This window comes from Cyclopterus lumpus, chromosome 6 (genome assembly GCF_009769545.1).
Source record: "Cyclopterus lumpus isolate fCycLum1 chromosome 6, fCycLum1.pri, whole genome shotgun sequence".
NCBI classification, from domain to species: domain Eukaryota; kingdom Metazoa; phylum Chordata; class Actinopteri; order Perciformes; family Cyclopteridae; genus Cyclopterus; species Cyclopterus lumpus.
In genome coordinates, this window is record NC_046971.1 from 21,173,065 (window position 1) to 21,245,153 (window position 72,089).

Here is a 72,089-nt window from a genome sequence, read left to right on the forward strand (position 1 = left end):
ACATCCTCTGTCCCGGGACCCCACATTGAATTGGGAAAAACTGAGAGAAAAAGAGAAGAAACCTCTGGGAGAGCAACAGAGGAGGATTCGTCTATCAGGATAGACAGATACAACAGATGTCATGTGACCAGAACAGAGTTGAGGACACAGAAGGTAATAGAGAAGGGTGGGCATCAGCAGGGCCATGGCAGGAGGCGGGAGGCGGGAGGAAGGAGGAAGGAGGAAGGAGGAAGGAGGAAGGAGGAAGGACGGGCTCCAGACACAATTACAATCCATGGAAACCTGTGAGGCAAGAAAAAACAAAGACTCCGGAGAAGCAAAGTTAGTAACGTGCATTAATGGGCCATGAATTCACACAAGGAGATACAGAAGGGTGGGTGTCAGCAGGAGGCATGAGTCAGGACCAGGGTTCAGATATAATCACGTGAAACCTGTGAGGTGAGAAGGCACAACGATCTGGGTAAGAAGCAGAGTTAGTAATGTGGATTGATGGTACATGTGTTCATACAAAAGGAGAGAAGAGGAGAGAGGAGCTCAGTGTATCCTAAAACGTCCCCCAGCAGCCTATAAGCCTATAGCAGCATATCAAGGGGCTCGAACAGGGCAAACCTGATTCAGCCCTAACTATAAGCACTATTAAAGAGGAAAGTCTTAAGTCTATTCTTGAATGAGGTGACTGTGTCTGCCTCCCGGACTGAAAGTGGAAGCTGGTTCCATAAAAGAGGAGCTTGATAACTGAAGGCTCTTGCTCCCATCCTACTTTTTAGGACTCTAGGAACCACAAGTAGCCCCGCATTTAGTGAGCGCAGCTCTCTAGTGGGTCAATATGGTACTACAAGCTCCTTAAGATATGATGGTGCATCACCAATCAAGGCTTTGTAGGTGAGGAGAAGAATTTGAAATGTGATTCTTGATTTTACAGGGAGCCAGTGCAGAGCAGCTAATACAGGAGTAATGTGATCTCTTTTCTTAGTTTCTGTGAGTACACGAGCTGCAGCATTCTGGATCAACTGGAGGGATTTAAGAGACGTATACCTAATAATAAGGAATTGCAGTAATCTAGTCTAGAAATAACAAACGCGTGAACTTTTTTTCTGAATGTTATGTAGGTAAAAAAAAGTCAGTCCTTAGGATTTGTTTTATGTGGTAGTTAAATGACAAGTCCTGATCAAAGAGATTCACACTCATCTCAGAAAAATGAGCATTCCACTACTTGTTGGCCACAGCGACATGTGTCGTCTTCTGGGTGTGCAGCATACCAAATGTTCTTCAACATGTCGGACTTCCTCGGGTGAACACAAGTGTTTTCTCTGACAGCCCACTTTACACCTCCCATTCAAATCTATTTAAATCCCGCTTCTCAGCAGCTAATGGCGGAGGAGTCGTCCTATTTTTGTTCTTGCCGTTTTCTCGGTGCCTGCCCACTTCACACATCTTTAGGACTTTATAAAATGTACACCAGGAACAACACTGGTTTGACGAGAGCGAACAAAAGCAATATCCGACAGCAACCGGCTGCACTGTGTGCGTGTTAAGAGTGCTCAGGTAAAGTTTCATAGCTCTCCCTGTCTGCCGTATGTTTGTTTGTTTGTCCACTGAATCAATCGGCTGATCAATCCATCAATTCATGAATTAATTCAAGTCGTCATGTCACATATTATATATATTTCACATGCAGCTCGATACTTTTCACAAACAGTACACATTTCCTCCACGATCACTTTTTATGATAGCTGCACCTGACTTTCAGCTATAAATATATCTTGGTGTTTCTCACCTCTCCCACATTTCTTCTTTCAATTTGCCACCCTCGCTCCTGCTCTCACACTCAGCTCGCGACTGCCATCTTTCCCCCGCCTTCCAGCTGTCACACTCGCAGACGCAGAGCCGTCTACACTTTAACCCTCTCACCTTTAATCATTATCTTTCATCCTTTGTGACAGTGCTTTGTGCTTGTTTGCTGGTCTTTTTCTCACACACACACAAATTTGCGACATATTCTGTTCTCCAAAAACTGTCTCTTACTACATACTATTACTAATACATTATCAGTCTGAAAGTTAAAGTAGTGTATCGACACATATGTTGTTCCTAGAGTTCAGTTCAGCTTCTCCTGTCTGATCATGACCGACGGCATGTGAAGGCCTTGCTCAGGGGCCCTGAGGCAGGGGAGAAATGAAGCGAGTGCACATGCGACAAAGACGCAAAGTCGGAGCAATTTATCGGTGCACTTAATTGTAGGAGCACATGCTTTAATTTGATTAAAAACATTTGCTTTGGGAGTTTCTAACAGAAGCATCACATTTGAAGTGAAAAAGGGCCTCAAGATCAATGAGATTTAACAATCAAGTCAATATTGTCCTTTGGTGGGGAGTATTCCCAAACTAAATTGAATTTAAATCGCCTCAAACTTGTTGATAAGTAAGTTGATAAGTATGCTGTAGGTATGGTGCTTGTGAGGCCCCTAAAGGCTTAACTCCGTTGGAAATAATAAAAAATACAATATACATTTTCAAATGTGTAGAGGTTCAACTTTGGCATTTGCTCGCAATGTCTATCTGACAAGGACCTGTATTTACCATGTATCTGTTAGGAATAAAGGAAGATGTGTGACACTGTCAAAACATGCATCTTGAACCTGGGAGATGGCTGTTTGCCTATCGATTCTAACTGACAGTCAACATTTTTTGTGTTTTAACCATAACTTGTGGTTTTTAACCATGATCCCATTCGTTTGCCAACCATAGGACCGCAGTTCAATTTTCTTTCACAAATCTATCGGTGCACCCACACAAATCTCAACATGGTCGCATGATCACAGCTTAAGTTTGATTTGTGAGGTGCTCCTTCGTTTGGCGTGAATAATCCTCCTTATACAAGCTAAAGAGAGGCAAATCAATATGCAACAAGCAATGAGGGACCAATAGAGAAGCAAGTAAAAGCTATGAACTAGCGAGAGAGAGAGGGAACGCTACAAAGGTGAGAGGAAGGACAGCTGGGAAGAAGGGGATGAGATAGAGAGAGAGTAAGACAGAGAAGTGATGACAGGTTATTTTTCCCCTTTCCTCTCCTGACGGCTGATGTTATTTCCCATTCTCCTCAGACACACAGCCTATCCAATATAAGACTTCTCTGGACAGCCCTTCTGAAGCCCCATAACCAAATGAAAACCTTTATTACATACACCTTACACAGACCACACACACACACACGCACACACACACACACACACACACACACACACACACACACACACACACACACACAAAGAAGAAGAACACACCCAACAACAACATGTATGTACGCCTTCAAGTCAAAGAAATATCACATTGTTACCGAACATCGGGTTTAGCAATATTTACTTTACACATACTTGTATATGCGATATAGCAATTATAAGAGAGACTCATACGGGCTGCGAAAGTCACAGTTTGAATGTATGTGCAAATGCATGGATGCTCCCAGTTTAAGTTGCACTCTTTTTGTGTGGGTGGCAGGCTCAATGTACCCGGCCTGAATGGCCATTTATGTTCCTGTGTGTGTGTGTGTGTTTGTGTGTGTGTGCGTGTGTGTGTGTGTGTGTGTGTGTGTGTGTGTCTGTGTTAATAGTAAAGACCAAGGGGACCATATTGGGTGAAGGTTTAATTCTTTGGCTGTTAGTTTACGGAGGTTTATTGTTCTTCACGAGGCTGAGTGTGTACACAGGAGACATATAGCCGGTAGATGTACACAAACATAGACACTTACATTCAAGCACAACACTAGAGAGCCGTATGCGTCCGGCCATAAAAATAAAAAGCCCCACAGAAGATCTCTACTGTGAGTACTTGTAAATTATTATTATACACTATTATTCATTATCTTTTTCCTCTGTAGTCTCCCTCACATCTCATGTATGTTTGACAGCACTGTATTTATTCTAATTCATGGAATGAGATTTTTGATGAGATATTAACACAAAGTAGGGGACCTACAAAGAGACTGTGTATTGCAAAATGTAATAGATGAGGTGAGCAAGACTTAAAGGTGATTTTCATAGAGAACAGCAGCCATAAAGATCGAAGTGGAGCAACTGGAAGAGGTTCAAAGACAAAGACACTGAGAAGATATAAAGACAGGAAGAAAGAGGTGATGACAGCTAATCAGATAGGTGTGAGAGAGGAGAGTCAAGGTGAGTGTTTCTCCTAATACGCCTCTACTACTATCAGGTTATTTCAGTCTATTAGCGTGACAACCAAAAGGGGTCAATTGTGGGAAATGTATTTTTTATTTTTTTGCACTGGGGATATGAGCGTGAATTAGAGAAAGTGAGAAAGGTCAAAACCAGACATCCTCCTCTGATATTTCTCCAGCGCTGCAAATCAGATCCAATGATCTCATTGCTGCTGTGTTACTTTATTCTCGTCATAATGTATACACATATATAGGAATAAATGAAAAATAACACTGTAATTGTATACAGCATTGAATCATTAAATCATCAGAAAACAACGAGCAGCAAAACAATCTGCTCGACTATAACAACCATCCTGGCAAATGCCACGCTAGTCCTCATCCTTCTGATGGCTCCGGGAGGATGGACTAAAGAGCATGAGCTGTAAGTGAGATTACAAACCTGAACGACAACATGCTGTGCCCTGATAGAAGAAGATTCATGCCCACAGTTGTAAACCTCTCTATGGAAGTCCATGGAGAGGTTTAGCAGCTGTGGTGCCGAGAAGCCCGTTGACCTTCCAGAAAGAGGATGTCCAAAACCCTCAATGTCCAAAACCCTCAAAGACCAGGACATTCCTAAAAACATTAATGAGGACAGCTTCTGCCGTTTAAAGAAAAATGTGACCATCTGGTCTCATCTGAGGTCAAAAGGCCTTTAAGGTTGCTGAACCTATTTCAAAATATGGACGGGAAGGTTCCAGAAATCTTTAGTAAAAAAGCTTTTGGTCTATTATGGAAAATAAAACCATTCATTAAGGGAAGAATAAGTATGCTGCATTTGTTTGTTGATGACACCACCATTTACTTTAACACTGAAAATCACTTTGTGGACTGGTGTGATGCTCATCACCTTATTGTGAATGTGAAGAAAATGTATGAAATGATATTGGAGCTCAGGTCAATTGGTGACCATCGTCCAGTAAGCATTTACAATGGACCCATAAATCATGTCTCTTCATATACATTTCTTGGTGTCAAAATTGACCGCTCGCTCACATGGCATGTGCATGTTGAAAACCTTTGTTCTGGGCTACAACAGAGGATGGATTTTTGGAGAAGGCATAGACTCTATGGTATTAATAGTTTTATCAAATGGTTTCAGATAGTGTCATTCGATATGGCATACAAGTATAACCTGTCAGTACATTTAAAGTCTAAGCATGCACGTCTTACCCAAACGGCCATGGAGATCAAAGGGAAAAAAGAACATCGCTATCTTCAGCCCTCATATGAAAAATCACAGACAATTCAAAATGACCCAACACACACATTCTGAACCCAGAATTCAAAGAGTTGCCTTCAGGCAGACGGTTCATAGTGCCAATCTGTAGGCTAATTCGGTAAAATATAAACACATATTTATTCCATCCTACATCAAATTATTATAGCAACAGGTTGTATTACATGACACCATTTTATTGGAGACTAATATATTGTCACTTGATTATTTATTATCTGTGTTGATCACACCTGGTTTGATTATTTTATTATTCGTAATTATTTTCGACATTTAAGCATGTTTACCAATGTATGATCTAACTTTTATGCGTGATGCTGGCAAATGTGTTGTGTGATGCAGCGGCTTGGGTGCCAAGAACAATTCCAAATAATATTGTCTATTTTAATGAAAGACCACGAGATTGGTTGACGAGGACATCTTCTGGTGTATAACGGAGGACGAGGACAATGTGGCCGAATGCTCATGAAGTGAAAGACTGGATTGCCAAAGAGTGGGATAATCAATACACGTGTGCATCCAAGACCAATCAGAATCATTGGGCATTACTACGTTTGACAAACCCAACACATGATTTGCCGTCAGATTATTGCCTTGAGTCACTAATGTACGGAATACAAAAGAATAAAGAAATTAAGAGAGAAAAACAAAGTAAAAGACATGTAAAATATAGAGTAGCAGATTGTGTTTTGCCCACCACCACCTTGAGGCAAATTACAGTTCAATAAATTATAAACATGTTCTGTTTTGAAGTGATCAATCACTTAATGTGGGTTATTGTTACATTATTTATCTATACAAAGCAGAATGGAGGTTGTATTTTATGTTGTGATGCAGTAAACATATTTTACCTGATGATTATCAGGTACACATTTGCATCACGTTTAGCATGAATTTATGAGATGTGGATTTTTTGCAATTTCAAACAAATTTCTTAAGCTCAACCACAGAGTTTTGTGAGTAGGATAAATGGTAATTAGGTTTTTGGTCAACGAAGACGTTTGATAGTTGATTTTAAGATGTTTTATAACAGAATAAGCTATAATATATATTTTTTAAATACATCTCACTTGGTTTGAGAAATTACTTTTCTTTTTTTATGAAGAACGCATGAAAAATGAGGATTAGTTCAAATCAAAAGCTGTGAAATTGTAAAAGGCTGACTAATTCCCGAGACATTATTTATTCTTTCTCAGTTTGCCACTAATGAACACGTCGTGTGAAAGACGACGCAGCCTGCTTTACTCTGAGTGCACGGAGGGGCACCTCAGCATGAGTCATGTCTCAACTACATAATGTGTTGAAACATGTTCCCATCCTTTGATCTAATATCAGTTACCCCCAGGTGATCCTTAGCAATGAAGTGGACTGGACTAAGGCTGTGGGGGTTTATCCAATGGCTTCGGCGCTCCTAAATCTAAGTCAAAAACATTTCCTTCAAGATCAAATCAGACATTTCATTTGCTTTCTAAACATAGAGAGAAAACATATGCACTCAAGGCAAAGTTTCAAGTATTAAGTATGCCTGCTCTGAGTGGTTTTACTTTGTCGTTGATAGTAAATGGATACCATGTATTATTAATGGCAGATATCCAAGGGAGTTTGTTGCTTGTTTCTGCTGAGTGCTCTCTCCATGGTGAAAAGGAGCACAGCTACAGCATAACAAATAAAAAACATGTTCCAAAAAGTCTAACATCATACATTAACTAAGCCCTGTTCAAGCAAAAACACAAGAAGAAACCCCTGACCCACCATGTAGTATGTAGTATGAGCTTAAGTTAAGTTGAAGGCATTGTTTCCTCAATCACCTCTACAAGCCTGTTACGCTTCTTCAGACAATCACTTTGGAGATAAAACATGAAAGAAAAAAACAACAGGGTTTACTAACCTTGTTGAGACTGGGGGCTACCTGATGATGAGAGAGTAATGTGGAGGGCTACTTGTAAGGTATAATCTCGCTGAATAATGTACATTTACTAGGTTTACCTTTAAATAATGAATATCATGCTTATAATCGGCAACATATATTAGGAGATAAGTAGCGTTTGAGAGTGTTTGGGCGTTTTATTTCTGCTGAGGTGCTTTTGTTCCATCTGGTTGCTATGATACGGAATAAACGTGGAACAAAAGATACCCGGACAAGGTAGAGTAGGTTAGAGTACTGGCTCTGGATGAAAAGAAGGCTGAAGGCTGAAGAGAGGACGGACCCGTCGCTCTATGTGGGTTAACGGTGTGACGGTTGTTTATGATATCTGACTTGCCACTTCTCCACTGGGATTGGACGACATGGGTTTTTACACAAAAATGTTCAACTCTCTGCAACCAGATAAAATATACAGCGCCAGAACGAACTCTATCGGTGACTTATGCTAATATTAGAACGTGACTCATTAGCTCCTTGCAGGCTACCAGGCGCTTGTCGGCACACTGTTGGGTACCCCAACCAATGGGATCGTCTGACTGTTTGTTGCCCCATCTGACTTAAGTTGAGAGTCTCGCAGCCTGAAGGAAAAAGCTACTCTGAAGTCCGGTGGTACGGCAGCTGATACTTCTGTTGTTCTTGTCAGAAGGCAGCAGGGTGAACAGATTGTGGCTGGGCGAGTGATTTCAATATCCTTTGAATTATTTGCAGGCACCAATGATGTTCTGGGCGGTTACACCCAGAACATCCTGATAGTGCTTATAGTTAGGGCTGAATCAGGTTTGCCCTGGTCGAGCCCCTTGATATGCTGCTATAGGCTTATAGGCTGCTGGGGGATGTTTTAGGATACACTGAGCACCTATCTCCTCTTCTCTCTCTCCTTATGGATGAATTTACATCTCTCCATTGCACCTTATTAACTCTGCTTCCTCCCCGGAGTCGTTGTGACTTCACGTCTCATAGGGTCCATTGGACCTGGAGGTGTCTGATGCCTGGTGAGCTGGCCTCCCGCGTCAGCCCTGCTGATGCGCCCCGCCCCCCCCTCCTCTCTACCTCCTTCTGTTTCATGGATTGGAGTTCCATTCATACATTGTCATATTCATGTAATGTGTTTACGTAACTTTATAAATGCTGTTCATTCTGTACACATGACATCTATTGCTTCTGTCCATCCGGGGAGAGGGATCCTCCTCTGTTGCTCTCCTGAAGGTTTCTTCCCTTTTTTCCCTGTCAAAGGTTATTTTTGGGGAGTTTTTCCTGATCCGATGTGAGGTCCTGGGACAGGGATGTCGTACGTGTACAGATTGTAAAGCCCTCTGAGGCAAATTTGTAATTTCTGATATTGGGCTATACAAAATAAACTGAATTGAAAATTTAATTACATTCACCTGCTGTAGAGCCATCTTGTCCTGGGCTGTGCGCATCCCATGCCAGTTTGGGATTCTGAAGTTTCCTTCAGAAATACAGTTGTAAATAAACACCTCTTTCTTTTCTGGCTTCTTATCCCTTCCAGCTGGCATATAAGTTAGCATTCAACTCGAGCAGGAAATACTTGAAAATAGCCTTATAGGCACTACAAGTAAGCAACCGTCGTTCTGTTGGTCCTGAAGCACATAGAGGACTATCTTACATAGGACGTGACAACCTTGCGGTGCACTAGACTGTCAAGCCCAGCAACCATCAGACCCACCAATGTCCTGTCAACAAAATGTAATCAGGTTTAGAAAATTAGATTATAGGCTGCACTTTACATATCTGATTTGATTATTTCAACAGAAGTGCTGGATGTGGTGACAGGAGATAATTCACTTAATGGCAGCCCCACTTCAGAAATACGCCTATGAATAGAGCGTAAAGAGTGAATGGTAATTAATCTTATGCCGGGACAACCATATAATAAACAACAATTAGATTTGTGCCAGCCTGCTGAATCAGAACATCACACTGCAGAAACATTGATAAAAACAGGAACAATCTATGATACTGTGCAATCTTTTGCAAAGAGGTGAGCACCAGGTATGAGAGTACAATTGCCTCACATCTGGTCTAAATCCTTACAACTAATAATTTGAGAGTTGCAGTATTACTGTCGAGAAGACATTTAATCTACAGACTGGTTCTTTCTTATTTCTATTCTACTTACCTGAGTATTTCCATGTTCTAATACTTTATACTTGAACTCCAGAGCGATTAACAGGGAAATATTGTACTTTTTACTTTAAATACTAGTTACTTTGAAAATAAATTGTTCACACAAAAGACCTATCATCAGTTTATTAAATATGATGCCTTTTTAGGTCTAGGCTACAAAAGTGCATAAACGTTTGCCAAATTTCCTCAGAGTAAATGCTTCTTAAACATTAATGCATTCATAACAATAATCCAATAATATGACAGAAATGTTCACTGACAATTACACTTACAGGGGCAATTTATCTGCAATACCTTTACTTGCAATGCAGTATTTTATATTGCAGTATTGATCCTTTTTCTTGAGTAAAGGATCAGAATCATGATGTACTATAAATAATTACAGCATGATGTAATAAAGTTGTTCAACATATATTAACAAATTAGAACTGTCCATCCACCTTTAAATATAATCGTGCAATAATGAATAACTAATAGAAAAAGATGAAACATTTACACAAAAATCTTACATATAAGGAATTAATAAATGCCCATTTAAAACACACGATGACTGGGGGAATCGCCAGCTTTTGACCACAATTCATTGTACACCAACATATGCGTCGCCTGTGCTGCATATGGATAGAATCAACAAACTTAGAGCCCATTATAGTAAAAGATGCTTAAGATTTATGCTTTTATGTATATCTGCATTCCCATATGTTAATCTTTTTATCAGCAAAAAGGATTTTGTGTAACAGCCGCTTTGACAAAAATGCATTCGGACAGAAAGGAATACATGTCTGTATAACAAAATGCTGGAGCTGAGAAATCAATCTTAACTGACGCACAGCCTCCACCAGCAGATTGAATTTACACATTTTTCATGATTATAAGCACACAAAGTCTTCCATGTGATCCAACTGAATGTGAGCAAGACCTTGAGTTGAGATTGTTTTGCTTGTCAGTGGCTCTGCGTCTGATACTGTCATGAGGGAGTTACGTGAGTCGTTCGTGGGCCAAGTTAACATTAACCTCGCTCTTCCCCTAAACCTGACTAAGTGGTTTTATTGCCTAAACTTCCTGTGAAGATATTTTTCAAAAGACATGTAACAAATGGACACTGACGCGCCATCCTTGACATGTCCATGATGGACGCGAGAGGGGAACCTAAGGCGTTGTAGTTTGAAGTGAAGAGCAACTGCCCCAAGCGTCGGTATCTCACGAATTGGGTGTGAAAATGTTTTGGCAGAACATGTGATACAGTCAAAACCTACAGAACATGTGATTAAATGGAAGTCATGAACTGTCAAAGCCCAGAATTACCTGTCAAAGTTATACAAGGTAAATATTAATATTTCATCATCATTCGGAGCTACATACTTAGATATGAACGTTGATATGCATGACCCCTGCATGGCTTGATCCAGATACAAGTCAAGCCTACCTGAGTTCAAGGCAGGAATAATCTATCTTCTGATGGCTCCATTAAAGATTTAAAGATTTTAGGCTGTAACATTTGTGATTTGGCCTTCGCTGCCGATAACCCAACTATCTCCGCCTCCACGTGGATGAGGCAGAGCACGCAGTTCCATGCATGCAGTGTGACAATCGGCTTGTTGAATAATTGGGACCGAACACCATTTTGGTACCCATTGCTTCCTCGGCTGCTCTGTCAATGGCTCGTACAAAGCTAGCTATGTAATGTCCCAGTGGTCCACTGCATCCTCTGCCTCTTTGCGTTTCTCTTTGTGAACCGTCACCCCCATTTCTCAGAGATGTATGACATGTACAAGCCAGCGGAAAGCAGCGATAAAGCCCCCCGATGAATCAAAAGAGGGCAGGTAGATGTTAGAAGCGGAGGGCATTAAACATATAAACACACTGTACAGAGGCAATGTACGAAGCAATGAGATCGTATGCTCACATGAACCCGCCTACACGCACACGATCACATACACACTGAGACCCTCGCATGACAGAGGGCCCCAAGAGGGACAACAGACAGCACATCCCACTGATGCCTGGTTAACCCTGATCCCTCTGTGCTTACCTGATTTGCTGTGTGTATGTCAGAGAGTGTGTGTGTGTGCACGGTTCGTTCCGAAAGACTGCCTCTGTCTCCTTGCGAGCACTAGTGTGTGTGGGTGTGTGTGTATGTGTGTGTGTGCAAGCCTGTGTTGGTGTGTTGTTTTGCTGTGGGATGGGAGATTCTCTTCTGATTTCTCTTTCTTCACAGTGTGTGTTATTCACACATTCTCTCCACACCTTGTTCATAATTTACTTGATACCTTTAAGTAGCACTTTTCAGTTCATTTCTAATCTTAACACGATGAACATTTTTGGTTGATATTTTTACACTGCGAAAAATATATATCACTTTTGAAATAAATATGATGTAGAAATAAGATGTTCAGATAACTTATTATCTGTAACTGTGTTAATCAAAATCCATACGCAGCAGATCGACAAAAATAAAATTTTGGTTTTGAGTTTCATTTACAAAACTTAATTTTTTTTCAAATAAGGTTGATGTTCCCCTCTTTTTGGTTTTGGCAATCTTTTCTTTAGTCTATCCACTTTTATTATAAGAAAATAAAGAGTACGTGGGGTGGGAAAAGTCAAATGGATCACAGGCCGCCCAACTTTATGCCCCTTGACCGATTTGGCATCGCGGCTGTTGCGATCCCATCGCAAGATGTTTTTGCTTTTCACGAGTCAGCAATTTGCATCTCTATTTATCTTGCTCATACGGTGGTCAGTAAGCTTGTCCTAATTGTGTGTTTTCTTGCAGGTTGAATGAACGTTGTCCATAATATAAGTCTCCGTTTGTCCAGTCAGCATCCTTCGGTGCTGTAAACGTCGAGGGACTTTGCACTGCAGGTAATGTTGGAAAGCTGCTTCCTGGAACATTTTTGTGTACTTAGCCCTAGCAAAAATGTTCCAACATATTTTCGAGCAAGTGACTTCTTTATTCCCTGTTTGTGGCGTGCTGACTATTTATGTGTCACAAAGACATCCAACAAAACCTCTGCATTAAGTGTGCATGATTAAGATTGTAAACTGCAATTGTGTGTGCGTGTTAAAAGTTTTAATGGATCATTTATAAATATATATTATTACTAGACATTGGAGGATCATTATCAGCCTATTAAAGGTGTCCCCCATGAAACGTAAACAAAAACATCAGGTCCTGACCAATGAGAGAGATTCTTTACGGAAGATGTTTGTCTCAGTGTGTCGGGCACAGAAGGCTCCGCTCTCTCTCGTATGGGCACCGTGTGACTGCTGGAGACAGACTTGTTTGGTAATCTTTAATTAGTATCGCTGTGGGAGGTGTGATCAAATGATATCTGTAAGTATGATTAACTGTATATTTAGAACATTAGTTTTTGAAAAAAGTAGATTTAAACTGGTTAGTTGGTGTTCAGCCCCTTAAGCTGTATTTGTTCTGCTTCTGGGAGCAAAGTGTCCTTAACAGTTCAACATCTGCAATTTTAAGAAGTCTCACACTGTTCACTTTAAAGGGGGGCGGCACTCTCTGTGACTGAGTTAAGGGACCACCTCTGCACTTCAAGTCAGTGTCTGCACGGCTAATGGTAAATGACACCCAGGGACTTATAGAATTAATACTGAACACAACACAGAATGAGTCCATTTTCTTGCAGACGGGCTCAGACACTGTGCCATAATATCAGAAGTAATTTGACAATTACACTAAGGAAATTATTCAACATACACCTTCATCTATTTGACTTTTCTTTAGAAATAATACCTCCAAACAACAGAGTCTGTAATGCCATACGATGTATCCCAATCCCCTTTATTTATAATAATTAAGACTAAAAAAGGCTTGCAAATAGAAATTGTTTCTTCAAGCTTTCACACCTAACTTTCTCCCAAACCGCATGTTTCAGTGCAGTACAATATAACACACCGAAGGACTGTTTGCGAACAACATGCCGACCAGCTAAAGCTGTATTTTTCTACAGTACACAGTACAGTTCCCTTAAACTATCTTCAAAACTGAGATTAGAGGAATGTGTCTTTTCCTCACATTAGCTTTGATTTGATCATTTTGTCCTTTTTTACCTCCAAAAAAAGAAGAACTTTGGTGATTTCACTTTCTTAATGTCAGAGCAGCACTGCACAGCATCAGAGTCTGAGGCTAGAGAGCAACATCGGCAAGCAGGCAGGCAGGCAGACAGACAGACAGTCAGGCAGGCAGACAGACAGACAGGCAGACAGACAGACGGACAGACAGACGGACAGGCCCGATATCGATATCGGGCTGATACTGATTCGAAAAGTTGGATCGGCTGTAACAATGGGGCCAATCTATTTAACACAAGTCTTTGTGTATTTATTATATACATTATAAACAGGCAGCCTGGGAAAGAAAATAGGCCTTGTGGTCTAGAGTTGATGCATATTAACCACCGGGATCGTCCTTTAGTCTGTCAAGCACAAACCAACACACACACACACACACACACACATATGTCTGCGCTGACGGACATACAAACACACACCGAGACACATGGACAAAGTGGGTGAGTAGTGGCAGCTTGTTCCCATCTGTCAGTCCAGTTAAACTGCAGTCAGGCTGGTGTCACCCTGAGAAACAATGAGCTCTGTTCCCCCCTGTGCGCCTCTGACAACCTCAGACAGCTAAGCCACACACACACACACACACACACACACACACACACACAAATTGTGGTCGGCAACGTAGCAACGGGGTGGTGAGAAGGAGAGAGGAAATGGGGATTTGGGTGTGTGACAACACCTGTATTTGAGTATATGCCAGAGAGAGAGAGAGAGAGAGAGAGAGAGTAAATGTGGCTCGTCCCGGGCCTCCTGCATCTGAGAGAAGTCCTTTTGGGCCGTCATTCACCATCAGCTCATATTAGAGGCTGAAGGAAACCCCCAGGAGAGGGAAGCGGCAGCAAAGGGGAGGAAGGAAGGCGAAGACGGGGAGAGAAGAGACAGGAGGATGGTAAGATGGAGAAAGAAACCGTGAGAGAGAGACATCCATTAAAGAGAGGGGGTGTGGGGGTGTGGGGGTGTGGGGGGGGGAGGAGAAAAGGGGACAAAGAGGTAAAAAAACAAAACAGAACAAAATAGAGAGACATAAAGAATGAGCAAAACCCACTGCACACAACAGCAAAAAAGAAGGAAGCAACGGAAAGAGACAGAATGAGGGTCAAGGAGAGAAAAGAAAAAAAGGAGGATGAGGGGATAAATGTGATGAAAAACTGAGAACAGATGCAGAATGTGTTATGCATACAGTTTGTATGTTTTACTTTCTATTTATCCACTGACTTCTTTCTACTTTGTAGAACTTATCATTTCTTTATTTGTGTTAGTGTTTGATGTGTACGCACCTTTAGGGTTATTCATCTTTTTTGTTTTTGTGCTTTGTGCAAAGACCATAAAGGAATTATATTCTCTCTTCTGTTACTTTTGTTTACTTTTTTTCTTAGCCTTCTTCTGTTAGGTCAATGAGATAATTAGAAGACATTCTTTTTTATTGTTAGGGGGCCATTATTAAGAGTGAGAACACTTGAATGAACTCTGTTCAGGCTTATATGCTACACAGTTTCAACTGAAAGCCTTTAGTTTAAGTGTGGAGTTAGACAGACACAGAAAAAGATACTGTCCAGTCGGGAATTGCAGGACACAGCGTTTTTTGGCGCTTGACCCGTGAGGCTTGGACAATTGGACCTTTTCTTTTAGTGTAATACCGATTCACTGGAACACTCCTTTAAAGAATGCCTGTCATGTCTGTGTGTCCCCATTGGTTTGGCTCCTAGCGGGGCTCATTTGGCACACTTTCTGTGTTGCTGCACCTCCCTGATGTGTCTTTTACAGCTGCCATCAAGAGATGCCTAATATTTCCTGATATTTTGTGTTTTTTTGTTGTTTTAAAAACCATAATGCTTCTGCTTGCGCACATTTGCAGCTTTAATTATACACCTCTGCCTACTTTCATATTTTATAGCTTCAAAAGACTCACTCTGATGATCTCTTCTTGCTGGTTGCGGAGCAGTTTCACAACTATGTTTTCAGTCAGTCGTCTGCTTTACAGACAATGACGCTCAATTCTGATGATGCTGATAATGGCGGAACACCGCTTGAGTTTGGACTGTGTGCCCATTTTGATATGACTCCTCCTCTATAATGACACGTTTCTGTGGTTCACCTGTAAGATGCCTGTGTGTGTGTGTGTGTGTGTGTGTGTGTGTTTGGGAAGGTGAGTAAGAAAAGGAAAGAGAGATCAAGACAGAGACAGAGAGCATGATATGGGATGATAGACATATAGACAGACAGACAGACAGATAGATAGATAGATAGATAGATAGATAGATAGATAGATAGATAGATAGATAGATAGATAGATAGATAGATAGATAGATAGATAGATAGATAGATAGATAGATAGATAGATAGAAAGACAGCATATGTTCAAGAAAGACTAGGGAGGGTGGGAGGGAGAGAGAGAGAGAGAGAGAGATGTATAAAGTGGTTGGGCGAGGAGGGGGGCGGTCGGCATTCAGCGATTGGAAAATATTGAAGACGCGCACGCGCTAATCCGATGATAGGTCTCAGTTACGGGGGGGGGGGGGTGGGGGGGGGGGGGGGGGTGGGAGGGGTTTGTGAAAAAAGAAAAAAGAGTAGGACCAGGGCGGAAGCATCTTGCGCTCGCGCGCTGCGTCTCTTCCTCCCGAGCCTTTTGTGTTTGAAACTCTCATATCTCACATATCAATAATTCAAGCGCGCGCGAGAGAGAGAGCGCAGCCGGAGCTCCCATGCGCCACCACCCCCCCACCCCACACACAACCCCCCACCCGCGCGCGATGAGTTGTGCTGCCTCGTCACTCGTCCAGGGCCCCTCCGCACCGCGCGCGACTCCCGCTTATTGTGTTTCCAAGTGACAGAAAAGCTGCTGATAAGTGAGGGGGGGGGGGAGAAGAGAAGGAGAAGAGGAGAAAACTAGCGACTCGACTGGAGATACGGGGGCAATAAACTGATTTTTTTGGAAAGAAAAACCGGAGAGACGCAGACAGATTGACCGTCTGGTTCCCCCTCGGAGAGACTCCGCGAGGGAGAAGCTGTTTGCAGCGGGCTGATTAAACACGAGCAACCGGAGTGGCAGTAAGAGCAGCCTCCTGCAGGTCCATCTGGGGAACACCTGGGGAAACTCTTCACGCATTACTTTTTTTTTTTTTTTTTTTTTTTTTTTTTGTTCGTCTTCAAGGGGGAATAGACCCGCGGTTTGAGGCGCGAAGGCGACGAAGTTCGTCATCCCGGTCCGGTCCGGTTATGTTGGCGTTTTGCCTGCTGAGTGCCGTGTGGCTCGCGGCGAGCCCGGCCCGCGCCCAGAACGAGACGGAACCGATCGTCTTGGAGGGGAAGTGCCTCGTGGTGTGCGACTCCAACCCGGCCGCGGACCCCACGGGCACGGCGCTCGGGATCTCGGTGCGCTCGGGCAACGCCAAGGTGGCGTTCTCTGCGGTCCGGAACACCAACCACGAGCCCTCGGAGATGAGCAACCGGACCATGGTCATCTACTTCGATCGGGTAGGAGAACGACATGTCCAGGGTCGTCTTTTCCATTCCATCCTTAGAAAACAGGAATAATTAAAACAATTAAAAGAATGAAAGGAGCCAAGTAAGTTTCTAATTGTTTTCAGTCAGTCTTGTTACGTCTGTTTTCTTTTTTTTTAAGGCTACACGATGAAGGGATGATAGGCCGAGATCAGCGAACGGAAGAAGTTTCAGCGCGTGTTTCACGTGGCGTGCGTCTTGTCTGATGGGGCATTAGTCAAAGAGCTCATGGGAAACCACCTCGCGAGCGGTCAATGAACCGGAGGGGTAAACATCACGTAGTTTGCAGACACATCAGAACCCAAACAGGCCGGTTCCTCGGCGCCGGTGACCGTTAAATGACCTCCCGGAGACGGTTTGGTCTCTGGATCTTTTAACACAAAAATGGAGGGTTGCGATGAGGATTCAACTCAGTCTCAGAGCATGTTGTGTATCGAAACGTTCATAACACCGGGACTCCAGGACGGATACGGCGGTGTGCGACGCGCACAGCTGCAGCAGCGCGCGGTTCCATCCAGGACCTAAAAGTGGAGCGGAAATAAATCTGTCTCGGTAACAATTCTTTTTATAGGTAATCCGTCCCCGAAGTGGCTGGGAAAGTTTGAATATTTCAACTTTTCTGAGCTGACAATATGGGATATGGGAAGTGACATGCCGCCAAATAATTTAGTAACGGCATGTCGGGAGGGCTAGGTCCCACCCGCCTGCCGTTAAAGGTTAACTCTCTCTCAAACTGCCATTCAATTACACGCCAGAGTTCGCCTCTGTCCATAAAACCAGGCATTTGGCTGCGGAGATGCATAATTGAAAAGTCAATTTGAAAGATTGATAAAGATCGCTTTTATTTCCCGTTTGGAAGTTCTGACAGTGGGGAAGAGAAAAAGCCCAGAAAAAAGCAGAGTGGTTCCACTATCAGTGGATCTGAATGTGTGTTGCGGGGCCCAGAGGGGGCCCTTTATAGCCCTCTATCAAAAAGAAAGTGACATCAATTTCAATAGGCCATCCAAATTATTCACTAGAAAATAATTGGTTCTCCTTGTCCACAGTAAATAGAAAATATATCATGGTAAAATCTTGAGAATGCATTTTGTCAGTGTGTGTGTATGTCTGTGCCTGTGTGTGTGTGTGAGTGTGTGTGTGTGTGTGTGTGTGTATTAGACGGCATGGAACAATTTGGGATTGTTTGCTTTTAAACATGCGGTATGAAATATAATATGGCGGTGTGCAAATACTGTGAAAGACTGCGAGCCAGATCAATGACATGTCTTTCTTTCTTTCTTTCTTTCTTTCTTTCTTTCTCCCAGGTTCTAGTGAACATTGGGAAGAACTTTGACGAGGAGAGAAGTAATTTCATCGCGCCGCGCAAAGGGATTTACAGTTTTAACTTCCACGTAGTGAAAGTCTACAACCGCCAAACTATACAGGTACAGCGCCTGTTCGTGCGTTTGTCTTCTTTAAACACATTTTTAAAATTATGTTGTGTGTTTTTTTTATTCCCCCCCGCCCCTCTTTACTAAAGTGGAATATCAGCAGCACTGGAAGTCATTTTTTGTAGCTGTTCTGAGATGTCTATCCCGGAAGCGCAACAGCGGAGGCGGGCGTTATCAGTTAAGTTAGAGTCGCCCCGCTGGCCCGATCATAATGAATCAATACACGCAGAGAGGACACAGCCTGTAACCCACAGGGCTGCGGGGCGGGTAGTGAGCGCGAGGAGGGCAGCGCTCCACCAGCTATACTTTCAGCACCATGGACAGCGACGTTTCCGTCTCTCTCTCTCTCTCTCTCTCTCTCTCTCTCTCTCTCTCTCTCTCTCTGCCTCCTCTCAATAAAAAAGAGGCAGCAGGCTGACTAAGATTTTTGATTATTTAGAAGATTAAAACATTAAGTACATTTTGAACAGAGCAAACAGAGACAGGCCTTTTTAATTATCTCTCTCTCACACACAACGCACTCACAGGGGTTTTTATGTCCGACTGATAATCATGATTTCCACTTATTTGTTTCTCTCTCTCTCTCTCTCTCACACACACACACACACACACACACACACACTGCCTGCAGCGTGTCCCATCACAAGCCTCCTTTCAGCTTGTGTTCGCTCTGCCTTAGATGCAGTCTCCACGGCCTTTTGATGTAAGCGATGGAGCACTTGAGAGGTCTTAAGCCCCTTTTCCCGGATTTAACATGCACGTGATGACGCTTTACAAGTCACACAGCATTGATTACAATGTATCTCTTGCTAATTAATCTGTTGTTTAATTATGCTGGTTGGCTCCCCGGGGCTTTGGCATTATGTTCTGCTACTTATATTTTATTATGGGAGTCTGGAATTAATTAGCATGGCAGCAGCAGTTACAACAATAATGACAACAAGGAGGGCGGGCGATATGTGAGTGTGTGTGTGTGTGTGTGTGTGTGTGTGTGGGGGGGGGGGGGGGGGCATACTCTCATTTTTGTCTGACTGAACGCAAATGGGCCGCTAACACTTGACTCATGGCGCTGAGGTAATTAATTCTGTCACGCAGAACACAGTGATGACAATTAGGGACGCACCGATATCGATATCGGGCCGATATTGATTCGAAAAGTTGGATCGGCTGTAACAATGGGGCCAATCTATTTAACACTTAAGTCTTTGTGTATTTATTATATACATAATAAACTGGTATGTCTCATTTTTTACCAATTTGTTGACACTTGAATTGCAATCCATGTTCATTTTAAGATTTGTCTCCAAGTTGCTGGTGTCTTTTTAAGTGACAATTCTGTAAATTCAAATCTGTGTATTTATTAGTTATATTTGGTTTTACAAAGTTAGGAAAGCAATATTCAAGTCAAGCCTGATGTTGCTTAACACATAAAAGCCAATCCCAGTCACTTCCACATAGCAAGGCATACTGCTTATTTATTAAACTCTGGTATTGGATCGTTACACGGTATCGGCCGATACCCAAAGCCCAGCTCTCGTATCGTATCGGTGCATCCCAAGTGATAATCCCTGCCAGGGTACCATTAGTTCTGTAATTTGAGCCAAGTACAACAGTTTAGTTTACATCACCTGAAGCCCGAAACTATTTTAGAAAACACATACAAAAAAAACTGATTTAGAAACGTGTGGTTTGCTGTTAGAATAAAAAAAGTGGTGTTGTCTTATCACGTTTTTGACATGAAACAGGTGTAGGTTGTCCTCTCTCCTCCAAGCATCCAGCCTATGTGCAGCTCACCTTTAACCTCTTCCTCTCATCCTCCAATCCATCCAGCGCATGTGCTGTGCTGAAAACTCCCACTGTTTGATTGCCTTAGAGGCAGCTACTGTGGTGCGTGCGAGGGATGAGAGACAGCAGGGAAAGGAGAGCGGTAGGGAGGAAGGGGATGGTGGGATATAGAAACACATGGAAGTAAATGTGAAACGAAAAAAGGGGGAGGAAGTCAGATGGAGAGAAAAAAAGAAAGAAAGAAAGTAAATAGAAAACGGAGAATGGGAGGGGAACTAGGAAGGCACATTTACAAATGAAAACTGGGAGGATTGGAGGGAGGAACAGGAACCATAATGAAAAACGAGAGAAAAGAGGGATGTGACAGATAAGAACAAAAGGACGGACAGGAAGGAAAGAGAAACAGAAGGTTCAGGCAGGGAAAAGAGAGAGAGATCGCCAGAAAGCCAGACATCATGGGTAATTATTGATCGCTGGATGTACGAAGGAGAAGGAGAAACATTTTGTTCCATCTCATCAAAGCTACAAACCCACCTCTGTTTGCTTTACGCCCAGCAATTAAATATAAATATTGCAAATTAAATACAGCCCATCCTCTGATCCAAACAGCACCCCGTCACACTACCCATAATGCCACCCATCAGCGACGCCTAAACCTCCACTAATGGGTAACTCACTCGCATCATTTCTGAAAATCACCTACCATATACATGTCAAAGGGTTTCCTTCCTGCATGCACCACTGCTCTAAATATGAAATACAATTTAAATAAATGAATTATAAATCCCTCAGTGAACACCTTGTACCTGCAGCTCAGAACCGAGAGCTCACAGATCAGAAAGACAAACAGATGAGGAGTATCAATACTCAGCGGTGTGATGTGATCTCTGGATGGATGGCGTTAAAGTCGCACGTTTGTCTATCACTGTTTTTTTGAAGACATAATGCTGTGTATTGGAACTGAATTGACTTACAAAACAGCCAGAGACTGTTAAGTTGATCTTGATATTGTTTTAATAATGGCCCTTCCTCAGAGCACTGAATCCAAATGTCTGAAAAAAAGATAATGTAGAGAAACATTTTTTCCTTCTTTTTTTGGCCAGGAAATAGACAAGTGAATGGGAAAATGAAGTTTATTGCCGTTTTTCGTGGTTTTGTAGTGTGAATAAGTGGTATTTTAGGAAAAGTATTTTTGTAAACCCAAGCATTCAGAATAGGTATTCATGAATCTTCGGGCCCCAGCAGCTGTCGGGGTGGAAGCAACACGAGGAGCACTAGATATATGTGTGCATGAGGTCTTTCTGTACCATTTCCCCGTTGAGAGAGTGAAAACCTGGAGCCACTGCTTCAAGCTGTGGAACAATGCACTGATAGGAGGAGAGTTTACCTCTAACGTGCTGCTCTTTGGCTTACAATAACTTATTTTACATTTTGACCCGGAGCCGCTGCATATGTCTGCCACAAAGCGTAATCCTTTCAGCTCATTGAGTACGAGTCCATGTGTGTGCTTTGGTTTCCAATGCACACATTTCTATTCTCCGGCTGAGGTCACCGGGGTCCATGTTGTTGTAATGCGGTATTTCAAATGCCACGCGGTTCATTCAGGACAGCAAATGCTTCCCCTGTTAATGGGAGTGCACGCTAAGGCCAGGAGCTAGTCTGTGCTCCCACGCTGGTCTTATATCGTTTCAATTTCTAAATCAAATGTGTGTCTAAGTGTAATTGGTAAGAGTGTCATTACCTTCTGGTTGAAGTCATTATTATGCGGTTCATTTTATCATGTGAAGGAGGAATATATCGTTGTTGCGGCTGTCTACATAGTTTTGCTTTGCACCAGTACCAGTAATCATTCTGAGTGAAGAATTATATGTACTAAAATACCAAATTAAATACAGACATTAGTTTTTGTTGATATATATTTTCACAGAAAGACCTAGAAACTTCATGGAAGTGAATAACTAAGTAATTATATGTTTTTATATAATCTATAATGAATGCCGTGTGACTGTGATATATGAGGCCCGTCTCCGACTGAACGCTGTCACAAAGTGCTTAAGCCGTATAAGCACCACTTCATTAAAGTGTTGCTAAATTCTGTTTTAAAAAACATGTCCACTTTTTAAAGATTGATACGTGTGTAGAATCACAGAGATGAAACTCTGGCACGTCCCTTCTAGACATCCTTAAATATCCTCAAACAGTTTATTTAATATAGTCTGAATCCCCATGTAGCTTCCCACGACTGCCAACAGGCCGCTAAACACTGGCTGAGGACATAAACGGACAGCCTTTAAGCACATATTAGCATTAGTCAGATTCATGCTCTTTAAGTTACCCTATAAGTATCAATAAGATGTGTTACACTGTTATTACTGTGTTAAAGGGAACATGTATGATGTGCCAAACAGTTCAATGATGAACTTCTTGTTTTAATATCTGAATATCAGTATAAGTATCTTATCAACATAAGAGACATGTTGAAAATATCTGAGATAAATAAAACATAAAATAAAATTTAAAAAAACACACAATCAAAAGAATAAATAACATGGATCTGATGGGCAAGGTCTGCACAATGCATACCTCTTATAACGGTAGGGAAAGCCCCGCTGGTTATTCTGGCTTCATGTTGCTAAAAGGCATCATTGTGTAAACAAACACGCATGTAAACAAAAAAGGGAAATACCAGAGGTCATCAGAAAGGGTTGAGGTCATGTCCACGTATTTCACAATGAGTAATTATTGTAGTCTAGAGGAACCGTGTTGCATGTAGCACCCCTCCCTCGCTGTCTCCTTGTTTCCTGTTTGGCCACTTCAATACCAAATAGGAAATCACTCAACAGTAGTATCTTACAAGGAAGGTCCATATGTCCATTATAATCTGGATGGATTTATGATAATCATATTTACATTCACTAGTTGAGTGATATTCATTGATGTTCAACCAACATCATTAAGGAGCGAGGATGGAAGAGGGACTGTTTTGGGTTACCTTTTGGAAAAGTATTCCAAAAGGTTTACACTGGTTCGTTTGTCTCGTGTGACGTTTTAATGGATTCATTTGGGTGCAAATACCGTGGCCACTAATGTGGTGACTCGTCCATGGAAATCATCCATTGTGCAGGCATGCAATACCTTATTGTGATAATGTTCCTTATCAAATTCAAATAAGGCAATCTACCTGAATCGTGCAGATCCGATTAGTTCGAGTCAGTCATACAAAGGAGAGCTCAAAGGAAATCCTGGAGCTGGAGGACCCTGCTTTCCAGCAGCTTCTTTGCATGGTTTCCTTCTATAATAGATGAAGCCTCTAAACTTCTGTTTTTACGATTTATGTCATTGTCTGCACAGACACACACACACACACACACACACACACACACACACACACACACACACACACACACACACACACACACACACACACTTGCATAGTAACACACAGAACCAGCCATCCAGATTCTTGCTTCCATCTTCATCCAATCAACATGTGCTCAGTCTCCTTCAGTTTGCAGTTTGTGTGTGAAAGAGAAGAGGTGAGAAAGAGAGAGAGAAAAACAACATTCAATATTAATTGCCTTGAACGGGATTATTACAAAGATCCAACAAAAGTGAGTCATGAGGAGTGTAGGAATAGTTAGATTTCTCTCCGACTGCTCTTTTGGCCTAAAGCAATGTTTATCTTAATCACCTTGAATGTGTCTGCAGTCTCTGCAGATCAGCAGGAAGGCAATGCAATAAGTCGTCCTGAAGTGGCTCAGGTGAATAATTTATTGTAGTAAAAGTCATTTTTAATGACAGTAAAACCATGGTGCTGACATCAGGCTTTTAGAAAGCCAAACAATGTGTTCAACAGCGAAGGTGATGCGTTTACTTCTTCTTCTACTCGGTTTCTTTGTGGAATACAGTCATGTGTTGCACACAGTGTCACATTCAGACCAACCTAAATGTCCGATTCACACTAATTCTTTTGTTTGCGACGTTTCAAAAGTGTGTTTAAAATTGGTTGTAAACACATCCGTTAGCCTGACTGCTGCATCGCCTCCAGTCTGTAGCTGTGCTGGTGAGACAGAGCTGGTCTGAACGTGAGCAATACCCGGAGAAAACCATTTAAAAAGAAACGTGATTTAGTAATCATCAGAATGGCACTCATTTATAAGAGGTTTGTGAAGGCAGTGGCCTCCAGCTCGTCCACAACTGCCAAACCTTTCCATGATTCGTCGTCATGTCTTGTGATGTCAGATGGCCTAACTGCAGCCCATCTCCCATTTGTCTTCATGGTCAGAGTGGTTGGATCTGGTGCAGTCTACCTCCGTCAGGGCCTGCTTTCATGTTTTTGGATTTGCTGAGGTTTGTAAGCTATGTTGTTGTGTCCTTGTCTTTAATGTAACAAATTCAATAACCTCCCGACCTTTGCTTTAGTTGCCTCCATCCCATTGCATCCTTTTATTTTTGTTAAGCTGCTGTGAAGGAACTTCAATGTTGTGTGTGGCGTCCCGTTGGACCAAAGCAGTAGTGTTACAGAGCGCCAGACTCCCTCTAGAAAACCTCTCATTTTACTGCAGCAGGCGCTGACAGTCCTCGCTCTGGTTCTCCAGGGCCTCCTTTCCCTCCAGGCGGCGCAGCATTATGGAAAAGGAAAAAGGAAAGGGCACAGCTTATGCAATATCTACTAAAAGCTCATAAAAAAAATGAATGTCCAACACATTGATTGTTGATAGACACTCTTAACGTCACAATATTATCATTAAATTACACAAGGTGCCTCATGTGGTTTCACTACTATCTTTTTAAACAGGATTTCTTTTCCACAATAGTTCCTTTTCTGCACAGGTCTTACCCATAATATGAACAATGGCTTTGTTCCATTCAAGTGTCCCCATAAGCCATGACAGTGTGACAGTGAGCCAGCACGAACAATAGCAGGATCCTGGAACTGAAGCAGCACTCGATCGTTGATTTACAGCCGTGCTTTTTCTCCTGCGACATGTCCACGTGTCTTCCACGATGGAGGCTTGTACACCTACACATGTATACTACTCCACTTGATGGTAAACCAGCACCAACTTTATTCTCTGAAATGCAGTGATGATGTGTCTACACTGCTGGTAGAGATTGCTTTAAACAGACGGATACACTGCACACAAAAATCCCATTAATGTAAGGCATTTTGGATATTCAGGCATTATGCCACGTTAACTCTGTCCTCTATTTATGGACTATTTCCATCCCAAATGAAAAAATGTAAATGCTGATTAAGAAAACTTGCAAAACTTAGCTGTGGCCCACTGAGAGTTGCATAATGGAAATTAAGTTTTCTGTATTGTATATCTATAGAGTGCCTACTTTAGGTTTTCACAACATCTGCTGACAAGGAACAGAAATCTCAAAACATAGAAATTTAAGGAGAGCACTGAATAGACAGAGTTGACCTAAATAAAGTCTCCTGCCCAGCACTGATTTATTTTTTTCCTCCCAAAATGCAAAGCATGCTACCAGAAATGATGAGTTTCCAAATTAAAGGTCCACAGCAGGTGACTATATGTGGGTAATACCATTTTAGCATTTTAACATCACGATGTTTCCACAACATTCATTAAAAGAAGCACCACTGCAATAACCATGCAGAATAGTGCCTTATTGATCACAGTTTAACAGCAGTAAGCATCTGCTGATCAGTAACGATCCTGTACTAACACTGCATGTATCCACAATAAAGAGATGTTTTAACATGAAGAAGGTGACAATCTGTTATTGTCAAACACAAATAAAAAGGGCCGATCAAGGGGAGCCAAGTTAGTTTGCAGAAGTTCATAATAAACATAGTTTGTACTTTTTAGCAAGACAAGGCCTACGTTCCATGTTCACTTTTGTCCCCAACGCCCGAATGACCTCGGAGGAACTTTAGCTCCAAACTTTAGAACCACGCCCACCACCAGGGCCGGAGTGGGGCCAGTTCAGCTCTTACTATCCTGTAGTTTTTTTTTTATTAATACCATGGTCCAACAAATAATGTAAAGGTTAAATACAACAATAATAATCCACTTAAGATGAGAAGTTAACAAAACATATTCCACTATTCCACAAGGATAGGTTGATAAATTAACAAAAGCAGAAATAAAAAATAAAAAAACATACCTCGCATGGTACAACCCATGCAGAGGCTGCGGTGTCAGAATGCGGAACGTGTGTCGCCCACTTTAAGAGAAGATGAACTAACGTGACAAATGTCAACGAATAAATCCCGATTCTCCCGATCACCCACCCCGGGCCTGCCCACCACATGTCGCGTGGACGTTGTAAAGACGGCGGGTGTCACGGCCCCCAGACAGACGGACAGACCATTATGTCTGTATCCGTCACCACCGTCTAAGAGGGACAAGACAAGAGATCTGAGTGGAAGGGAAAAGATCTCCAGTTGAACGAAAAGGAAATAAGATAGAAAGGAATTGATGATGCAATAACAGGATGTCATCATGTCGCTGGCATTAAGTGCTGCACTGAGATGTGAAGACATTTCTATTGACAGAATCTTCTTCACCCTTTCTCTGTCTCTCTTTTCCTCTTTTTAAAAAAAATATTTCTCTTGCCTCCCCATTCTCTCTCTCTGTCTCTCTCTCTCTCTCTCTCTCTGTCTCTCTCTCTCTGTCTCTCTCTCTCTGACAGATAATTGGTGCTTATGCATTAATGAATGCAGATCGATCGAGGCCTGACACGATGCGCAGCCCCATTATCATGCTTTCATATTTATGGTTGGCAATTGTACGAGTGTGTGAGAGTGTGTGTGTGTGTGTGTGTGAAAGAGAAAGAAAGAGAGAGACACTTTTTTGTGTGTGGTGACCACAGTCATCTCCTTCCAAAAGCAACGGCTTTATTAGAGCTATACATCACTGACACACGCCACACACTGACCCAGTGTGGCTCAGTTTGTGTGTGTGTGTGTGTGTGTGTGTGTGTATGTGTGTGTAAAGACAAGCAGACAATCATTTTTATCTTTTAAATAGTACATAAAATCCTGGCTTGCTTCTTTACCTACGCTGTGTCTCTGTCTAGCATCCGTCCCGCCTTGTTTTAACAGAGCCAGCGGGCCAAAAGCCCATTATCTTAAGTGATCAATGGCACAGATTCCTGGTGGTGACCGGTGCTTATGTGAGCAACTCAACACGTTTGTTTGTTTTCATGGTTAAATGAGAGAAAGAAAGAAAAACCCCATAATTATCCACTTAACCACCTCATTTAACCTGATGGTCAGAAGAGCAGGAGAGGATGTGTGTGTGTGTGTGTGTGTGTGTGTGTGCCCGCATGCTCATGGGTGTATCTAAGGGTAACGGAAGGATGCGGTGATGCTGCCATCTCTGTCGCTGTTTGAAAGCATTACATGCACACTGGACAGAAAGGTCTCATTATGTCTGCTATCTATCTATTTATCTATCTATCTATTCATCTATCATCCATTCATCCATCTCTTCACTCTGCTCCTTTCCTTTCACGTCTATTTAATATTATGAGCTGGAGGTTAATGAGGGTAAAGCTTTGGTTGCACATCTCCATAACAATGTTCTCTTTAGTGTCTCCCATGAATATTGTAAACAAAATGTATTGTGCTCAGCTTGACATTTTGGATGGGGGAGGAAGCGCTGGATAATTTTAGACCGGCCCGCTTCAAGTCTGCTTGATTTGTTGCAAGAAAGAAGGTGTATGTTGCAGTAAATGAGATGTTTGTCCCTCCATGTACAAATCCTTTTTGTTTATGTTGCTACAGCTGGAGTCATCGAGCGTCACTCCAGATGTTTAAAGAAACTAGACAGACTGGGAATGATGCCTGGAGCGATGTCAGTTATTGATGATGGCTGACATTCAAATTTGTTGAAGTGATCAGCACTCATCTCCTTCGTCTCCTCCTCTGTGATATTCGTAAAGCAATCAAGATGAATCCTAATTAAGTGTTTTTACTGTAAGACGCCTACACTCATTATTGCAGTTGCATTAAATATCGGCGCAGTCTGCTGGCGTAAACTAGACACAGGGTGGTATTGCTGGTTTTAGTGGTGTCATTATCAGCTGAATTGTCCAGGGAAATTATCGGTTATCTGCAAAGAGGTCAATATTGTGCATCCCTGCATTATATAGGAACAGGTGGCAAACCAATTAATTTAAACCACTTATTTACACTGCAGCTGCTTCATCAAGATTATCTGCATGTTCAGTAGAAAGTTATTCCTTCTGTCTCGTTCCTTGAATTCACTGTAAAGCTGTAAAGTACAGTTTAAAACTGGCTGCCATTGGTGACCTCTCCTTGTTTGTGAGGAGTGTTTTATGTCACGGTTTTAGAGGCTGTGACTGGTTGCCGGCTCCAGACTGCAGAGAGGAGAGAAAAAAAAGGGTCGGAAGAGGGAGTAAAAAACTGTCACTGAAAAGTGGCAGTTGAATAAACATGCACGAGAGAGGAGAGTTATTTTCCCCACAGTACAAGATGTGTTCAGAGCCAAGTTTAGGTAAAGCAGCCAAAACAAAGCTCTACTTTCTCATGCCGAGTGATGCATCCTCGGCCTCATGTCTCAAATGACCTGCTGCATATAAACGGCATGCTGCACATGAATAATCGTTATGTAGCGGTATATAAAATACATCACAATCTGTTTTAATAAATCTGTTGCGGCCTTTAACTACATTTATTTTGCCACAACATGTGCCGTGTTTCCAACCTGTTGAATTAAAAAAACAGTTTAAGTACAGTCTGAGTGTTTTTCATCAAATTCACAGACGGCTGTTCAGAGTAACGCACACACACATGCACACATACACACACACACACACACACACACACACACACACACATACACACACACACACACGCACAACCAATCTGAGTTGCTATCTTCAGTTTGCTATTAAGAGGAGTGCTGGGCCAAGAGAGCTCTTGACTCTGACAGGCTCTCCATATCCTGCACACACACACACACACACACACACACATACACACACACACACACACACACACACACACACACATACATACATACACACACTCACACACATACACACACACACACACACACACACACATCCTTTCCTGCTCTTCTGACCATCAGGTAAAATGAGGTGGATAAGTGTATAATTATGGGGTGTTTATGACTGTGTTGCATCACTTGGCAACAGTTTTACAATTACTTACTTACAGGAGGTACAAAACATATATTCACATATTTGGAGCTCAGATGTGAATTTCTGCATGAACTGAACTGTGGAAGGACGTAACTTGAAAAAGAAAAACCCTGCATACTGTTTAAATAATGTAAAGGTGAGGATGTTTCATTTAATAAATGATGGGCGCATTTAGAGTAAAGCGGGCAATAAAGGAGGATATGTTTTCGGGCGTATTCAATGTCATGTTCTGCGATTGGCTGTACTTAGCTCCACCCTCTCATGTCACTGCTGGTTCCTAAAAAAACAAGATGGCGACAGTGAAAATGCCGAACTCGAGGCTTCAAAACAGTAGTCCACAAACTTCATGCCTTCTTATACGGTCTATATGTTATTAATGGTTTATTCCAACGTTGACATCAAACTCTGGGTGCTTTCACATCAGGGGCCGGGGGTTAAACCAAAGTTAATTATGTTTGATTTGTGTGAACATTGTGTACCGTACTCTCACTTGAAAAGGTAGTCTTGAGAATTGCTCATGTGGATCGGTGTACAGTTGGCATCAGGTGTGAAAACCAGCTGTGCCGAAACACAAAAGAGGACCGCTAATTAGCAGGAGCAGTAGTCAGCGGGTCGGTCTGAATGGGAAGGCTTTTCTTTCTCCTGCAAACACCCGCAGGAATCGTACTCAGGCATGAAATACGCCCGTAAAAAACATTTTGCATGACCACTATTGTATTATTGGAACCATGACGACGAAGGTCCACTAATTACAAGCTACAGCAGTGTTTTTAAACTAAGCGGACCTTGATCTTTCCCTTAACTTTTGTCTTAAACTTAAGTGGTTCTGGGCCTAAACCGCAACATAATATCTTTCAGCAGTGATTTGTACTGAATTTGGAAGGCGAAAAGAGAAATGATCATCTGGGCAAATGGCAAACAGACTGCATTTACACAACACACACACACATACACACACACTGCGATCCGTGGACAAGCCACTCTATCTCCCTTTTTAAATTGAACATCTTCCTTCCTCTTAGTGTGAAATTTCCTTTTGGTTTAACATTTGAGCTGCTTTTCTGTATACTTTTTTTCCAGACATATTTGTCAGTAGTGATTCCTCATAAACAGTTTGTGCTTTCTGCCGATCTTCAACCACCACAAAGGAATAGAAGGCGTAATTTAAATTGCAGGATGACATCAATGACTCACAAATGGCTCTCAAATTGAAGATGTTATTCCCAGTGGAAACATGTGTTGAGTCAGACACAGTGTGTGTGTGTGTATGTGTGTGAATGTCTCTCCAAGTCATTGTTAAATCTCAAATGAAAAAAAAGATGAAAAAAAAGGAAGGAAGCACACATCATATATATCTAATGATAATGTGCTGCCAGCACAAAGCTGCTCCACATAAATGTAATATGCTGTTGTTGTATCATCATCAACATAACAGCATTTTTTCTTAATTAAATTGCGCAAGGATTTAAAACAATCTTCTTATGTGCCTCCGTTGCCCCGTGTGTGCGGGTGGGAAAGTGTGTCTTTTCACTCCGTGAACTGTCTGTTTTCTTCGTCCTCATCCAGGTGAGCCTGATGCACAACGGCTGGCCGGTGATTTCAGCATTTGCCGGCGACCAGGACGTGACGCGCGAGGCGGCCAGCAATGGTGTTCTGATCCAGATGGAGAAGGGAGACCGGGCCTACCTCAAACTGGAGAGAGGAAACCTAATGGGAGGATGGAAATACTCCACCTTCTCCGGCTTCCTGGTGTTCCCCGTGTAGAGAGAGAGCGAGGGGGTCGAGGAAGGGGAGGAGCAAGGGTGCTGGTGGAAAGACGGAAAGTGTGACGACGACGGCGGACGGAGGGAGAAGAGGGGCGTGGGGGAAGAGAGAAAAATGGATGTGAATAAGACGATGGAAAAGAAGGAGAAAGAAGAGGGAACATGACAACAGACTCTGAGAGATGTTAGACAGATGTAAGAGCTTGACGGAGAACGGTGATGCGATGGTGAAATGAGAGGAAAATTATGAAGCCAGTACGTGGGAGTCTATGGCGAGCTTGTTCACTTCCCTTCTTCCTTTCATCCGTCCTTTCATCCATCCTTTATCCTCCCTCTGTATTTCTCTGTGGCTTGATGCAGCTTTGGACAGCCAAAACTTTTTTTATTCTCTGCTGAAAGACGCAATTGATTCATTTATGTGTTCCAGAGTGTTCTAAAGCCCAGGTGTAACCCGACCCCCCCAGCCCTCTTTCCTCCAAATTCATTCAATCACACATTCATCTGTCAACATAAGCTTTGAAGAATGTTTCCTGAAGAGCTGCTCTCTCACTTCCATATTTGAAGTCTTTTTGATTTTTTGTTCATACTCGACATAAATTGCACTGATTTTGGATCAGCCTCTACCCTAAAGCCAAATTAGATTTTTCTTTTACAGGGGAAACACTAAACTCTGATCACAAAATCGACATGTACATTACCCTGTAAAGCTGTGTTTTAGTTATTATAATACTGATTGGCTTTCAAAAGAACTCTGACCCCGAGACAGTTTCTTTCTTGTCTGGTGTCAAAGTCTTCCACCACAGAACTCATGTGCGATATACAAATAAAGCGCTTCTTACTCATAATTCAGGCAGCAATTTACATTTCTGTACAAAATATAATCGGGAAAACAAACGAGCATATAAATGTAAGGGGGAAGGGGGGCGGGGACACGGTTGCTATCTATCAGGAAACTAACTTTCCAAAAGCACTCGCTGTGGGGAAAATGGGAAGTGTATAGTAAAGGTTACAACAGAAGGAATATCATGTAAACGGTTAAATGTAGATACAATAATGTTAAATAAAAGCCTAATCTGCAGCCATGTGCTCAATTCATAACCCTGACTCTTTTATTACTATATCCAATAACCCTTAGATTGGTATTGATACGAGTCACACAGAAAGTATTGCTGTACCTTCCTCCATCACAGTTTTTTTTATTTATTATTATCTCTCTGGCAGCCACACAAACATTCAAATCAACCTCCATCCTGTCCTCACATCCTTTGTCGTCGTCCCCCCCCCCCCCCCCCCCCCCTGTCCTCCCGCTGGTTTGTCTCTTCCTTCATCAATGCTGCTGTTTTGTTTCATGCGATTTCGGCCCCCCTCCACTTGACCCATTCTCTTCCTTTTTTGTATACCTCTGTTCTCTCTCCTTCCTCAACAGTCCATCTTCCTTCCTCATGTCTGTTCTTTATCTGCTGCTGTACTCGTTCGCCTCCCAGCACGGATCCTCCTTGCTTTTCTTCGATGTTGGACTTTGGACACTGAAACCAACTTACAACCACGAACTCTAGATATATGTGTGTATATATATATATATATATATATATATATATATATATATATATATATATATATATATATATATATACATACACATTTACACAGTATATATACAAATGGATATATAAATATATCGAAATCTAAGCCACCATTTCTATTCTACTGGTATTATGATGATAATAATGATAATACTAATACTGAAAACTGAATCTGGTTGATGACTATAATATCTGTATTTCCGTACTTCAATGTCATATAAAAAAAAATAATATTCTATGAGAAACCTATTAGTGATTGTGTGTGGAAATCTGCGGCTGCCGTTCTGCTCTTCTGATTAAAAATAATGCTTCTTGTTTTTGTTTTGGGTCAAACCAAGTTGTGGCTAAAAAGCTGAGACTACTACTTATATAAAAAACCTACAGCTAAAAAGGAATTTTATTTGTTTAATATTATTATTATTATTATTATTATTCATCAATCAATCATAACAATTTATCTACTGTTTTCTTATTTATTTGCTCTGATGAAATCAATAAAATTTAAATGGTACTTTTATTTTTCTTAAACCTACTTTCCTCCTGGCCTGGCAGTTTATTTCATTAACGTTGGCATTACTTCTGAAAGCAATCAGAGACATATACAGCCCCAGGTGTGTTGGTGTGTGTAATGGTGGGTGGTGCCTTTCTTTCTTTCTCTCTTGTTATTGTCTCCTCCTTTCTCCTCCTTTCTCCACATCTCCGCAGATCTTTGCTCAATCACTTCTACGCTGCATCTCTTTATATTTCTCTTTTAATCGATTAGGGTTTCCTTGTCTCTGCTCCTCTTTCTCTTCTCCTGGTCCAGCTAAACTTTCTGTCTCAATCCTCCTTTTCCATCTGCTCATGGTTGATTTTCTTTGGATGCCCATCTCTCCCCCCGCACCCCCCACTCTCTATCTCTCTCTCTCCACTCTGATAGTTTTTTAAGTTTTGTGGTTCGTTTCTCTCCAGACTAATGAGCTCCAGTGGGAGAATTATAGCTGGAATAACAAGCAAACATCAACATCATCTTACCTTTTCCTCCAGATCCCGCCTCCCGTTCTCCCTCTTTTACGCGTCTCCTTCACAACTTGTCCTCACACCTAAAGTACAGAATAGATTGTCTACCTCTCTCTCTCTCTCTCCAGATAATGACATATATGTTTGACGACAATCTCATGTTGTGAAACGGTCGCAGTTTTAAACACGTGGTTAACTTGACTACCGAGTTAGATTTAGGAAAATGCCGTGGTTTTGGTTCAAATAACTGTTACATAACTTAGGTTACGTTAAGTGAATTTACGTACACAAGTAAAAATAAGTCAACATGCTTCCGTCATAATTTGCTTCTTTGCCTGTTTCCTATCCGACTTGTTGTCTTCTCCCCATCTGCTCAGACCCAACTCAGTGGCACTTCCTTCCTTCAAAGTTTCCTTTCCTTTGGCTTCCCTTATTCCTTTTGTCGCTTTTTCTTTTTCTTCCTTTTTTTCCATCCATTTCCTCCAAAATACTTTATTCACATAAATATAAGATAATGTTTGTTCTTAATTTCGTTGGAAGAACTGAAGTTATCCAACTTCCCAGGAGAACTTCCAATTCTCTTCTTGTGCCATCATTTGTTTCTGCCACCTTCATGTTAAAGGATCTCTTTGGTTCAGGCACCTAGAACTACTCGCTTCAAATGCGAAGCTACGGTCAGGAGCCAGTTAGCTTAGCTTAGCTTGAAGGCTGGGAACAAAGGGGACATCTTACTGTACCTCTAAAGTTGACTAATTAGCTTGTTGAAGCTTATTTATTTAATCCTAGAAATGTACGCTGTTTCCTCCCACTTCTAGTCTCTATGCTAAGCTAACAGGCCGCAGGCTGTAGCTTGTAATCTAATTTAAATTCCGGCAAGGTAGTGAATAAGTGTTGATAAAAACAAAGGAGGACATTCCCTCTGGGGGACATAAAATATGTAGTTTACAGACATGACTTGAGTGATAATCGAATTGTTGACTTATTTTATGTTGATATACTAGTTGATTCATTGAGTAAATGTTAAATAAGAAGAAAAAAACGTGTCCTTCAAAGAAAAAAACTTCTGTCCGTTTCCATGCAGTTGGTCAATACATGAATACGTGTATAGATTCTTGAGCACTCCCAGAGTGAGCTCAGCCATCAGTCACATTAGTATATACACATAATCCATTACAAATATTTAAACCAGTTAACATATCAACTAACAATATAATAAATACAACCAGCTCAGAACTTTAGGCATTACCCCAATCTGAATTAAACAAAGATTCCTTCCTTGACCTAGTGTTTGTCTTCTTTGTGTAGCTATTGATGGTTGATTGTCATTTAGTTTGTTTGGTTAGTTGACTATCATCGTGGAAGAAAACCCACAAGGCATCTGGGAGCCTCACACCGTTCTAACAAGACGACTTACGTGAACGTTTCTTTGCATTCCAGCTGGTTTGGTGACGTTGGCCCCTTCTGAGTGTAACCCTTGTATCAGGAGCACTATACCGTATTCATCAGACCTGGACACACTATACTCTTTCTACGGAGTGGGATGGAAAAAGACCATCGCCGCCCAATGAATATTCATAAAAACATGATTACATGCATAAACATTCGGCAGGTGAAATACATCACCCAAGCTGTGAAAAGTTGCAACGTATGACTGTTTAGTGTATACGGTCAAAGTGGAGGATAAGTTGGCCTAGTCTTAGCAAAAAAATATTTTTTATTGATGTATGTCAATAGTTTTCAAGGCTGCTAAATACACACACACACACACACATATATATATATATATATATATATATATATATATATATATATATAAGCTCACTCGCAGCATCACCTACTAAGAATTTACAACAGTGTGTGTGTGTGTGTGTTCGACAGTGTGTCTGCTTGTGTTTGAGTGTTCATTTCCCTCACAGCAGCCGGTCCAAAGGCCTTGTCCTCCAGCTGTAATCTGATTGTGGCAGAGCGAGGGGACATAATTGTCTGCAGCAGGTCACCGCATAGCAAACAAAGTGGAAGTGTGTGTGGCTCTCCTCTCTTCTCCTCCACTGTAAAAAAAGTCAGTAGATTTTACAGTGAAATCACACATTTCAAAATAGGTTATATTTAGTTTTTATGATAGTTAAACATCATAAATACATGTATAAGCCCAAAATAATGTGTGCATGTATTTCTTGTAAAGAAAATACATTTTGTCACTGTTAATTGTCCTAAATATTTTACTGATAACTGAAATACACCATAATAACAATCAATACTGTAATTTTTGCATTTTAGCATTTATTACTTACTATAAAGGTTTTGTCACAGTTAAATGTGTAGATCGTGCTATCAACCAAAATATAACGTATATATCAACCAACACTGCATTATTTAAAAACATTTTTTTTTAAATGGTCATGTTTAAATGTACTACCATTGTGCTGATAATGGAAATATGCTATAGCAGGTCACTGCATAGCAAACAAAGTGGGAGTGTGTGTAGTCTGAGTGAGCGTGGTGAGTGTGGCGTGGAGTTTGAGTGGATTTTCACTGCTTTGGGGTTCTTGTCTGTTCTTCTGTCTACGCACATGATCAGATAAGGTACAAAGCAGGTATTAGTGTGTTTTTTTGGCGTTGCTTGGGAGGATGGCGTCCTCTGAGACGTCACGCCCGACCCTCCGGCAGGGAGCCCGGGTAGTTCCACCGGACAGCAGCGTGTCGGTGGAGGAGGTGCTGCTGGCTGTCGGGGAGCAGGTAGGACACGACAACCTTTCCTTTGCCTCGAGGATGAATAAAGCTGAGGTTGTGTTCGTGACCAGCGAGGATTGTGTCCACAACCTGGTGGAAAGTGGCGTGTTTATCAGGGACAGCTATGTGCAGGTGTCCCCGCTCTCAGTTCCCTTTGCGCGGATCACCATCTCCGGTTATCCGCCGTTTATATCGAACGAGTTGTTAGAAGTTGAACTGCGCAGGTTTGGAAATGTAAGGATCCCAAACTGAAGCACGTGCTGTCTCTTAGACGGTAGATCTTCATGTTCCTGGATTCACGGCGGCGGTCCCGGCGGACGCAGCGTTTTTGGATGTAACTTTCAAGAAATCTGTCAAGTGGGTGAATACTTCAGCGACATTGAGAAGTTCATACGATCTCTTGGCGTGGTGCTTAGAGAGGTGGGGTTTTATCTTTCAGATGAATGAATGCGCTTTCGTCTAAAGAAACACATTCCTGAGGAAAGAAAAGAAAGGAAGGAAAGGGAAAAGAAAAGGTTAAAAAACACTAAGTCATGTGTGACACATGATCATGTGCCACACGGGATATTCCTTTTTCTGCTTATTTCTCTTGTCTCTGTCTATCCTCTGGCAGAGCTTGAATTTAGGGTCTTTAAACATCAATGGTAGGAGGGATAGGCATAAAAGGGCATTAATAATGGGAGTTGTAAATCAAAAAAGGTTGGACATCCTCTTTTTGCAGAAAACTCACATCACTCCATCAGATGAAGTAGACTGGGGTTCATGGTGCTCATTGCCCCAGCTGTAGGGGGCCTGGCAGGGGGGAGGACAGACAGTAGGGAAGAAAGACATCTATGAAATGTGCGTTACGGTTGTGAACTTGCGCTCTCTGGCGGGGTTGAAGGAGTCGAGGTGGACCGAGTACTTTGACCCAGGTTCTTCCCCAAAAGGCAGCTGGAGGTGCTTGTACAAGCTTCCCATTAAGAAGCGGACAGCAGACCTCCAGTGGAGGGTAGTACACAAGGCTATAGAAACGTATAGATACCGGGCACATCTGGATCCACACATTGGGGAGGAGTGTTATTTCTGCTGACCCTGGAATACCTCTTTGTTCAGTGTCCTCGGCTCTCAGTCCTCTTTGAATTTTTGAAGGGATGGTTTCAGGGTCTTTTTTTTTAACTTATTGTTGGGTCAAAATATTGCATTAAAAAGAAGGCTGTCCACACACTGGTGAACTTTTTGTCTGGTTCTGCAAAGTTGGCAATCTGGCCGACATGGAAGAATCAGGCGAGGGGTGCCGGTAGTGAGGATCCGGTGAAGGTTCTGAAGGGACTGTTGAAAGCCCGACTCAGGGTGGAACACGCCTATTACCAGGCTGTGGACAATATACAGGCTTTCGGGGACAAATGGACTACTGGGAGAATTTTATGCTCACTGGGTGCTGGTGGAGAGCTGCTAGTAATTTTTTTTAACATTGTGATTCGCTTACGTTTATTCGCTTGTTCATTGGCTATTTTTATTGGTTTGTTGGACTATTATTTATTTGTTTTTCAAATGATGTAGGATGTTTTTCTGTTCCCGCAATAGTGAAATAAAGGTCTCTTTAAAACCAAACCTCTCATCTCTTCTCCTCTCAATGTCAAGAGAAAGCTGACAGTTGGTCTGATACAGCATTATATTTTCAGCTCTATGAAAATGTGCTCACACTTATTTATAGTTGCCAAGACCACACACACACACACACACACACACACACACACACACACACACACACACACACACACACACACACACACACACACACACACACACACACACACACACACACACACACACACACACACACACACACACACACACACACACACACACACACACACACACACACACACACACACACACACACACACACACACACACACACACACACACACAGCCTGCTGCCATACACACTTTGGCCCCTATGCCCTAGCTCACTCCAGCCAGATGGGCATGAGGGCAGAAAGAGAGACAACAAGACAGACCGAGAGAGAGCGAGTCAGGCAAACGTCTAGATGGAATAAAAGAGAGACCAGCAATTCTTTTGTCCCAATGAGAGTTGACCTTTGACTTCCGCCCAACTCACCCAATCTTCAGGTCATACACACTCACACAAATGGTGACTGGAGCTCCACCATTTTGAGATCATCTGACACCAAGTCCCTCAGGCCATGCCCTTTATCTCACCCCTCGTCACTCAAACGGCAGTCAGACAGAAATAGACAAAAACACCCACATTCAGACAGCAGTTTATGCAATTGTTTCATATGAGAAATGCAAAGTGAAGACATCACGTATGCATGGCCAAAGTAAAAATTACATATCCTGAATACAGCATTAGAGTTAACAAAACTATTAGTTCCCACATGCACACTTATACACTGTCCACACCTATATGTAATTCTACAAATATAGTAGAATTACCAATAATATTAATGTTGCCTAATCTTTATCTGCAACTGTGCCTAAATACCTGGTTTAAACAGAATGAAGAAACATGCAAGAAATTCCTTAAAGGTATATTTAGAATTTGCTGAATTAATGTTGCTATATACTGTATGTATATATATATATATATATATATATATATATATATATATATATATACATACTGTACAAATATGGGTTGTTGAGCAAAATCCACAAGCTTTCAATTTGAAATCAAATTAACCTTCATTCATAAATCCTTTAACTATTCAAACACATGCTATGCATAAAGCCATATTTCATGTGAGAGAAACACAGCTGACCGTAGCCAACTGAAATGAAACCAATGGCAACAATGCGTTCATGCGTCCAGCAGAATATTACATTACCGGCAAACTTTTTGCTACAACACTAGTGTTGCATATTTAGCAATTAGCAGAAGTTATTGCGGCAACATGTCAGTAACAGTCAACTGATATTGAAGGACTGTGCGACACAGTGCGTCCTCTCTCACAAATGTTGTCATGAACGGATTTCTTATATGGATATTTCATTACATTTTGTATTCACGTGAGAGAGAAAAAAGGGCCATCACTGGGTTTGATTAAATACATTGGCAGGTACTATATAATTTATCAGAGAGAACGGACACATGTGACATATTGGACCCTTCGGTGAGTACTGTGCGGCTGCAGAGACGGGCTGTGTTGATTCTGTATTATGAGCTGAGGCGATGGGGGAGTTCAGGTGAGCGAGCCAAACACAGAGTTACAGATGGCGAACAAAGAAAAGACAATAATGAACACTGACAGCTTTTCAGCAGTGATGTTCAGATGAACAAATGCACGTAGCAAAGACTTTTAAAAACTCAAAAGGGTTTGTGTTTGTTTTTAATGATTAAAGAATTTGGACTTCGCCGCGTGCTGATTGACTTCCTGCGCCCCCCTACACACCTCCGTCACACACACCTATCAGATCCAGACAAGACATTGCTGTAAAAAATAAACTAAACACATTGCCACACATTGGATATGTGTATATTCTCATAGCACCATGCACGCTAACATTACCAACAATGATTAATGATAATGATCTTTGATGAATGGTCATTGTTGCATCACATTGTTTACTGGGAATAACATGCTGAACTGATTTTTAGCACCACGTGAATGCATGAAAAACAGAGACAGCTGTGGCAACAGGGTGTGTGTGTGTGTGTGTGTGTGTGTGTGTGTGTGTGTGTGTCTGAACGGTGCAATCATGAGACACAAACCAGCTTTCTGATTGATCAACATGTTACTGGCTTCAGTTGTAATTAGTATTTCATTGAAAAACATGTTTTAGGACAGAATTACACTAATTTACTCTTTTTCACAATTCCCCATCAACACCAAAGTCATCAGTACATTTTCTCTCAGCAAATGTTACTTTCCATAACATACTGCATCTTATACCTCCATGCAATAGAACTACACTGTCATCCAAAAACGATTGTACGTTCACAAAATAATTAGTTGCATTCAATTATATTAGGCGAGGCGAGAGAGAGAGGAGCACGATGACGAAAGAAACTGGCAGAACAATTGAGCCTATCATCTGTGTGTGTGTTACCTTAACACTGAGTTTACATTCAAACGTCACTGAGCAAAGAACATCAGTGTTTATAATAAAAAAGTAGAGACTTAAAAATGAACAAAAACAATAAAAACCTAAGTAAAATACAACTTGTAGTTTTTGGTTGCTCCTGGAGACACTCTTACAGCTAGGTGGGAGGCGCTCGTCAATCTATGATCATTTCTGACTGTGCACGATGCTTTTGGAAAACACAATCTTAAGCTTATTAAAAGGGTTTGAAAGATGGACATTATTTGACATGATTCAGTGTTTACACCACCATGACAAGCTGAGTATGGACTTCTACGTTTGAGGCCACGTGTTACATCATTGACTATATTTAGTTTCAAATCTCCTGTATAGTTTAGTCAGTACGGTATTTAAGTTATATTGCATACATCTGCAAGATTTGACTGTTTTAGCACTCTTGCAATCATGTACAATTTGCTTTGATGAAGATATTCTTCTTCTAGCTCATCTAGAAATGTATCATTCAACTGCCTTTCAGCGCTCAACAGTGTGCTGCGTTTGTAGGTTTGGTAGTCTGTAGGTAACATTATCAATAACCAGCTGTCAGCCCCTGTAACTGAGGAGCTGGCAGAATCCTCAAATGAAGAGTTGACCGGACGTGAGGAATATACAGATGCAGGAGACTGAAACAAGTGGGGGCAGGGTGTAGCTATACTAGTGGGCATGTGTTTGAGGACTCCCACCTGTGTTGTTGAGAGCTCTCTGTTCTGTGTTGGTGTCTGCGACTGACCGCGTCATTGAGCAGCGTGATCAGTGCAAAGAGAAGCTCGCCCTGCCTCTGTGCTCACACCACCGTGCGGCAGGGGGGTCCTGCAGGAATAGTCGTGGGGACAAAGGTGGCTGCAGCAATGATGAAGAGACACTGTTGTGAGGCAGGGAGAACCTCAGGATTTTCAGTTGAAAATATTTTTGTAAATTCATGAATTGTAATAAATAAAAGTCCACTTTTTGCTTTTATTTTTTTGCTGTGTTAGTTTCAAGATATGAAATGAAACGTATTTACAACATATAGCTATTTACTGCTGTTTAAATCAGACACAATAAAGAAATAGGACGTCGCTTCTAATCTAAAATAATGTGTTTCTCTTTACTTACACAGAGCCATCTGAGACACCGTCATTGAAAGCTGCTTGGTGCCTTTAAAATACGTGGCAGGTGAACCATCTGAGCAAGATGTCGATATTATCAACTGTCAGCATCATAAGACGAAAAAACTAAACACGATTCCCGAACTGCATCTCTGGTCATAAATGCACCTTGAAACCATTTGTTTTGGATAGTTGTGACGAAGACTTCTTCTGGAGGGCTAATTAATACGAATGTCATTACTTTCCTGTGTCTTTACTATCTCTAGAGGTCTGGACTGTGTTTATCCGTGATAGCCGTAAGAGAAAAGATACCCTCCGTAAAAATCGCACACATACTGTTTCTGTGGTTCGACTAATGAGACATACAGAAGACTGAAGTGCATTCATAGGCTACATTATCTCAGCAGCAGATTTTCAACTGACTTTTTCGCAAGTGTAATGCCTGTGTGTTTCTCTGTTGCATTAACAGGTTTCTTCAGCCTATTAATGTAACACATAAGAAGGGTCACACCAGAGGTGTAAACTCCTGTTAAAGCCAATAAAGAAGTGCCTTAAATTTGCATTCTTCCTAATGGCCATCAGGGGGCGACGCCTCTGGTTGCGAAAAGGAGTCTGACTGTATAGACATGAGTTTATGGTCTCAATCACTAGTTTCAAGTCTTTCTCAATACAACACGGTGTTCATTCCTTAAATAATGGTCCCACAGAGAGTAAAACAAAATCCAAGATGGCAACGGGCAAAATGGCAATCTCAAAGCTTCCAAACGGCAGTTCACAAACCAATGGGCGACATCAGTGTCAAAAGACTCAATGTCTTGAGGCTGAGACCGGACGTGAGCACACAAGGGCAGTGGAGAAAACAGCAAAGAAGGAGGGGAAAAGAAAAAGAGAGAGAAAAAACAACAGGGGGGGTGATGAGAGGAGGAAAGAGGGGATGATGAGAGGAGAAGAGGGCTGCAGCGAGTGGCTCTCATATCAGATTAATGTGTTTTGTGGTATCCAGCAGGTATGCTTGGACAGATGCCAAGTCTGGTCAGCTGACTCTGGGATGCAGAATGAAACATAGCACCACAAACATAGAACTGCTGATGGTCTTTGACTGTGTTTACTTCCCGAAAAATGCTGAAAATGCCATTAAGTAGGCAAGTACCTTTACACAGACACCAGTCACAACGGTCAGTGAAATAAAAAAATATATAAGGGGAAAGCAGACATAGGATAAAATGTCACGCTGTTTAATTTGTTAAAACCTGACGAAAGCAGGAAACTGCTTGCAGTGAGCGCGTTTACAATAATCTGCCCCTGGATTAAAAAGGACAGAATCATTCCGATAGAAACGCTGGTTAAATAATTTGCTTTTAATAAACAAGTAGTCTGCTTACAGTGTTGATTCTGGGTCTTTTTAATTTACTTTTAATTTAAAAAAAAAAAATTCTGGGTACTTTGCCTCGTCTACTACCGGCTGGCTACCTGAGGCTGGTATGCACACGGGAAAAGTTGGAGCCGCCGTTGTCACGTGGCTTGATAATGCCCTGTCACGTGATGCAGGGAAGCGACGACCGTCAAGATCCAAGTTTGTTTATGTTTCTGAAAGCATGATTGAGTCACAGTCCTGGTGTGAGTGTCAAAACTCGTGGATTGGTCGAAAATCAAACCTGACCGATCGCTGATTAAGTGTGACAAACAAAACCAAAATATGAAAAACGGGACATCACACCCATTTAAGTTATTCATTCAGGGACATGTCGTATTGTTGTTTTCCCTTTACAAACCCATATCTCTCAATAGAGGTAATACTAACGGTAGTTTGGCAACTACAGATCCAGTGCTTTCGCAGTATAAGCCTTTTGAGTCATTTGCCTGATCGTCACATGTATTGTCTGCATTGTATGGAAAACTTGTTTCAAAAAATCAAGTATTTAATTTAAAAGTCAGAAGCAACATGTCTGAAAGTACATTTCATCTCCCCAAAGAGCATTTAGGGAAGAACTATCCAATCACAGAGCCTAGACTCCTGCTCTGTGTGCCACAAATGCAGCGTTCACGTCAAATGGGATGGATGGCCGAGATGAGGACAGATTCCCATGTTCATGACTTGGGAGCGCTCTCGTCATTGAGACAGTTGAAAGATTTCAGAACAGAGGTGTTTGTGTGAGGAGCTTTAGTTCTTGTGTACAGGCAGATTGAACGCAAGCGAGAAAAAAAGAAATAAGGAGGCAGACCCCCCACAGGCACCAACTATCAACGCTCTCGCTCGTGCACAGATCTGGCCCCTGAAAGATCGGTGCAGGTCAGATGTGTGTAGGCACATCTGTGTGCAAATGAAGGGAGGGACAAATGAGCAGAGTTGAGACAAAGGGATTCGAGATAGAGTAAATCAGACAAAGAAAGGAGGTAGAGTCGAGGGGTGAGGAAAGAGGTGGGAGGAGAGAAAGAAGACACAGAGGTGAGAAATTTCACAGGAACAGAGTGGGAGGAGAGAGGTAGAGACGCCATATGGCCTCGCTTCAGGAGACGAGGACTGAGATGATTGATCGAGGAAGAGGTTCCTTTGTGCTCTCTCGGTGACCATTACAACGCAGTGTCCACTCGGGACTGGATGGACCGTTTAATACCCTGCGTAAATAAGAGAAAAAACACTGGGTATGAAAGACGTTTTCTGAAGAGGGTTGATTATTATTCGAGTCACCCCACTGGCATTTTCTCATTTCGTCCCTCTTGTGCGACTAATGTCTTGTGCTCAACGTCTCCCGCTCATCATATTCTCATACAATTGCTCATCTCCTCCCTTGCGTGCTCGAGTGACCATGACTAATGGGAGCATCACGAGGAACATTTCACAAAGGAAGCTTTACTTAACAAATTCAACCAAATTAGACCAAATTAGACCAAATTGACCGTAAGGCATATGGAAACCAGCGGTGTCGTATGTGGCGGATGAGCACGTCCGGGTGTTGTAAAGGTGTGAGGCTAAATGTAAACTAAAGCAACATACCAAACTCAACAAGTGATGCTGCAGACACAGCAGGGCCGCCAGGGCTTTATAGACTGGGAACACCGGGCCTATAGGTGTTCCCAGTTGGTCCTCCCGATACTCTGCCACCAGGTACCTGGAGAACATGGCAAAGACAGATCGGAAGGGAAGGACTGCGGGCTTCCTCCTTGCTCATCCTTTTCTCTTTTCTCCATACAAAATGGCGCACCAACGCCATTTTGTATGGAGAGAAAAGAGAAAAACAGCCTTCGTAACTATTCGTAAATATTTATCGCCCTGTTTTTAACTTTTGAAACAGAACCGGTATTGCCTGTGGTTGGTCATAAATACAGGAGAAGTACTCTCTTTCAGATTTCTATATTGATAGTGAGATCATGCCTACACCACAGCTTCGTTGGAAGATGTCAGTTAAAGATATGTGATAAGCCACATTGAATGAAATAGCGTGCCCAAGAAGCCTACCCAAAGAAATTATAGTTGTACATTTGAAATTGGTATCAGCTTCATATTTTCAGTTTTGGTACCAAACTGGATACATTTGTATTTGCTCTTCGGTTAGAGAAAGCATTAAGATGTTAAACCAAAGTATGAAATGTAGTCAGTATATGAATAGTTAAACCCCTTTAACCTTTTTACCAAAAAATGTGACACCTAGCCCAGCCTTTTGTAAATCCTTGTTGAAATGTTAACGCAGAGTATGACAAAATATGAACTCATGAGAAATGTGCAAATCCCAAGGAACCAGTGAACTTGACACAAGAGGAGAACAACTGTGTCAACACATGATGCATTGATAGACAGCATCCTGCTGTCTGAGCCACTAAGTTCAGCTTCATATGAAATGAGTGTGTGCGTGTGTGTGTGTATACAGTTGGTATTTCGAAATTTCCTCCCATAACTGCTGAACCATGAATAGCCCAGCTAGCTGCTTCACCACATGGCCTGTCATTGAGTGCCTAATTGGCAAAAAACATACACACTGTTGCTGTACACACACAGAGAGATGAATAAGTGTGCCACCACATGCACGTGCATTGCAAATACAGTTATTGTTGCACAGCCACGCACACAAAGTGAAATGAACAAACACACACGCACACACATACACACACACACACACACACACACACACACAATCCAGCAAGGAGAGAAGAAAACACAATTAGAGGAGAAAAATGTCGGGTCTACTTCACAGTGTGCAGACTTCTCAAGTGGCCCCCAAACACTCGCTGTGCTGGGAATGGGAATTAACAGGGCCAGTAAATAAGGATTGTGTTCCTGGGAGTGTTGCCCTCCGATCACGACGCTCCCAAATGAAGATGCTTTTAATCTGAAATACTCCTGACACGTATGGAAAACTACTGCCTCTACTGTCTGGAGTGAAGGATAAGGTGTGGCTGTTCTATTAGAAGAAACCCATTTGATCGTTTTGCCATCAAGGTCTTTTACACCGAATGGGAGAGCAGCAACAGATGAATTATGGGCCTGTGTGATTTTCTTCTTTTTTCCAAGTAGCATCTTGATTTGTTATTTTCCGAAATTGCTGTGGTTTATCTCCTCCAATTAGTGTGATAAATCGTAGCAGCAGAATAAAAACGAGTGTGAACAAATGCGCCAGCAAAATGATTATGTTGCCTGTTTCTAACTCTGGGCGGCCTGTAATTCATCTTGTGTGATTTCTGACTTTTTGTAATTCACAGTTATTATGTTTTACTTTATTAAACTGATGAAGATAACACGGTGATAATGAGGTTCACCTGGTTGATACAAGAGTATGACCCCCCCGACCCCCCTCTCCAATTTAACAGCACAAAAAAACCACCAAAAAGAACCCTGCAGACTGAAGAAGTCATTGTGTTTTAACAACACCCATTTTACGCTGAGCTAGTTTCTCTCTCTCTCTCTCTCTCTCTCTCTGAGACTGACTATCATAGCCAATTTTACAGTAAATTACTCCCTAAACAAGCTCGATAGAGACAAGCGCAGCAGTCTGGCACCCGGCGCTCGCGTGTAAACATGATTATATCGAGGAAGTGGCATCACAATTCTTGAGCACACGGTGACAGCCAATTAGGGCCTGCGTTAGCGCGGCTAATTCTTCAAATGCAGTATGGTGAGGAGTGCCGGACTGGGATGGAGGGAGGGCGGAGGAGGAGGAAGAAGATGAGGAAGGGATTGATAGGAAGAGAGAGGGGCCATTAAAAGGGAGAACAGGGGGAACACACAGCAGATTGCCTTGTAATTACTGCGTGTGAGACACCATATCAGTGCTGTTTATTTTGACTCGGGATAGTAACAGCCGAGAGAACTATTTGTGAGTGAGCGTGAAGACGGTGAAATTCAATTATAGCAGCCATTAGAGTCTATTGGCTGTCTACAGAGGAAAAGAGATAAAGAAAGGGGCTTTGTGACACCACTCTGTCAATGCTCACAAAGTTGCCTGTGAGTGCCGGGAACAATTACACGCAATCCCATCCGTGTGGCAGTTTTCAGCCGGAATTGCACCCATAATTGCTCACAGGTAGAAACTCACTGCCGTGCCGGCTCGGCATCAAACGGGCCACGAGGCTATTGGATAATAATTGGAAGAGCTCAATTAGTTTGTCCTCTCTCCTCCCCTTTTCCCTCTGTCTCCATAAACAAAAAGTGCATTACACATCGATCCCCTGGAGTTGCTGGGGTAACGAAGCAGTGGCGGGCCTTTTAATGAACTGTCTTGTGCCAGCGGCTTGAAGACGCTCTACTTCTGATGCTGATAATTAAGTTAGTCCAAATCAGATTAAGGGGAGCAAGGTTTTTTACGGCCATTTTCACCAGCCATTTAATTTGGCTACTCTCTGTTGAGGCCCAGAGGGGATGTGCCTCAGGCCTTTAGAGGGGGATTTTACCCGGGATTCCCTCCTCTCACTGGCGGCCCTCCAGTCTTTCACCGAGTGATTCCCTCCAGGCAAGGTCTCACAATATGGTAACAAGTGGGCAATTTCCATCTTGTTTCCCATGTTTATCGATGATCCAGTGCAAAGTGCAAGTAACAGATCGAGGCGTCAAATTGCCAAATTCCTGTGTGGGCCTTTCAGCGTGTAACACACAAACAATAGAGCTTATTTCCCTGAATACAATGTCTGACATGCCAGGAGTGTTTAGCAGGTGGCAGCAGCTGGCCAGGGAAAGGAGGTTAGCCTCTTATAAATTGTGCTCTCTACAACAGACTTGAGGCAAAAATATTATGAGAATAAATCGGAACATTTCCCGATGCTCACTGTTTTGCATTCATGGTTAAGTCAGGAAATGTAACCCACACAGGATTGATGATTGCAATCCTAAAAGATACAACTTACCCTCAAAAGGTTTAAGGCCAGATATTATTAAAACGGTAAAGCTGCATGTCGATCTTCTAACTCTGAACGTTTCTCTCCCTCCCTTCCTCTTGTCCTTTGTGTCTTTCTCCCTCCCAGCGCAGCTGTTTTTAATCTCATCGAGGCATGCTGCAATACACTTATGTGTGTAATTCTCATGATTCCCATGTTAAACGGAACATAATCACACTGGCACTGAAAGGCAATTCTGTTCGACCTCCGAAAATGAAAGGAAAGGGGGGGGGGGGGGGGAATGACCCTGAACAGGTTATTGCTTTCCGTTGAGCATGCGTCAACAACTCTTGAATTTAATGCATTCCCGCAGCGGTGTGCGGCTCACTGGCCCTCAGGGGAAATAACAGAGTGTTGCCATTAGGGGATTGTGGACGAGTAAAGGAAGAAAAGGTGTTGAGATGTACGCAATGTAAGACCGTATAAGTGGTGCGTTGAGCTCCACGGCCCTGAGGCCTTATCGACGTACTGGCGAACTTCATTACTTAAGTCTTAACATGACAGGGCCAAATCAGACTTCACCCCTCTTGGAAATATTGTATCACGACTCACGAGCAAATTATGATTGCACACCTTTTTAAGGTAAGTTCAATCATACTGTGTGCTTTATGTCGGAGGAAAATTGATGTGACTAAAGTTCTCTCATAACCAAGATCAAATAATACTGCTGTAGGTAAGGGAACATGACAGTGATCACACTAAGACTTCCTGAATCAACCTCTTTTATCTCAAACCCTTCTCTGCTTCTGTCAAATCCACCTCCCTCTTTGCAATTACGAATTAAATATGAAGTACATACGCATAATTCTAACCTGAATATTTCTGGCATTGGGTAATGTATATTGGGCACTTTAAATGTGAAAGGGACACATGTACATCTCTTCAAAATCACATAAACCCCTTCTGAGACATATCTGGAGATTTGCAGTTTTTTCTTGGATACATGTGTATCTTACCACTGAAAATTGTCAAATGTATATCTAAATGCAATTAAGAGTCCACAACTGCTGTTCCAGCACAGCCTGGGTTACTTTATGAGTCTGATATAATATTTTTATCAATAGCCTGGATTGTATTTTTTTCTATCAACACTATAAATGAGCCACAAGATATTGGTCAATGTCACGCACTGCGCCTGAGTGCTGGGAGTGTATGGTGCGTGTCTGTAGGTACTGAAACAGACAGATCACGTCACTTTGTTTGTTTGCTTCGCCCGCTTGCTTGCTCTTGTGGTTGTAAAGAGAAAGAGAGAGATATTTGTTGTTCTTGTTATTTATTAAATTGATTAACTCTCGAGATGTCGACAGCGAGCCGGCGATTCCTAGCTAACGGCGAAAATAGCGCTCACGGTGCAAACTAGGGCGAGCTGTCAGTGAACCGCTCAAAGCGATCATTGCCGAAACTTAAATTACTTCTGCTTATGCGTCGTCTGTTTGAATGCACGTGCCCTCCAAGCACTCCGCGTAGCTACATTGACATTGCAGCGTTCCGTGGCCCATACCTAAGGTGGCAAGAATTACACCAAATGAATGCTAATGCTAATGCTGCTCTGCGTCTGCTTGGTGAGTGAATAGGTCACTGCAACTTGCTTTTTCCTAAAATACAACAATAAAATAATTTATACTACTTTAATTAAATCTTTTCCATGTATACATATTAGTGTATGCAGCTGCACGTTCTTGTTGAAATGTCAACTCAGTGTATGCATCTGCACACAAGGGAGGGCTCGAGGCCAGAATGTGTTTATTTTACATACTGTGCCTTTGAAAATATAGAACAGATATATATCCTCTGTCTACAAACCACTCTGTGAGCGTGCCTGTATGTATGTGTCTGGACTGAGATTTGTTTTTTGATACTAAAGCACTTTTCTAATTGGCGAGGATAAGCAACACTGAACATCTCCTAAATATTCACTCATGCACATATACGCCATTACAATAACACAGCATTTGAATATTAGGTTTACAGCCCAGTCGTTTGTCAAAGGGCTCTTTAGGGGCTGTAAAACTGTCTGAGTGCGGGGATTTGTCATCGCCACAAAGGCCTGCTCCTGTGATGATGACAGGCTGTGATGAAGATGCAGCAGTGAGATGGAGAGAAGTAAAATGGGTGAGTGTGTGATTGAGTGTGTGTGTGTGTGTAGGAATCAGATAAGTCACAGGCAGCAACAATGATGCTAAGATGTTAACTGAAGTTTTGTGGTTTTTATCATGATGAACAGAGAGAGACGAAAGGGGAGACATCCTCAGCTCTGTTTTGAGTCTTTCTCCACGTGTGTTTGATGCATGCAGGAATTTCCCATTTGCAATATCCTGTTCTATTTCATTCTGTTCAATTGTATTCCCTTCAACTTACACACACGCACACACGCACACACACACGCACAGAGACAGACAGTGTTTCTATGAAGAAAGACGACGCCATTGAAGATGATGACAACTCCCATCTGACATTTACTAACCTTTTGAGCAGTGAGATGGGGATGGAAAGGGGAAAGAGAAAAGGAGAAGAGGGGATGGACAGATGAGAGGGAGGTGGGGGAGGAGGGAGGAGGAGCTTGTATGGCATTCCTGTTTTCTATTCCTTTCACCGTCATTATGCTCGGCTCGACACAAAAAGCTTTTGTTGTGGTCTGCACATTCTTTTCAGGCTTAAACTGATTTTGTTTTTATACTCACAAAGCCTTCGAGTTCTCTTTTTTATTTGGAAGATGTGGCATTCTCAAGCTCTGAATGTGTGTGTGTAGTGTTCAGTCATAAGTGATCAGTGGTTGTGGGAAACACTTCTGGTCTTGGTTAAAGGGACGCCTACCTTTTGGCTGATAATCTGTTTGACGAATGCAAAAAATCTGCAGGTGTATTTGCCAAGTGCTGAGAGGGGGAAATGCTGTCAAATGATTTGTTACACAGAAACATCTGAGAAACCGTCATTGTAAACTGTTTGATAAGCGCTTTCAACAACTACTCGGCAGGTGATTGGATGATCTATCTTTCAATCAAACTCTCGCCAAGCCAGTCAGGAGAAGAGCGTTAACATCAGTGTTGTTCATTGCTATTTCAATGAAGAAATATTCTCCAGTTTTGATTTGACTGATGTTCCGCTAACCCAGCCGCCATCGTTATATTCCAAAAACAGTTGTCTCTCCGTTTCGTCTCGCACACACCTAAGCCATGCCCGAAGCTGCCTGTAGCTCCTATCAGGATGCTGATTGATCCGTCATCTGGCTCTATTAACCAAATTGTGTCTACTGCAGAATAGAGCAAGCTGTCAGGTACTGAGGGCTGGGATCAATGTCTGGTCAGGAAATGTTATCAGATCGTTATTGATTTAAAAGATACTCCAAGGACTTTTCATTTTGTGTTGATTTTGGCGGTCCCAGTGGACTAAAGTGGTAGTGTTCTGCTTTTACTGTGCCTACCTTCTCGCCACGGATCAAGGAATACGGCATAGGCTTCCATCAGCGTGATGTTGGGGTTGGATCCTGGCGGAGCAGCGAAGTGCAGCATTAAGAATAACAGTTAAATGTTTACTTACAAAGGACATATATAGGGCATCAGTATTCAATTGAGACTGTTTCATAACCTGACAGTGACTGTAAATTGTCACAGACACACCTTGGCAAATTGTTCTCCGGTTCTCAATGCCAGACTCTCCAGCACTCTGTCACGGACTGATCTCCTGTTACCGACCCCGCCTGCCCCTGTTCGCCTTCTGATCCTGACTTAACTCTGCCTGCTGTTTCCGGAAGTTTTAAATAAAAGTAAAAAATCTCTGGAATCTTGTGTGTTGCATTTGGGTCCATATACAACCGGTTATAGTAAATACAAGTTTCTCAGTTTAGGAATCATATATTTTGTAAATTGTTGTATGTCTGCTCCAAATATATTTTTGGTGTCAGTGTGAAGTCCTACTTTGGATATTTGTAGGATCTTTCTAAACAGCCAGCAGGACGGCTCTAACTCTTTCAAAAGTCAGCAGCCACAGTCACCCAGACACAAACCTTTGATTGTTTTACTCTGTATCTGAAATCTCTTCATTGGCTCTCTGCAAAACAGAATCAGCTTCAAAATGTGGCTATTAGTCTGTAAAGCACTTCACGGTTTGGCTCCTCAGTACATTTCTGATTTGCTCACTGATTACAACCTGATCCGAGTCCTCAGGTCATCAGGCAAGGTGTGAGTGTCTTTAGTTACTAAGGTCCTGCTCTCTGGAACAAGCTGCCTAATGACTTGAGTTCCATAGCAAATGTGTCCACATTCAAAATCAAACTAAAAACATTCCTTTTCTCCCTGTCTAACGTTAATTACTGTGTGTGTGTGTGTGTGTGTGTGTGTGTGTGTGTGTGTGTGTGTGTGTGTGTGTAATTTGTGGTCCCAACATTCTTATGCTTGGGTCTATACCTATTTTTATAATTTGTTTTTTAATGCAGAGTGATTAAAGTTTGCATGTTATCCATCCATACCAATACAAACACTACTACATCCTCCAATCCTTGTAATGCTGTTGTGGTGGTGTCTTTGCTAGTGAAGCCCAAACTTCACCATACATTACATTTTTAACGATTATAGTAGATCATAAAAGGTCGGTCATGAAACAAAAGTACTGGACAAATAAAAACATTTTTGACCTGATGACGACACAAGATGAATATGATCAGCGAAAACTAAAAGCAAAGTTAATTGATTTAATCTTGAGGAGGACAAGACTTTGCAAATGTCGTGACAATCCATCCAGTTGTTAAAACATTAGTCCCAAAACCACAGATATAAAACCTTGTGGTGGCGATAGAACAAAATCAAACATTTTATTTCAGACTCAAGATCCAGATAGTACAAAACATTACATAGAATAAAATGCATACAAAATCACAAGTAAAATACATAGAACTACGAATGCCTTATAAATAGACAACTGTACCAATGTCTCCACAGCTGGGACTGGTAGCGCGTAGAACTAAACTTTATGTTTGATAAGACCATAATTATTTCATTTTCGGAGTCATTAACCCAGCAGATAAATGTATACAAATATATATATCAAAGTGCACGCCAAAGTTATTAAGATTAAGACTGGACCAAAGTGTTGGACCAATAATGTCATACATAGAGACACAAGTTATTTAATGCATCACCAATTCAACTGCGTATGAGGAATTTCTATTTCCCCTCTATTTAAAAGTTGTACACCTCATTGGTGATTCTTCCAGTCGATTTAATCCTAAACAGAACTGTACATCAACCACTTCTGTCTGAGCCAACAACGTACCATAAGCTCCCTATCAATTCCTCTGGTTCTGTAAAGACTTGTCCAAGTTAACAACCATCACTGGGGATTCATACGTGAACAAAGGGTCAATTGGAATGGAGAGAAGATAAGACGAGGAAGGGAGTGAATAATTGAAGAAGAGTAAAGGACATCAGAGGGATGGGCTTGTGTACACATGAGGGAAGATGATTAATATAATTTGGGTATGAATTTTTGCTGCTGATATCTTGGGTAGTTAATAAATGAGCGGAGCATGATGGCGTGCAGACAGCACATACTAATCAAAACCTACTGTAGATACACAGGAAAACACACTTACACTATTTGTTATATAATACATATTATTATTATACTACAGTGAAACAAAAGTTTTAGCATCTTTAGCTTCTGTACCATCAGTATTCCCAAGTGAAATGGAATATTTGAGCGGTGTACAGTTGCGAGCTCGGGATTTAAATCAAATCCTTTACATTAGATTGGACCGCTAGTAGGTGGCCTTTACACAGCAACACATAACTACAGAGGACGACATGTTGTAGGTGGATTGGTGGACTGATGTCATGATAGATTGTTTAAAATTGGTTGGTACTAGCTTACACTAATCATATTGTGTTTGAGAGAAAATGACTGCATTTTAATATAAAAGTACAAAGACCTTTTTTTACATTTCTTTGCTCCAACTGGAAAATACCTTTTTTATCAATCCATCTTGACTTTAAATTGTCATTGTCATTGACAATGAAAGTCTAGCTCTGTGCACCTTCTCCTGTGATAAATATCTAACTATGCAATGTCACCAGCAAAGTAACTACCTTTTTCAGTCTGGCAAGGTAGTGTAAGAGCTGCTGGTAGTGCTGGAAACAAGGTTGATAGAGCAGGAAAACCAAAACAATGAGCTAAAAGAAGACACACTTGTGGGGGGGTACTTCTCTGATGGTTCATCAGGAGGATATAAGCAACATGTTTCTCATTACACATATGTGCTGTTGATATTAACATGTTAAATAGTGAAGCTTTAAAGACACACAATGAAAAGCTTGAGTGACTTTATTTAAAAGACTGCAGTTGTGATGGATCACATTTAGCTTGCAGCAGATGGAAGGTGGAGGAGCATCTTTCTCCATAGCAGCCCCAGTGTGTGACTTAAACTGTGTTTCAGTGTGTATTAGTGTGCCCATGTATTACGAAAAAGTATTTATGTATTGGCTGCAAATTTAAACTGATTCAATATTTTAAATTTGATTCCAGGGTAGTGCCCACTTCTGATGTTATTTGTAAATGTGTAAAAATGTCACGGTAAAAGAAGATTACAATGCATATGTTAATGCAGATGTAACCTCGTAAGTATCAAATTAAGATGTTACAAGCAGAATATGCAGGAAATGGCAAATGATGGTTTCTGTGCCGAAGATTAAGACAGCTCAAGCCAATTTCTAGTTTATATTAAAAAACACAGTTGACCTTATGGCTGTAGTTTGGCCACCCCACCAGCGTCTAATGGATTATGGAAACTCTTTATGCAACAAACATTTAACTCACATGACTGATCAGCTGTTTCTGCTGTCGGAGGCTAGGAAACACACATCATTTTGTATTTCTCTCTTTGCGATATTTCAGTTATAGGTTTGCTTCACAATCGAATGGAAACACGGCGAGTTACAACCCATGAACTACAGTTATCTTCTTCCAGTATACATATACACTCTGGATATAGTATCAGAGTAACAAATGCTTTTTCTCATATTAATAAATGTCATAATTCTACTGAACACAGTGTCCTGGTGTCATCATTATCAAACACATTATTGATTATAATCATGAGTCTAGCTGCATTCATTACAATGCATATACATAGAGATAGGAATGATATTTCAAAGAGCTTGGTTTATGCAAGAGGTTTAAACAAATATGTTGCACTCTTGTACAACAATAACATCATTTTCAGGCGATGCCTGTGGCAGCAGTGTATACTGACTACATTTTCTTCTGAAACACGTTACACACACACAGAAATACACACACCTCTGTAGGCTACAGACATTTCCTTTCTTTCATTCCCCTCCAAGAATTGCAAGCCACAAATATTCAGTCGCATATTAACAGTGATACGGAGAATTCCCAGCACACGTCCGCCTGCTGCCAGGAACAGCCAATGGGGACACACGCTTACAAAGAGCAAACGGGGAAAACAACTTGCTTTTCAGTGAGGAATGATGTCACGCCTGCTGGCTGTGGTTTCATGGATGGATGAGAATGTCAGGTTGCTACTCCACAGTCTGCTGCAGTCTGACGGGCAAGAAGCGGTTTGGTTAATATGGAAAATACTTCAAAAGTTACGGCAAGTGTATCAATCAAGAACTTTACATCTATTTGAAAAAAGAGACGGTAACCTTTCAGCACCTGTTTCAGAGCAGCACAACAACTTTCCGTCACACACATTAAGAACATCTATCATCATGAGAAATATTTCATGCTGAAATAATCATCTCCAGGGCAGTCGTGGAAAATGAGTCCGTTCAACACTATCACACACACTGCATGTTTTGATTTCTAAGCCTTTCACAACGACTTCATCTATTGTTGTTTTCTGAAGTGTTGAACTACAGTAATAACTTCTCTGTGTGAGTTACTGCCATCTAAACTAACTCTCTTATTAATTGGAATAAAACATACCTTTTAATTGGAATAAAAGATACCTTTAATTTGAATAAAAGATACCTTTTTTTGATCAAAGTAAAGATCAGAGTAATGATGAGAGGAGGTCTCTCCAACCTTCTTTCCACAACCCCCTCTACCCTTATTGTTCCTTCTCCATCCCCACATCTCTTCCTCCCTCAACTCCTTTCCGCTTCCTAAATGTAACCCTCTCGTTCCATCTCACGATAAATCATTCAAAACCAATGTTGCTATAAGCGTGGTCTTTGTTAATGAAACATTATTATTTACACTTTAGTTAGAGCAATATTTTGTTTTCTGACAGAGACTTTGAAACAGAATGGCTCATTGTGGTGACTTTGGTGGATGGTATGGTTGATGATGAAGAGTGTTGCCATTGCTCTACAAAGTAACAGGCTCATTCCAACTAGTCAACATCTTTGAAAAAAAAACCAGCAACTTAAATGTAATAAGAAATATTTAATCATCTTGGAAAATGCACTTTATCACATAGTTTCCAAGTTAGATGAAAAGATTGATACCACTCTCACATGTGCATTATTTTGGAGCTTTTGACCTGCAAGGGGATTAGGCTAGCTCAGCTTAGAGACTGGAAGCTGAGCAACTCAGCTAGCCGAGCTCTCTGTCTCCAAAGACATTGAAGCACATTCCAAACTTACAGAATAATGAGTTGCATGTTTTGTATTTTTAAACTTGAAAGTATCCTGTTGTCTGCATAAAGCCTGATCTTACTTTTTTATTACGGTTTTCTTTAATGCAAGGGTCACTAACCTTTCCTATCCAAAGAGCCATTTTGCCCTATTTTCAATTAAATCTGGAGCCACAAAAAAAAAGAAGCTATTTGACATCACAGCTTATAAAGTTTTATAAATAGTCATATTATATATACAAAAACTATAGTTTGCAGTATTTATGAAATTATAGAACAAGATAAAGAACATTCTTTACATTGTATTGTATTTTACCCGTTATAACAATATCAAACTCCTATGAAGAGGAGAAAACAAAATACACTGGCATGTGTAGGCCTACATTAAGGTCAATTAAACACACAACTATGCAGGTCTTAACCCCTCCCCATATGTGTGGCTCATGGGGTAGAGTGGTCGTCCTGTAACCACAAGGTGCAGGTTTGATACCTGCGCAGTGACGCCAGGGCGTGCTCAAATGAGTTACCATGAACCAGGATGTCGCCCAGGTAAACCAGGCACTGCTGGCGGGAAACTGTATACAATACCTTGTCCATCAACCTTACGAAGGTTGCAGGGACATTACAAAGTCCAAAACTGAGGACCTTGAACTGCCACAGCTCCCGTCCGGTGCAGAAAGCAGTCTTGGGCTGAGAACTAAGAGGACCCTGAAACCAGGTCCAAAGACTTGTCAATGCAGGGCAGTGGGTATGAATCCTTCTTGGTTACCCCATTTACAGGCCTGTAATTAGCGCAGAGTCGCCAGCCGCGTATCTTTTTTGGAACCATGACACCTGCTGCTGCCCAGGGGCTGTCGGAAGGCTCGATGACATCCGCCTGCAGCATATTCGCGAGCGCTTCATCACAAGCCTGTTGGCAATCCATGCTGTACTATATGAGTTTTCTCTACCTCGTCCTCGTTAAACTGCCTCGGAACTCTAGCAGAAGCTGCCACAGCTGTTCCTGCTGCTGGGGATGTAGGCCGCTCCAGTTCTTAATCCACACCTCCCTTACCTCAACCAGAGTCCCCTCCTCCTCCTCTTGGCACAACCCAGACGAGGGAGGGTTTGTGTAATTTATGGTGTGGTCAGATTGGGAAGAGGCAAGGGGTGCCTCAGGGGAGCAGGGGAGCAGGCGAGGGGGGGAAGGGTTGCTGGATGGTGCGGGAGGTCCGGGAGGAGGCAGCGAAGGGGTGAGGATGGGGATCATCGTGATAGCAGGCCCTCCTTGGAAACTCACTGTGCCTCGTTGCAGGTCTACCTGGCAGCCCATGGCTTTCAAAAACCCAGAATACATGGGTCCTGCACTGCAGCTATCCACACCAGGTGACTGTTAGAGTTTAGAGCATGTGTTTTCAATTTGCATAATACGTTGTTGTTTTACTTATTCTATACCGTTCACCCTGAGGACAAGAGGTCAACAGGTTTAATGTGCAGCCACAAAACTAGGTTTGTTTCGTGTCTCCCCACATACCTCACACACCCGCGCACCACACATGGCTCAGGGTCATCTCAGACTGATAAGGGACTAGACAAACTGTTTCCTAATTCTGTGTGGTAGAACCGCTTGATTCAATAAAAAGGACTGTCTGGAGAATGGCGAGCCAGAGTGTTTTGCAGACGTGCAGAGGCACAGCTCAACATTCTCCTTGCAGCAAGTAAAACCAAGAGCTCGAGTCTGTCATCTGTGGTCATTGGAGTGTGGGTCTGATAACCCTCCCACAACGGATTCTGCACCTGTCCGTCGCAACATCCGCACCCTCTCACCCTCCTCTCTGGCCTCCTCTGTTCTGTCAGCCCTCCCTTCAACCGATTCCTTCGCACTTATGCAGCCTAACTTCGCCACTGACACACTTCTCTCTACGCTGTCGTCCTCTCTTGATTCTCTCTGTCCTCTTACGACTCGAAAGGTCCGCAAGTCCTCTCCGGCTCCGTGGCTGTCCGAACCGGTGCGCGCCGAGAGAGCCACTATGCGAGCAGCGGAAAGGAAATGGCGAAAATCCAAACACGCCAGCGACCTGCTTGCCTATCAATCTCTTCTCTCCTCCTTCTCTGCGTCCATCTCTGCAGCCAAAAGTTTGTTCTATCAATCCAGAATCGAATCCTCTTTATCTAACCCTAAAAAGCTCTTCTCAATTTTTTCCAACCTCCTTGATCCCCCTGTTCCCCCCCTCCCTCCACCCTTCTACCAAGCCACTTTGTTGACTACTTTACAAAAAAGATAGACGACATACGCTCTTCATTTACTAATCCATCTTCCTCAACTACACCTCCAGTAACTTCACCTTCTTCCCCCTTGTTTTCCTCTTTTATCCCCCTGTCTCCCAATCAAGTTCTTACCTTGGTAACCTCTGCCCGCCCAACCACCTGCCCCCTTGACCCCATCCCTTCTCACCTTCTCCAGTCCATTGCTCCGGACCTTCTTCCCTTTCTCACCCATCTTATTAACACCTCCCTCTCAACCGGCTGTTTCCCTAACTCTCTGAAGGAGGCAAGAGTCAAACCTCTCCTGAAGAAACCCACTCTCGACCCATCTGAAGTCAACAACTACAGACCTGTCTCTCTCCTTCCCTTCCTCTCCAAAACTCTAGAGTGAGCTATCTTTAACCAAGTCTCCTCCTTTCTTCACTGTAACAACCTTCTAGACCCCCACCAGTCTGGATTCAAGACAGGCCACTCAACAGAGACTGCCCTCCTTGCTGTCTCTGAGCAGCTTCACACTGCTAGAGCAGCCTCTCTCTCATCTGTCCTCATCCTTCTAGACCTTTCCGCTGCCTTTGACACAGTGAACCACCAGATCCTCTTGTCCTCCCTCCAGGACCTGGGTATCTCAGGCACCGCGCTCTCACTCTTCTCATCCTACCTCACAGACCGCTCTTACCGGGTAACCTGGAGAGGATCTGTGTCTGAGCCTTGGCCTCTGACTACTGGGGTCCCTCAGGGTTCAGTCCTTGGTCCTCTTCTCTTCTCTCTGTACACCAACTCTCTTGGCTCTGTCATTCGCTCGCATGGCTTCTCCTACCACAGCTATGCTGACGACACCCAACTGATCCTCTCGTTTCCCCAATCTGAAACACGGGTAGCAGCACGAATCTCTGCCTGTCTGACCGACATCTCTCAGTGGATGTCCGCACACCACCTGAAAATTAACCCGGACAAGACTGAACTTCTCCTCCTTCCAGGAAAAGGCTCTCCCACCCACGACCTAACTATTAACTTCAACAACTCAGTGCTGGTTCCGACTCCGACTGCCAGGAACCTCGGAGTGACGCTCGACAGTCAACTCTCCCTGACTGCCAACATTGCCGCAATAACACGCTCCTGTAGGTACATGCTGTACAACATCAGGAGAATACGACCCCTTCTCACTCAGAAGGCGGCACAGGTTCTGGTCCAGGCTCTGGTCATCTCACGGCTGGACTATTGCAACTCCCTCTTGGCAGGTCTACCTGCTAATGCCATTCGACCTCTACAGCTCATCCAGAATGCAGCTGCTCGACTGGTCTTCAACCGACCGAAATTTACCCACACTACTCCGCTCCTCCGCGACCTTCACTGGTTACCGGTGGCCGCCCGCATCCGCTTCAAAACATTGGTACTTGCGTACCGTGCTGCGAACAGATCGGGTCCAGTCTACATCCAGGACATGGTCAAACCGTACACCCCAGCCCGTTCACTTCGCTCGGCTTCTGCCAATCTGCTTGTAGCTCCTTCACTTCGAGCTAAATCACGACTGTTTGCTGTGCTGGCTCCTCATTGGTGGAACAAGCTTCCCATTGACATCAGGACAGCAGAAAGTCTCTACATCTTCCGGCGCAAACTAAAAACACATCTTTTTCGACTATACCTTGAATAGGTAGCACTTAAATGCCGTAGTAGCACTTAAATGTCCCTTACCGATAGCACTTTAGTAGCACTTAAATGGCACTTACGGATAGTACTTTGTAGTTTAACTTTATTGAAGAAATCGTACTTGCTTGATTCTTGTTGTTCTGAGTTTGGACTCACGGTTTTATGCACTTATTGTAAGTCGCTTTGGATAAAAGCGTCAACTAAATGACATGTAATGTAATAATTGAACTAGCGGGGCTTTATCTCTATGGTAAAAACCCCACAGTGACACGCTGTCACCTGGTGTGTCTGGTGTGCCCCCCCAATATCTGGTCTCACCAGAGTTACTGTTGACCCTGTGGCGCCAAGCAGGGCACTCCTTCCACAGGGACATAACACGAATTGCCCTTACCAGTGCATCCCACGACAGGCTCCAAGCATGCGTTGTCATCTGGTTCTGGGGGATGCAGAGCCTGGCTCCACCGGCTGTGCTGGGCTCCCTCATCTGATGTTGAGGCTTGTGAATATGGGGTTGGAGTTATGGTGGGAGTCCGCATGCGAGCCCCACACATTCTCTCTCTCCACAGCCATCTACAAGGCCGCCTGCAACGACTGTGGGTGCTGTAGCTGCACCTGGACACCTGGGCTCAGCAGTAGAAGGCAGGCTCCTTCATCCTCTGCGTCTCTCCTTTCTTTCTTTACTGAAAAAATATTTGATGATTGCACGAGTGATCCTGCAAAAAGAAAGCCCTCCGACTGGGCACAAGGTGGGGGGTCCCGGCCCCGCCTACAGCTCCCTGGAAATTTCACTTTGACAGTACTCGTTGGAATATGCAGCGGCATTGCTCACTCATGCATAACAGTCCAGACACGAGAAGAGTTGTGACGCTGAAACAATCTGAGAACTGAATACATGTTTAATTTAGGAAAATCAGCAGTGTGTTTTAACTGCACCAATGTATTGCTCCAGTGGCTCTCTGTTTACAGTCACAACACACACACACACACACACTTGCACACGCAAACACATCTGGGATGTTGTGGCTATGCCTGAATGCAGCTTTTCAGTGTTACTGAGTGTTTTAATGAGGATCCCTCACTGTTATTCCCTTCAGCGTGGCTCACTCTCTCTGTCTGCATCTGCCTGTCTGCATTTCTTTATCTCTTAACCCATTTTTTCTTACTCTTTTTCTCTCACACACACAGTCTTTGTCTTAGACTAGGCCCTGCTCTCTATATTCCCTTTAGATTGAAGCTCAAGTAATGCCTTTTTTCATATCTGAAACATACCCAAAACAAGGTCCGGCCCGAACCAACACACACACTTGTGTCATATTATGTTGGTTCAAATTCATTTCAGATATCTTTGCATGGGCATCCATCCATGTGTATTTTTTTGTGAGTGTGCACATAATGACTTATTGCTCACATATCACAAGGAAGTGGTCAGAGAAATGATCTTAACCTTTTCATACATGTTTTTTCAACAACAAACCCAGTGTGAGTTTCAGTTTGGCTGGAAACAGCTTTATTGTGTTGTGACAAGCTTATTGAAATGTGATGACTTTTCAAAAAAAAAGTGGAACAATGCCTTTGTTTCCGTTTCAATGAATGCTGTACAAAATGTGTCTCAGTGTCCTTTTTATCAAAGCATCTACACACAAAAAAAAAATCCAAAATGTATTCACTCACACGCAAATTGAGAATAAGTGTGCTACTGATTGAACAAAAAATTTCTTGGGCTTGCCCGCTCACGATCCCACACGTGACCGAAGCTCACAGACAAAAGAGAAAGAAAAGAATCCTACAACGTGAAAATTTCTTCAAACATTGTTTACTAATGAGGAATGCAGTCACAGGCAGCATCATCTGCTCTAAAAGTGCTGCTGATGACAGCACCCCCACTTCTCTCTTTATGAAGCCCTGAGTGGACATTTCAATGCCTAACAGGTTGGAGATGCCTCTAAAGGACTGCAAAACAAATACGGTGTGCTGTACGTGTGAGAAACACTTCTGTAAAGACCACGTGGAATTGAATACTGTCCTACATGTGCTCATTAGAGCTGACTAATTTATGGGGAGCACTTTTAGGATGCTTTATGTCTGTAATGCATTATATACCTACTTATAATGTGTTGTAATCTCACTGTATCAATATAGTAATCAATATAGTATAATATAGTAATCCTATATCATTACACACTATAAAGCATTTTTTAATGATGCTAAGTATTATCATACTTCATAATTGATGGTCCATAACTAAAAATGTTTTACCCGGGATAGTGCTTTATTACCATAGTTGTAATGCATTATAATATTCTTTAAATGCTTAATAATCATACATGCAGTAAGATCATAAAACATTACATTGAATTGCAATGCATTATCTTTAATCTCCTAAAATACTTGAACGCACCGTTGCCAACCAACTCAAAACCCACCTGGACCCCAACCAACTGTATGAATCATTTCAATCCTGATTCAGATCTCACCACAGCACAGAAACCGCCCTAATGAAAGTCACCAATGACCTCCTCCTCTCCTCTGATCCTCTCCCCTCAACATCCGCATCCTACTTGACCTCAGCGCCGCCTTTGACACCATCGACCGCTCCATCCTCCTCTCCCGTCTTGAGCCCTCCCTCCACATTACTGGCACAGCCCTCTCCGACCGCCAATAGTTCATCATCATCAATAAATCCAAGTCTGACACAGCCCTAGTCCCTCAAGGTGTCCCCCAAGGTTCAGCACTCTGGGACACCTCCTCTTCCCCCACCTTCCCCCTTGGCAACATCATACACAACCACGGTCTCCACTTTCACTGCTACTCCGACGACACACAGCTTTACATCTCCACCAAAGCCATCACACCCACTACTTACTCCACCATCAGCAACTGCCTCACAGATATAAAGACCTGGATGCAAGAACACTTCCTAAAACTCAACAGCGACAAATCTGAAATCCTCATCATCTGCCCCAAATATTTCAAGACTGTTATTTTTTCCCTTCAGTTTTTCTGAACTGTTTTCTAAACTTGATTTTCACCAAGTTTGTGATGGATGACAAGTTGTTTCTTCCTGCAAATTAGATGAGGTTTAAAATTCAATTAAGCTGTTAAATTTGAGGGATTTAGCCAATATGGGTAATTTTTTACCCTCAGGACAAGGGTATCATATGTATGTTAAGACTGTATGTTAGCCATAATGGGTTAGCTTTAAGGATGATTTTACCAAAATAAGTTGCCCACATAGAGTGCTATGTATGCATGGTCTCTAACTTCCTTGTAGGCAACAGTGTGCATCTCGGGATCAGGAACACTTCCAAAGCCCTGTGTGATTCCACATGTCTCACTCAGTGGGTGTACCTTAATTAGGTCCTGTGTATCTTGCTTGTGCTCTTGCAAAACAGGTACACAAACTTCTCTCTGGGATTTCACTGAAGTGCTAAGCTACAACTCTGCACACGTTCTTAATTCATGCCTGCTTCATCACTGGGGGTTCAGGAAGACAGACAGCGGACACATCAGTCAAGATCTTCAGGGCATTTTTAAAGGTTGGTTGTATTTATTTTGGTTGTATTTGCTACAAAATGTAATTTAAACATGTTGCTTCCTCGGGGGCATGTGATAATTAAAAGTATCCAGGCTTTTCTGTTTTGTAGTTGGTTCATATAGGTAACATAGTTGACCTTTTTAAGCCAGTAGTGATTCATCATGCATGTCCCTGCTGCAGATAATTACTGTAAACATGTGCTGAATAATTAATTTACTATTGATAATACAACACTGTACCAGAAGAGTAAATAAATTAATGTCAATTTTTTTAGAGAGATCGTAATCAATGTTACAGTGACTAAGAGCTTCACAATCGTCGCATTATGTAATGAGTAAAAAACTAGACCACTTGCTGTCAACAAGAACTGCAGAACCTAAACTCATTTGCCACTTCATGAATGCATTTAAATTGAACATGTCGTCGTTCCACTGTTTCTTTACAGGAAGAGACTGAATGTAGGGGAGGAAGGTAGGTTTGGTGTGATCGAAAGGTCATGAGTTGTCAAAAGTTAAAGCTTGTCAAACTCTGTTTATTTGTTGGCATTAGTGGCAAAGTATGATAATAACCCTACATGATCATAATTGCAACCGGTAACCAAGAGTAGGACGTTTTCTGGAATACAGCCCTCATCTTGCAGCTCTGCCCTCTGTCCTGAACCCCTCCCACTAGACTAGAAGGGGGAAACATAGCATGCGATGCATACAGTAACCTGTATGAGTACTAGTCATTCATTTTTTACATCATCCCCATTCTCTTCATAGTTGGCACTGGCCCTCCGCAGACGTGAACAGAAGGCTAAAATATTTGCTCTCTTTTTTATAAGCCGATTGGAGTGTAGGCAGTTGTTGCCAATGCTGGAATAGCACATTTTTCGACAGGATATTCCGCCATCAAAGGGACGTGCACCTGCATTATTAGAAAAGCCTGTTATTGGCCACCAACTCTAGATAGAGAGGAACTACAGAAGTCCACTTGAAACACAATATGCTGAAAGGTTGTTCTGGCACTTTTGCCAAAAATATGCTTTCAACCCAATGTTCATTTTGTTAAGAAAAATTATTAGAGTAAGTTTTGGTTGACGTCCTGGTTGACAAAGAATATATAGAAAATCAAAAATTAGCGCGAAATCTCTGTTCATTATGCCCCGATGAGTAAAGACTAGACAACATAATTGGCTTTATTTGGGCCAACAAAGGAAGCTTAACCCTTAACAGAGAAGATTGAAATGTAGGCTACAATTGAATGGATGAATGTCTTTGACCCATTCAAAATGAACCAATACAACAAACCTGTTTTCTTCCTCACGCTTGTCCAATGTTTTATATTCCGAAATTTGTCCGGGACAAATGGAAGAAATCCTGGTCAAATATTGATGGAAGGCTGTATAAAGGATGACACCATTGTGAACAATCAACATTTTGGTTTCTTTTTGGATGGGGCCACAGCATCAGCGGTCTTTTTGACATCAGACTTGTATCGCGTACTCGCTGTCATTGTTAGACCAGCTTCATTCATACCATTAACATTAATCATCAGCATTAATCAGTGTTTCCCTTCTATTCATTCATTCTTCTGTGGCACACCCCTGTGCTCTAATTTTTCACCGGTTACGGTGGAGCAGAGGAGATAAGTGAAGATAAAGTTGTTGGTACCATTTGCAGGCCCGTGCAGTGTAGACTATTTGTAAAATAATATTCTGCGTAACCTTTTTTTACAAATGTGTGATCCAAACATCTAGAGCAGGGGTATTCAACTAAAATTCAGTGAGGTCTACTTGGAGAGAATTTCCTCATGCAAAGTTCCTCAACATCACAATAATGTCACATTTTTGCTATATGATTTTGTGCCATTTGTATTGAAGTAGCCAACAGTTGTATTAACGTCTGTATGTAGTAAACAACAGACTGTCAAATTAAGTAAAGAAAATTCAATTGAATAAGATCTAAACAATATTTATTATTACAGATTTCAAATTGGACTGGATTACTTATAAATAATAAATACTCTATTAAAAAATACATTATCTTCACTTATTTCAAGTAAAATAAGGGCAGGATTTAAAACAGAAAATTTTAGAAAAATGTGAGTCTTAAAATAAAGAACTAACTGAATTGTCCTCCAGCTTCAAATTCAGTTTATTAATCAATCAATGTATCAATAAAAAAAGCCAAGATATTATTCTAATCATCTAAAAAGAGAAATGTGTGTGCAGGGACTTTATCTGTGGTTATTAAACCACTTTGTTCAGCTCATTTCTCTCTCTGTTGTAATTGTTGGGCAGTTAATTCATGTGTCAGAATTCTGATCATATTGGGCTCTTAGGTTTATTTTTCGGTGCCTTCATTTCGGATGCGAGTCGGTACATTTGCTCAAAAGATCTGTGCTTTGTCTCATAGTGGCGCTTCACATCGCTGCTTTTAATATCGCTGAACGTATGAGACATACTGCTTTGGAACTGGTTTTGGGAACAATAAACATAGTCTGTATATTCTTGGTTAAAGGCTCTGGTTAAGCTGTCCACATTTCTCTTTTTGGAGCGCTAAGTGAAATAACTTTTTTGACTCACGTACTTTTTCCATCTATCAGGTCTCTCTCCTATTGCTCCCGTGTGTGTGAACATGGCACTTGAGTTGAGGTGCTAACAGAATACACACATGTGACTGGCCGAGTAGGATCACGTGAGAGGATTTACAAAGGGTGTATTTGGTTGGTCTGTTTCCTGGACCGCCGAACGAGAGCCGTAAAGGCTAGAAAAGCTCCGCCGTTGAAATAGAAGCATCCATGAAAATTTAATAATTCTCAATTATCTATCGGTTTTCGGTCCCGGGTCCAGAGACAACGCCTATTAGTGACCCCTGCTCTAGAGTTTTTGAAAACTGTTTTTTTTTTTTTTTTGCCAAGTTGTCAACAAATATTTATCTAAGAAATGATTCAGCTTTAATCCATATTTGCTGCGGTTTAGCCTTTCAAAAACATTTTCAAGGCTTCAAAGAATTTGAATCCATGATGTTTCCTGAAAAGAACTATCTAATGTAGGACTAATTATGGGGACATTTTTCAGTTGGTACGGAGCAATTTGCAAGTGATAGTCTTTTGCTCAGTGCATAACAGGTCAGCAGAACATGAAAAGTCAATCAAAGGATGATAAAAATGTAATTACCCACATTTATTTTGCTTTGAATGGAGCAATAGTGTTTTTTTCATTTTAGTTTAACATTGTCATCTTTCTGAACCACTGAAAGGAGGTGTACAATCAATATTCTAATTTAAAATGCCCCTGAGATGTAGTGATGAAAACTACTAATGTCTGATTTCCCCTTTCAAAGAAGTTATGTTTATATGTCTGCTAATGTATCAGCATCTCAACCAACATGTGGCTTAAAAATAAGTCACCATGTATTTCCAGATATTTTAAGGCCTATCTGGCCTCAGCTGGAACTAATCAAATGGTTTGCATCTTCTCTATAATAAGCTGAGTAGGGATGAAGATGTGGGAGAAAATGCATTTAGATGTAGTAGGTATTCTGCAAAATATCTCAAGTACTATTACAGTATCTGTGAATTATGAATATTATTGGGAAAATATGAGCCCTGTATTTATTTAGTTATATCATTTTTTGTTGTTGTTTTAAAATATATATATATATATATATATATATATATATATATATATATATATATATATATATATATTATTAATGCAAGTTTAAGACATCCTGATCCACACTCCATACCAGTTGGTGGCAGTAATGCACCAAACAGTTGTTTGCCAACCGGCAATAAAACTTTAAGAAAAAAGAATAAGAGGCGAGAGAGGAGAACAAGAGGCAGAGACTGCCAGAGTGCGCACGGCACAATAAAAGCATTACTAACCGATACCTTGAGAGGGCTCGATCATTGGTGCTGGGGGGAAACTCAGGAAGCTCCTGTTACAAAGACAATGGACCTACAGTATTGTGGCAGCTTGATTGCTTGATAATTGATGGCCGCTTCATATCCTCTTCTTACTCACCTTCTACATGGAATCAAGAGAGCAGTCGACTTTGGCCCTTTTTGTACGAGACATCCACGTTGTCTGACCGCTTCAATTTATCGTTGAGGTGAAAACCCAGGTACTTGAACACTCCAATCACCTCAATATAGTGTAGTCGGTCTATTTGTCTTGTTGGCGTCAAAGTGATGGTGGTTGATGACCTTTGTGTACTCCTGTTTGTATTATGTTGCTGGTTAAGTTACTGTCAGTATTCTTGACAAAATATAAAATATCAGAAGTTAAAGTTGACCTTCAGCATCGTCTCAGGAGTGTGAATTAGTGAAAGAGATTTTCTGTGGTCATTGAGTTCTTATCATTCTTCCTTCTATCATGTAACATACCCACACGTGTGTGCATGTGCATACATACAGATGTGTGTATCAGTGTCTCTTCTCCTTCCGTTCTAACTGAACGGAAGGAGAAGCAAACGCTGCATCTTGAAAGCATGTACAGTACAATATTAGGCAGAGAGAGAGGAGGCATGAGGGGACAGCACCTCTCCTCCTTTTCAAACTCTTCATTCGATAAGGTTGATAAACACAATGGATCAACATTTCCATATCTAGATGAATAAAAAACGTTTCTAGTGAATGTGAGTTGATGGCACAGCGACAACTCGCAACACACACGACGGAGAACAAAGATGTTGTGGCAGTAGGTGTATCAGCACAACACACAATCTATGAATACAGATGGATGCTATGTGTATGTATATCATGTAGAAATTTAAATACTGGTTTGATATTTTTATTTTTTACTTTTTGAGGGTAATTCTGCATAACACATTCTCCATTTCAGCCTCTAATATAAATTAAGAATGCATTTGCTTCTGCTTACAGCAGGTCAGTATTTTAGGGACATGGGATTCTACATTAAACATCAACCGCAATAGCAGATTGATGTGACAGAAGCAAGAGAAGAAAAAAAAAGTGGTTCGTAGTTAGAAGCATGAGGCCAGGGGTCCAGCCACGATATTCAAGGAGTGAGAATGTGTTGCATCATCCCTTGTGGATTCATAAATCCTCAGCTTTTATCATTAGATTGCCCTGTTAACTTCTCTGCTCCACTCTGTAGCTGTATTGCCAGTAAGAGAGGGTGATTAAAAACAACTGTTTATTCTTTCTTTGTAGTCATTTCCAAAAGTAATTTGGTGAGGATGACGGTCCTAAAAACAATAAAACAATTCTGGGCATTTATTGCTGTGGGCCTCAGTTCTTTGTGTCATTTTGTCTGAGTGGATTGCTATCACCTCTGTTCACAACATGAAAAATCATTATAGTAGGGAAAAAGTTTTCATGAAATGCCACCGCTTCTATTATGCTCAAGTCCAGTTTGACTGATTTATGACTTGGTCCTACTTGGTAGGGATTGTAATGCGACCCTCTAAGTCTCTTTTTTTTAGTAACACTAGTGGCCTGGTTCTAAGGATACGACAGTTGGTCCACTACTTTTTGTCCTGACTGAAAAAATTTAATTGGATGCATTGCCATGACATTTTGTTGAAATATTCATGGTTCCCAGATGATGATTCCTGACTTTTATTCAAGCATCTCCAAAATGGATTGGGACCCAATTCTGTACAGGCATTCATGGTTCCCAGAGGATGTAGCTGGTCCCCTGACTTTTCTCCTCGCACAACCATGATGTTCATATTGTAATTTTGAGTGAAATGCCTTTGCAACTACTACATGTCATGGCAATGGATTGCCATGACATTTGTAATGCACATCCATGGTCCCCTTAGGATGAATTTAAATAACTTTGGTCACACCTTAATGTTTAACCTAGCGCCATTATCAAATAAAAAATCGAATTAAACTAATGACTGTTTTTTGTGCTTAGTGCTTATTTGCAAATGTTAGAATACCAATGTGCTAACCTAAAATGATGCGAAAATAAAAGCTGATATACACCAGTCTGTTAACATTGTAATTTTGAAGATGTCAGCATATTGACATTAGCAGTTAGTGCAATTTGGAATATGCAGAGTACAACAGTTCCCTCTTAGAGTAGTGGTTTAATTAAGATATTGTGGATTAAATTATGAAGAGTACACAATATTATTTTGACATGTGTGGGAGGAAGTTATAGTTTTTTTTGACAAGAGGAGACAAGCATCTAAATATATAAACATGTTCTATTAGATGATATATATATGTGATTTATATTATCAATATACTGAGCTGTATGAATAAGATGTCCTTATTATGGCAGTGTTGGAATACATGTTAAATATTTAACTACAAAGTAGAAATGCATGTTTGATACTTGTTTTGCATTGAATCATACTGGGATGTTTGCTGAAATTGATTGGATGGCCCTACCAACAATTCCACCAGCCGCCACTGAGTTCAGTTATTGACGAAAATATCTGGTTGACGCTTCTACAATGAAATGGGAAGATATTTCTTGGCCAACACTCGATAGACAAAGACAATATGTCAATGGCAGCCCTTTTGTGTCTACTTGTGCAAGTAATTTGTTACCAATGTATAGGGGCTAAATTTTTCCAGAGCCCACCATCTTGAATGCCCTGTCATGTGGGTGATCATGAAGAATGTCAAACTGTCCAGCAGGGTAAAGGTCACATCAGAGCCAATCCTTTCCGTCTGTCTAAAGTATTGACAAAAGAAGATTTACTGTCAAGCTGGGGAAATAGGCTTATTAAAACATTATTGCACACTTGTCAACTGATGGCAAATAACAGGAAAAAGACAATGGACCTCAGAGCTACAAACTATGTGCAGAAGGTCTTTTCTTACTGTCAGCAAATGGAAGTGAATGGAGTTGTGCCTTATCTTCCTCATACAGGGCTGAAGTGCAGTAAAGTGGTGCTTACTCTAACACACTGTGCTGACTCCGACATTGGACCTCTGCATGTGAACAGGAGACAAGACATCAAGATTGATTCTACCTTTTTATATACTTTCTTTTTTCCCCCTGTGTTTATCACACCATGACATTATTTCGGTGTAATACTCCTAATAGGCTAGCTTTTAAAATATCCTGAGAGGGTGTTGTATTGGCAGGGTGCACAGCAAGGTGCCAGCTTTTAATAAGCTGAATTTAACAGACACTTTGTACATACAACATTTCAGTGTCCCTGTATTTGCAAAGCCAAACTCCGTCTGATATTTCATGTAGCACTGTCTTTCAATTCAATACAATTCAGTTTATGTTGTATAGCCCAATATCACAAATTACAAATTTGCCTCAAAGGGCTTTACAATCTGTACACATACGACATCCCTGTCCCAGGACCTCACATCGGATCAGGAAAAACTCCCCAAAAATAACCTTTGACAGGGAAAAAAGGGAAGAAACCTTCAAGAGAGCAACAGAGGAGGATCCCTCTCCCCGGATGGACAGAAGCAATAGATGTCATGTGTACAGAATGAACAGCATTTACAAAGTTACATAAACACATTACATGAATATGACAATGTATGAATGGAACTCCAATCCATGAAACAGAAGGAGGTAGAGAGGAGGGGGGGCGGGGCGCATCAGCAGGGCCAACGCGGGAGGCCGGCTCACCAGGCATCAGACACCTCCAGGTCCAATGGACCCTATGAGACGTGAAGTCACAACGACTCCGGGGAGGAAGCAGAGTTAATAAGGTGCAATGGAGAGATGTAAATTCATCCATAAGGAGAGAGAGAAGAGGAGATAGGTGCTCAGTGTATCCTAAAACATCCCCCAGCAGCCTATAAGCCTATAGCAGCATATCAAGGGGCTCGACCAGGGCAAACCTGATTCAGCCCTAACTATAAGCACTATCAAACAGGAAAGTCTTAAGTCTATTCTTGAATGAGGTTACTGTGTCTGCCTCCCGGACTGAAAGTGGAAGCTGGTTCCATAAAAGAGGAGCTTGATAACTGAAGGCTCTTGCTCCCATCCTACTTTTTAGGACTCTAGGAACCAC

The 72,089-nt window shown here is 41.8% G+C and overlaps 1 protein-coding gene across 1 annotated transcript; it reads left to right on the top strand.

Moving 5' to 3' along the window:
- Nucleotides 1-16,829: 16,829 nt before the first annotated feature.
- Nucleotides 16,830-31,258, top strand: cbln1 (cerebellin 1 precursor). The gene is made up of 3 exons (XM_034534887.1): nucleotides 16,830-17,087; nucleotides 18,419-18,538; nucleotides 31,061-31,258. Exons 1-3 carry the CDS (start codon nucleotides 16,830-16,832, stop codon nucleotides 31,256-31,258), a joined length of 576 nt encoding a protein of 191 aa, XP_034390778.1.
- Nucleotides 31,259-72,089: the final 40,831 nt, after the last annotated feature.

What these genes read in the sequence shown, in the direction of transcription:
- cbln1 (XM_034534887.1), top strand. Translation starts at nt 16,830, where the DNA reads ATGTTGGCGTTTTGCCTGCTGAGTGCCGTGTGGCTCGCGGCGAGCCCG. An exon ending in TGGTCATCTACTTCGATCGG is followed by an intron (nt 17,088 to 18,418) that starts GTAGGAGAACGA and finishes TCTTTCTCCCAG; the next exon opens with GTTCTAGTGAACATTGGGAA. An exon ending in ACAACCGCCAAACTATACAG is followed by an intron (nt 18,539 to 31,060) that starts GTACAGCGCCTG and finishes GTCCTCATCCAG; the next exon opens with GTGAGCCTGATGCACAACGG.